Source organism: Pleuronectes platessa, chromosome 24 (genome assembly GCF_947347685.1).
Source record: "Pleuronectes platessa chromosome 24, fPlePla1.1, whole genome shotgun sequence".
Taxonomy (NCBI): Eukaryota; Metazoa; Chordata; class Actinopteri; order Pleuronectiformes; family Pleuronectidae; genus Pleuronectes; species Pleuronectes platessa.
Genome location: NC_070649.1, coordinates 5,970,689 through 6,042,777, shown reverse-complemented (window position 1 = coordinate 6,042,777; position 72,089 = coordinate 5,970,689). Strand labels below are relative to the sequence as shown.

Genomic DNA, 72,089 nt, shown 5'->3' with positions numbered 1-72,089 from the left:
GAAAGGACACGGAGAATGAAACACAAACTGAGGTCACCCTCGATGGTTGATCAGTACCCGACTCCTTCTATTCATTCCAAACTAATTAGAAAAGTCAGTGATTTCTGTGCAGCAGACGGAGCTTTTGAAGTTGAGCCTGTGAGCTCATTGAATTCAGAGGCTTTCACAGTTCGATTTGGTCCCAAACACACAACATAATGTCAGAACACTGAGTAGTTTAAGTATAAAATGTAAATTTTGACTTTAATATTCAAATGAAATGACTTTCAACTTCCCAGAGTTCACTACGCCTTAAATTGTTCTTAAGAAATACAAAAACATTTGTGACCTTGCTCTTTTTTTCTAGGGATTTGATGCATTTTAAAGTTGTTATAAAATCAGAAATTAGGCATCTTTTGACTTTTGATTAGAATTGTACACAACGTTTTATTGGGCCCCGAAGAGTCAATGAGATCAACAATTGCAAGGGGTGCAAAAGTATCGCTCTGTAAGGTTCTGATGATCGAGTAGAAAGCAAGAAAATCAAATTGGACAATTAAAATACACTAATTGACTAAGGATTGGTTTATTGGCTGAGAGGAATTCAGACTTCATCATGACCACTGACTGTTCTCCAAATGTTCTCCAAGGCTCGATTGTCCTCCGCTTCCTTAATTAAACATCATCAAGTATTGAAAACAAAATTAAGAACCGAGTGAATTTCGCTCCCAGGTTTTATTCTCAGCTTTTAAAGTGGAGCTTGTGTGAAACTGTCACAGGCTATTAACTGAAATAATAAAAATAATAAAAATCAGTGCTGGGCCTTGTGGAGGGGCTTCGGGCCGGAAATCAGAGAAGCATCTGTCATGGGTGGAGCCTAAATCAGATAACCCAATGACTTTCCTGCCCCCCCCCCCCCCCCCCCCCCTCTCACCCCTGCCAGGTTCCTACATAAGATGATCACTGAGGTTTAATAGCATGAAGCCATAGCTAGATCAGATACCGTGTTGGCAGGAGCTCCCTCTGTGTCTCTCTGGCGTTATCAAGGAGCGTGTTTGGAGCGGCGATGACAGCACTGGCACAAACAGGGAGTGCTGGAAGCTGGCCCCAGACCAGCGGTGTTGAGTGTGTGTGTGTGTGTGTGTGTGTGTGTGTGTGTGTGTGTGTGTGTGTGTGTGTGTTGTCTGGCTGTGGTGGGCGGTTGTGTGTGCGTGGCGCCTGTCTGGCTTTTGGCTGCGGCTCAAGGTTGAAGCCTGTTGGAATCAGGGATATGTAAGTGCAAACGTGGACGTGTACGTCTCCATTTTCGGAGGAGCGAAATATAACTGCAATCTGCATCTTTTATGATTATAATTAATTAATTATTCCACTGCCGTTTGCTTTTTTTGAGCTCAAATTTGGCTTTTCAGTGCTTCTCTGGTGTTTTGGGGCGTAAACCGGCTCCTTCAGGGTTTTGCCAACAACAACGACCTGGAGGCAAATGAAGGACGGAGACGTTGAACGTTGAGAGGCCTGTTGATGGACAGTGTGGGATTAAGTTTTGAGGCCTTAAGGACACGGGTTTGGCAGTTGACAGATAACAGCTCAATATGACTGACAGCGGGAGGCTGGTACTTTGACCAGCGGAGGAGGAGGAGAAGGAGGAGGAGGAGGAGGAGGAGGAGGAGGAGGAGGAGGAGGAGGAGGAGGAGGAGGAGGAGGAGGGGGCGGGACTCAAAAGCGGTGCCAATGTCAAAGAGCAAACTCATGACCAGGTTACTTTGAATCAAATTTACAAGAATTCACATTTTTAAGCTCTGGACACCAACTTGTTTAGACGTACAGAAGCTTCAGTGTCACTTTCAGTTTTTGTCAGGACTTTGGATTCAATTATTCTTTATGGAGAAAAGAGATTGACCTTTTAGATAGAAATATTTAGAGCTTTATCTCCAGCAGTGCTGTGTGTATTATCGGAAAGACTCCCAAAAAACAAATGACCCCATTATTTCGGTGCGTTTTAACAGTAGCACTTTGTCAACTGATTTTCCCATGAGCCTTTGCAAACAAACAGTTTGTTCAGTTAGTGCCCAACAAAAAAAAATCTGTGCAAACAACAACATTTCCTGTATTTTATTCTCCTTCTTTCTGTGATATTAAAAAAAACAATCTGAAATGATTCAAATATAAATATGTAGAGAAAATTACTTGGTAGAAACATCCTAAATATCTAAATTCAACAGAAATTCAAAAGAAGGCATGTCCACACTCATACACACACACACACACACACACACACACACACACACACACACACTCAAACACACACACACACACACACACACACACAGATAGAGACACCTTTCCCCTGGTGAAGTGTTTTTGGTTTGGCCAGATCCCACAGCTATATTTGTGACCACATGCAGGACAGCCTACAGAGAACGTGTGTAAACAGACCTAGGTGTGTGTGTGTGTGTGTGTGTGTGTGTGTTTCAAACAATAAGGCCCGTTTTCCTCTCACCTCATTTCAACCGTCACACCGTTTCGCCAAGTCGACCTTTGACCTTTCCGATGATCCTCTTCCGGACACTGTTCTGTAAACAGGAATCAAAACACTGAGAGTTGATTGCAAGAGGAAACATTAGGTCTTTAAAAACGAGCAACTCCCTCTGAGGGGTCATGAAACGTCTCGGTGAGAGAAGATTGTTAAAATCCATCGTACAATGTATAAAAATATCTCTCACCCTGGTGCAGACACATGAGTGTACATACACGACCTCTTCCGGTATAAAGCCTGTGTTTGCCACTGAGGTACAGAGATTATCTGCCGGTGTTGTTGTCTTGTGGTCTGCCGGGTGTAATCAGCCCAACCCACCGGCCCGCTGTGAATGCCCCACCGCTTATCGCCATATTTTCCAGTGTATTAACCCGACCACAGGCATTTTCACACTGCGGCTGGTGGAAATTGATGTTGAACCCAAATAGGTAACATATAGAAAATAGTTCTTGGGCTATATTTTGTCCGGAGTGGTTCTCACTTGGTTTCAGCCTTCGTCTTGTGTTTTGAAATCTTAATTTTGAACTTTCTTTATGCAAACAATATTACATATAAATATTTATTATAAATATTCAGTTGTCAAGCAAAACATCTACAATTGCCTCTGCAGTTACTGAGTAAATTGTTGGACCAACTTTAAAAATAACTTCAATTGGTTGCAAACAAATTAATTAAGTTTGTTTAAAGTTAAAAAGTTATTATGAGCACAATTAAAACTTTCAATTGAAAAAATAAAATTCATTAGTGTGATACCAATTGAAGTCATTTTATAATACTTTTTCTTTTTCCATGGATTGTTTAGTATGATTCATTTTGAACAGCATAAAATCATCCAGTATTTCATTAGAACAAAACACTTGAAGTCACATATTGAATATTCTATCCCATACAAATAATATATAATAAATAAAACTATTTCTATATCTTTTGCAGTCATGTTAACAAAGTCATTAAATCCCTCATAACCCAAATGCAAGACTTGAATCGCGGCATGGAAAAGGAAAATTGTAAACTCTTTGACAACGAGGTCAACTTCCTGTCACCTCAGATTCTCTCTGCTCACACAAGTGAATGTGAAAGTGCCTCAGGGCGACTCTGACGACCGTACGTCACAAAGAACTCTGCAAAAGTAAACTCCTTCCTCAAAGAAATTACACTCATCGCCGACTTTTTCTTCAAATCCACAGTGAGTTATTATTTGTATTCTCATTTTCCGACACCAGCTGCTTTTCGTGCTTAGAAGAATAAGAATATAGCATCTTTTTAGTTTCAATCAATTATTTGGAAGCCCTGTGTGCAAATTGTTAGATTTGATTTCTTCCCTCCTGCTCAGGTGTCGTCCTTTTCTCTGGAGCCTTATATGAGATCTCTCTGCACCTTGACTGGAGTCCACCTGTGGCAGATTCAGGTGAAGGGACATGATTTAAAAAGGCACACAGCCGTCACCACGGCGTCCCACAGCTGCCAGAGCGCATTAGAGCAAAGACCGAGCCACAGCAGGAGTGTGTCGAGGCACCGATCTGTGGGAAGGCTACTTAAAAAAAAAAATCCAGCAGCACAGACGGTTCCCAAGAGCCACGGTGGCCTGGATAAAAAAGTTTGGCACAACCGGGATTCTTCCAAGAGCTGGCCGCCTGAGAGCAGGGGGACTTCTTCGAGAGTTGACGGAAAACCCAAAGGTCAATGTGGCTGAGCTCAAGAGATGGTGTGTGGAACTTCTGAGAGGGAAACTTCGTCCTGCAGCCTGCGATCTGGGTTATGTGGCGCTGAAAGACAAGTGGAAGCACCTAAAGCAGAGGTCTTCAACAGGGGGTCCGCGACCTCTAGGGGGTCCGCGGAGGTACTGTAGGGGGGTAGAGAAATGTGTGGTTGATTAGACAATTTTTTATATTTTTTATAATTTTCTAACAAATTTTTTGCCACAAATTTAAATGCCTTTAAATACACATTAACATGCATCGAACATATTGAGAGGGTGATATGACCCTCTGCCTGTCAACCTCCATCCGTCCAAAGTTAGATAAGTTGTGTGCTACCCATCAGGGTCCGACATATCACTGATGTGGGAGTATGTGTGGCATCCACAGATGGCTTGAGGATTCACTGTCTCTTCTACATGTATGTTTAAAATAAAAACATGAATCTGTGAATTACGTTAATAGCTCAGTGTTGTATGCAAGATGTAAATATATTTGAATAGCTTAGTATTGAATGCACAGTAACAGGGTAGCTATGTTTATATATCGCACTAGGCCCAGTTTAATATAAAAAACAATTTTATACAATATATATAGTAGGGGGTCCCTACTCCATCTCTCCACCAGTTTGGGGGTCCTTGGCCTGAAAAATGTTGAAGACCCCTGACCTAAAGGACTCGTGGACTCTGAGGAACAAGGTTCTCTGGTCTGAGGAAGCCGCGACAGAACTGTTTCCCCTCAGGTTTAAGCATCATATGGGGAGGCACCACACAAATCCATCCCAGCAGTGGAGTGTGGTGGTGGCTAAATCATGGTGTGGGGTGGGCAGGGACAGGAGGGAATGTTAACCTGGTGCAGAGCGCTCAGGACGTCAAACTGGGACGGACATTCAACTACTAATGGGACAGTAATCAGGGCACAAAAGTATAGAAGATGCAGGAGTCCCTCTCTTGGACCCAATGGAACATCTGTGCAGAGACCAGGAGACAGCTTTCGTCTGACGCTGCAAAAAATGCCTCGTCATGCGAGTCAGATTCAAACTTGCAGGAATCTGTGACTGATCGATCACCAGCCAGTGCTCGACTGCACGTCCTGAACGTGGAGGGGCTCCCGGAGATCGGATCTTCAAATCAAATCTCTGGGCTCATCCCTCCAGAGGAAACCTTCTGTTGTGCACCAGCTCCAGTTTGACGCCTTTGGACATCACCATGGAGAGTTGGGTTTTCTTGATGATAGATGTTTAGATGCCCCCAAAATCTATAATCCATAATAAACCATAATCCGAGAGAATGTCGAGAATATGAACATAAAGGATTTCATGCACACTGCTGCAGCGGCTCGGAGTGTAAATGTAATCTATTGTGTAAAAAGAAGCAAATGCTTTGAAAGAGCACACATTGTTAAACCAAGCCTCCCCGGAGAGAGATCTTTTTTTTCTTCTTCTTCTTTGAGTATTTAATATTCAAATCTATTTCTTCTTGAAGACAGATTGAGGCCAGCCTGGAGTCTCTGTCATCCTTCCACTCCAAACAAATCATCAGCGGGGGAATAACGACGAGCGGTGTTTCATCTTTGTTATTCCGTTGTCTCGTTGCATAATTGACAGATATTAACTTCCCATCAAGCAAGTGTAATTATAATCAATCCTGCAATAAGGCGGCACAATTAAGGGAGCAATTTGATTGGCTCGAGCGTAACCCGCGAGCCTAATGAAAGATGCGCGCAAACAAATTCATCACGTTGATAGCGCGTCAAAGTAAACATCTACAGAGGATTCTTCTGCTCCAGGGTCGTTGACAGAGCAACATATTTGTTCATAAAGACCTTGGATGCACTCTGTATATGTAAATTGATTGGATGCACTTAGCCGAAGTGACTTGTCATCTGCAGTGATGCGTCATACGTACATATGAGACAAACAGCATCTTCCTCTGCTCCCTAATTTGCGCGCAGATCAATCAGCCGTGGATTTGAGAATGCTTCTCGCGATTGTTTTTTAAAATGGTCAACATTCACCCAGCTTCCTTTTGATGGCTTTAAAACTTTTGTTTACGCGAGTCTTTCCAAGCAGGGGCCGTGAATCAGGTTATCGGGTTCGGTTGATGTTCAGCCCCAAAGAAAGAGCAGCGACTCTGGCTAATTGTGTTGATTGGAGTGTAATTAAACAGCTATGGTCAATTCAATGAAGAATGAGCTTCAAGGTTTAAGAGGTCGGGGTCTGCAGAACAAAGTGGAAACCATTTAAAACTCTATAGGTACTGCTATCGGTGCTGGAGGGGGCTGTTTGGAACTTTCCAAAACGGACTATTCAACCTAGAGGTGTATGCTGGGATCTTTCTCAACTTGTCTAATCCATTCTTCACAGTCTTTGCTCTTTTTTGTTCTCGCAGAAACACGTGCAACACTGACAAGAGCCGCTGAGAAAAAAAGCTAAAAGTCCAAAAGAGTGAGTTATCCACCGACCGGGTGATTATCATGTCTGTGCGATGGCAGATTTTTTCACCTGCATTCCTTTAAGTGCCGCCATTAGACCAGACATGTGAGTCTTAACAACCGTGTTCAAATTCAGCCTTCACTTCCACAGACAGACAGAAAGGCAGGGGATCTGAAATAAACAGAAAGAGTCTGGAACAAGTCAAGTCAGGTGTTCTTGGCGCCTTAAAAAACAACATAGGTGGAGTCATGGCAAATAAAAGAGAAGATGTGTAATAACAATGTGTAGAAACAATTCTAAGAAAAGCATAAATTCTTCTTAAAAATAACAAGAAGAAAGCCACAGGAAAAGTTCAAATAGGAACACAAGGCCAGAAACACAGCAGCCTCAACCTCTTAATGGTATAGGCTATAGTGCAGATGTACATTTACATATATTCATTTTATTTATTTACATTTTAGCAGTAGGAGCAGTAGGGCAGCAGCAACTCAGACACCAGTAAGATGCTCAATGCAATCATAGCCTGGTACTGTCTATCACTGATTAAATGCCTTGCTCAATAAGTGGGGGTTTCACTCAAGATTTGAGCCGGCAACTTTTGTCGTCCTCTGAATATTCATACTTAAAAAATTCCCCCCATTGACAGCCATAAATCAACCTCCCTTACGTTTGCTGAGGGCCCATTTCTCTCTGTCGCAGGATACACGATGGATAATCTCGCCTTTTCTGAAGTGAGTCCTGCATCGTAGCCTGGCAACCCGACGACTGGAGTGCCTGTAAGTCCTCACTCCATTGCGACTGGGGGGGGGGGGGATAAAAGACAATGGCCAGGTTTGATGTCAGTGGCTCCCCCGCTCGCTCGGTCAATGTCCCCCCGGCCCCAGATGACAGATGAAAGGCTGAGAGCCAGCGAGGAGCGTTTTTTTTTCCCGCCAACGAAAGGATCCCTGCACTTTCAGACTCCAGCAAACATCGATCTGTACCTCTGAGCTGACACCCCCACCACCACCACCTCCACCTCTCCACCCCCGGCCTCCACAAATGGATCTGATCGAATGCAGAGACCTGCATGTTTAATGCATGATTCCGTGCTGATCCTCCCGTTTGTCACCGTTGTAGCTCGTGCTTTTTCAAACGGAGGTATGCAGCGTTTACGTTTAACCCGGGGTGTGTTCCATGCTTTATGTGTTTGCATGCTCACAAGTTGCTTTCTGCATTCGTATGAGCCTGCACTAGATCGGCTGATGATGGTCTTCTGGTCGCTCTCTGAAGAATAAATGTACAGTTTAAAAGTACTGCCGTTTAAATCCCTTCTGAAAACATTCATATAGAGCTTTCATCCTTAAACAAATTCCAATTTTCAACTCAGAATTTTATTACGGGTAGGCATGAATGGAAGGACATAGGTTATCTTGGGGTAAAATGCAGTAATTTATCATAAAATGCCCAAAACACAACAAATGTAACAAACAAAAACTTTTCACGTCAACAACCATCACCACTGACTAACACCAACACACTGTGACCCACTGCAGGAACATTATTTTTCATCCATAGAGACGTTGGATGTCACCACGCAACTAAATTGGGTCGCCACAAATTCCCCTTTTGACAAAGTTCAAGAGTTCAGCCATACTCTGGAAATCTAAATGCAAATGCGTCTCCGGTCCTGGAAATTAAAGGTTGGAATGGAAATCAAAAGGGGAAACAGGGCTGATATGAAAGCAGAGCGACACGGTGAAGCTAACCAGCCTCGCGGCCCTCCTGTGTGCTCACCTTTAAGTGCGCCGGTTTGCGTGTCTCCCTTCACGCCGGCTTCTCAGATAACAGGGTCCTACCCAGAGGGCGGCGGGACGCCTGGAAATGGAAATGAAAACGTCTGAGAGCTGAGAGCTGCGAGGAAACATTAGATATGTTTTTCAGCCACGATGCATAACATTGAGAGACTGGATGTTACATGGGCAGGGTGCACAAAGAGGACGTGGGTTACGTGCATTTTTAAATCAGGAGCGAGTCCCCTCTACAGAGGCCGCCATGTTTTTTACAGCAGCCCGGACTGGACAAACCACAAACCTCTTGAGTTTTTATGACAACTGAACGCCACCACAGGAGGGTGAGGTGGGGGGGTATTCACCTGCAGCACGCAACCTCACCACTAGATGTCACTACATTCTACACACTGAACCTTTAAGTTCAACAGGCCAGGTTACAACTGAACTGTACAAGGCAGAAAGATGACTGTTAACCATGATGGCTCCCCGAGAGCAAAGCCAAATCGTCTCGATCACCCCCTGGTGGCTGGCTGAAGTATAGTTCAATATTGTTGCTGGACACCTGTATCCAAGATATTTTGGCTTCATTTTTGTACAACAGGAAGAGGTAGAGACCATCTTTATAAACGGTGACTCTGATACATAGAATGTAAGGTAAGCCAAATCACATTGATCGCCCCCTGGTGGCAGTTTGCAGAATAGGTCGTACACCCTGTTAGCAGATGGTGCCGTTGGCAAATCAAAAAAAAAAAAAATCAAAGCACACGTCAAATAATGGTTTCTGTCAGTGTAGGTAGATCTTATAACACTGATGTTTGTTCCAGTGTTCATGCTTCTGGCAATTTTGGCTTTAATTACTTGATCAGTTGAGCGTATGTGATTTAATGTCAGCTGGATGAGACGGCAGCGTTTGTTAGGCTTTCACAGAGCAAGGACCCAATCGCAGACCAGGATGCAAAAAATACTTCTTTATTTTTAAAAAAAAGGAAAACCAAGGATCCAAAAAGGCAAACAATTACAAGAGCAAAAAACAGAAAATCCAATTCAATAATTTGGCAAAACAGAGTTCCAAAAAGGGAAAAACACAGAGGCTCAAAAACCAGAGAGTCAAAAATCATACCAGAAAACAAAGCTAAAAAATTGCAGTATCCTTGCATGGCTTCTTCACAGTGAAAAAATGATACAATCCGACGGGGGACAACAGAAAGACTGGGCTTAAATAGAAGGGGCAACAAAGACAAGACACAGGTGAACAAATCAGGCAAACACTCAGGACGAGGATAGGGAACAGGTGAGGGAGAAAAAGAGCGGGAAGCAGTAGAGGGCGGAGTCCCAGGACAATAACAAAACACACATGGCCTGACAACATAAACACAACAAGCACATGACAACATAAATAAACAGGGGGAAAGACATGACATAAAAAAACACAAGCAGGAAGCACAAGGGAAAATGTCTTAAATCACGGGGTCTTAACAGCGTTCATATTTGGGATATTTTTAGCTTTGTTTTTTTGTACCGTGGGAGGAAGAGGAGTCGCGTCATCCATCTTTATGTACAGTCCGGAAAACGAGCTGTGACGTTGATATTACATTTCCACAGGCACTTTCAATGTGACTTGATACCAGGGAAAAAGGCCACCCATGTTAGTCATCCGCTGAGTCACTGAATATATAAACATTAGGTTGTGTAACGTACACATGTTACATACAATGTATGCATGCATCATAGTCTTCTTCCTCCATATCTCTCCTTCAGGCGCTCGGACAGAAAGATGACTTTTCGCTGCATCGTGTGTTGAATTGAAAATGTGTGCACAGGGCAGTCACGAGAACTTCACAGTATCTTGTGAAACTGAATCCAGGAAGTCTGTGCATGTACGTGCGTGTGTTATGTTCAATCATACTGATGTCCTGTGTTATAGGGGATTATGTTTTCGGTCATGCTCAATATGTTCTCACCCCTCTTTCTTTTTCTTATCTTCCTTGTTTCCTTGATCTATTGCTTTTATTCATGTTTAATGTGGATCTCACACTATAGCAGCTTCTTTGTTAGACACCAATGGGCCCAAAAAAGACAAAAAACACAACAAGCACAACATTTTAAAAGTTACATGAATTGATTCCATATTTCAGGGGGAAATACAGATTATTTTATCAGCGTAATCAATACATCGCAACAAAGACATGTGGGAATATTGTTGCTTTGCCGTTTTTGTCCTTTTCGGACTTGAAGGACAAGAACTTGAGAAGGACGGTGCCGATTTATAAACGTCATGATGAGTCTCTTGATTCCAAAGGTTGCTAGTTTGAGTCCTGGTCTGGATTTCCAGCTGAAAAAGACGGTTTCTTTGACACATTAGGATGTCATCCTATACATTTCCCAATGTGTGTTTGTTTATATGTTGGCAAAATCTGCATTAGAATGAACTGTTAACCAACCGCATCAATGTATCATGCAGGGGACAATGCTGCTTTGTGCTGGTGTCACTCTTTCACGGCGAAGCAATGGCATCACATATTTCTAATCACATCACTCCTTACATTTCTTTTTATGAGCTCTTGTTGCTTTACTTCTTCTGCCACAGTGCCTTCGAGCCCGGCACCAGTGGAATCACCAGCCTCAGGTACAGGGAGGGATCTGAGACTGTGCAACCGCTGTGTCGGCATCGCTTCTCTTACACAGTCTTAAATGCTACATGTCAGGGATGGGAGGGGGGAAGAGGAAGAACTACGTGTCTTCTTTTCTTCATCCTGTGGAGAAAGAAAAGAAACACACATCTGCAGATGAGGCGTTATGTCCTCCACAACACCACTCCGATGTGTTAATCCCATTCCTCCACAGAGGGCTCTACATTTCCCTCGATTAAAACCTCCTTTCCTATTTTTGGGGCGCTCGGGGAGTCATTTGATGGTAACCACATTTGCTTAATTACATGAGAGAAACAAAAAGAAAATACACAGAGAGAGAGAGAGGGTGAGTCTGGGAGACAGACGGCTGCGCGGCTCTTCAGGTTCGAGCCTCTGACTCCACTCCGGAACCTAATTAACGCTGGCCGAGCGCCACGGGCACTCCTGGGCAGATGAGGACGATTGTTGTGGGGGCTGAAGCCGGTGGCGCCCGATGGTTTCAACCTGCAGCCCCCTTCAAACACCAGGATTTAGAATGAGGAACACCTCGTGACACTGCGGGGGCTCATTATCTCCTCATCTGTGACTTATCCCTTAATTAAGTGGTATAATTTGTCTGTCGGCCTCAAACGTCCCTCGTCGGCTCCTGTTTCAGCTGATGATTGGCTCTATTCCCCGGGATGACCTTATCCCCCTTATTAAAAAAGGAAAACCTGTGTTGTGAAGTGGAGTCAGCATGCTCGACCAATCGTGAGTCAGTCTCAGCTCTCAATCATGTTCAGGGTCATCTTTAACTCTTATTTTGGTCTGTGTCCCCTCTGCTAACATGGAGGAGGCAGGTTTCACGACCTGTGCTGCAGCCAGCCACCACAGTGTCTGGAAATAACTGACGACATGTCTCAGATAATAACGACAGACTCATCGTCTCTATATGTGTGTTTTACAGCTGGATAGAGGCTAAAGAGGAGCGGGATATAGGGAAAACATCAGACACACTTTAGAAATATGAATATCAATTTGTAAGGACTTCTCGTAGATCCTGTAAACACATAACTTTAAATTACAGGTATTGAAAGATTAAAATTAAAATTCTCCCTTCCAACAAACAAGAGGAAACGTTACTGGTACCTGCTCCATCAGTCGGCTCCTGCAGCCAGTCTGAAAGACGACTGGACTTCTCGAATACATTATCTGTCTGCAGGCACACACAGACACACACACACACACACACACACACACACACACACACACACACATTCACACACACATTCACACACACAACGTATAGCATTCAGTCAGTCTTTTCCTGGAAGGATTTGCACACACACACACACACACGCACGCACACACATACACACACACACACACAATGAGCTTCAGCCAAAAAACAGAGTGAAATTAGCTTTTTTCATCCATGCATCTTAAAAATTTGGAAGTCCACTCTCCACAAAAAGTGTTGAATGTGGCAAGTGTGGCTGTGGCTCAGGAGATAGAGCGGGTTCAAGCCCAGTACCCCCCCCCCTCCCCCCTTCTGCATATACCCCTGTCCTTGGGCAAAGCCACTGAACCCCAAAATTGCCCCTGGCAGCTGTGTGAGTGAGTGTATGTGTGTTTGATTGGTGAGAGGCAAAACCTTCTGTATGAACAGTTGTAGCTCAGAATATGCTTCAAGTATTTGAAAATATATAAATATATAAATTGCTTTTAAATAAAAAACAGAGAAATTCTGGAGTTATTTGAATTGGAGCACACACACACTCACACTCTCACACACACACACACACACACACTCACACTCTCACACACACACACACACACACACACACACACACACACACACACACACACACTTTTGTTCCCAAAGGTGGTTTCCTCTTGTTTCAGCACCATGTTCATCACTCCTCTCTGCCTGGCTACAACACACTTTCCACTTCATCACTGTCAGAGAACGTGTGTGTGTCTGTGTGTGTGAATATCTTACACTGACTGTGTGTGTACTCTGAGCGCTCGCCTACACGTCCCTGCCCGTTTCTGTGCAAAAACACTTGACATTCATTTCAATTACTGTTGCTTTCTTCTCAAGGTGCCAAGAAAGAAAGAAATGTAAACACCAGCAACCGGCGGAATCCAAACAGCCAGCGTTTCTCCTCCGAAGGCCGCCGAGGGAAGCAGAGCCCCTTCATACTCGTCCAGAGCCCGATTCCTTCTATTTTAAGTCGACTCCACGTTTTTAATTTGGATTGATCACGGTGGCGTAGGTGTTGCAGCCGCCGCGATAATGAACGCTCTGGGAGAGAGGGAGAGCTGAGGCATTATTAATGAGACACTTAAAGGTGAAAGAAAAAGGAGGAGGAGGAGGAGGACAGGGGAGGAAAGGAGGCAGATAAATGAAGAGTACAGGGGGATGAGGGAGGGTATTTTGGGGGGAGAGAAGCAGAAGCAGAAACCAGAGAGGAAAGAAAAAGGAAAAATATGGGGTTTGAAGGGGGAATGAAAATAAATATAACAGATAAGATCATGGGCCAACATTTAAATAGAATCAGATGTTTTTGTATTAATGTAAAGGCTGATTCGGTCCAGATTAGATTTTATTACCAGACATGCTTTCATAGTCCCCTGATGAATCCTCCTACTGACTTTGGAGCTCTCCCAAATTGTCCTCTTGTGTTAGGATATCAAAATCGGCACACACGTTCAGTTTCCCCTTTCGATGACTCCTAATAACTTTTGTGATTCCTTAACTTTAAGCAATCTCATGCGACAATTCCCCTGTGGCCTCTTAATCTTAAAAAGAACGTGATATAACGTTTATTGAACTACGCCAAGACTGAAAAGGAGTTCTCCAAATATTTACCATTATAAATATAGGCAAAGGCTTTATCCCTTTAATGAAATTACCCTATTTCACCTACATTTGCATATATATAATAGGTGTAATGCTTACAATGATGTCCAACATAGAATATGGATGTGGGCCAGTTCAATCAATAATGAGGCTGTGCTGTGTCTTCTCCCGGCACCAAACAAAATGGATGGGGCCCATGTGTTAAATGGCCCAAATAGCACAAAACAAATTGAGGGCCAGCTTTGGCCCCTTTGGCTGACGTGCGGTTTTGCCAAGGCTTACTTGTGTACACACATGGCAAACAGGAGTGAATCCCCCCCCCCCCAAGTGCCAGCATTCCGCATGCTGTGTGGGCCGGATGACAAAGTGACAGGGAGATGAATACTTCATCTACGTCACCGTCACCGTCACACTTACATGTGTGCATTCATAGGCTTCTGACAAAAACATGGACGGCTCTTCTATGTGAATAATACTAGTTTAATAGTCCATCTATCGAAATTAGCAAATATCTGCGAATGTCCACGACAATATTTGAATGGTTATTTGAAAATTGACAAATTTTGCTTTTATCTTTTCATATTAATTCTTATTTTTGTAACTAAACAGACAAAATAAAACAGGAAGTGCAGTATAACAGAGAATTAAATGTTACACCGGGGTCTTAAATTTAAGTTTGTGGCTTAATTGTCAGGAGCCTACATCCAACTCTTTCTCCCTTCGTTTTTCTGTTGGTGTGGGCGGCCACAATGATCGGCACAAGACTGCGAAAAAGAAAGTGTGAAATGATCCTTTCAGAAATCTCCGACTGATGTCATAACCACGTCAGCTCCGTGATCACAGGCTTGAATCTCTTGAAACACGGCTGTCATGATGAACCCAATGCTCTGCTCGATATACCTACAGGGACAGAAATAGCACCAGGCCTGAAATGTTCAAAGTCTAAAGAATAAAGAGACGAGAGGGAAGACAGGGATGGACGAAAGGAGACGAGGACGAGAAGGTGAATAAAACAGGTACAAACATTTTTAGAAAGGCAGAAAAGAGTCGATTGCATAATAGATTAACTTCTTTACTCCGTCACTTTTGCATATATTCAGTGCTGTAAGTCCAAATTGAATTTGTGTTTTAAGCAACTGAAATCTTTGCTCCTTCTCTGTGGACCACACATTCTTTTAAATTACCTTTTCTTATGATTTCCACAGGAAAACAACCGAATCTAGGCTTTGCTGCCTAAAAGAGAGGGATAGAAAGAAAAAGAAGAGAGGGAGTCAAGGGATTTCTGTTAATGTGTTCAACAACTTTACCTGAGTAAGGTCTCATGCACGCCCATGGGTGTGTGTGTTCTTTAGAAGCTGGAGACACAACACTATTGATAAAAGTGACCCCGGTGGTGCTGCAGGTGTGCTCCTCATTAGTCTCCACTCTGCTTTAAAAAGACAGGGATTGATTATCGCTGCAACAGCTTCCCAACTCGGAAGTTTGTGTTATCGCTGCTGAACAAAGAGGAAAGAAATTCCGATTTCCCCCCTTTAGCTTATATTGGTGGAGCCGCTCCTCTTGTTAAGCCAAAAAGTCGCCCTCAGGATTCATTTAAAGGTTCTGTGCAGTTCCTAAAAGGTGCACGGAGGAGAAAGGAGTTCCTCAGGGAACCGTCTTAAGGAACATTAAGGACAGCTTTTACTTAATAGGTTACCCTCAAATCCTATTTTCATTTTATTGGGAGATTTCGGTGTTTAAACTAAACCTAGGCTGAATTATGATTCAGCAATATATGCAGACATATTATCATTTACTTTTGCCACAAGCCACTGTTGCAGCTTTTCGGTGAATACAAAAACCTTAAAATTCAACTAAACACTCAATTATTCAAGCTTCATTTAAGCAGGACCCTGAACCTTTCAGAGCTTGTTGTATAGATCTTTCAAAAAGTTCTGGATAGAAACAAAACGACTCTGTCTCATTAAAAGCTTCTAAACTTCTATATTCATAAAAAAACTGAGTTAAAGTAGAAAACAGATTTTTTTTATTCAGATTACCTGAGCACGCTGTGAATTTACAGTAAGAGACATCACGACAGCCGAAATTACCTTCACCAGACAGGCCAAGACAAAAGCGTCTCTTTCTTTGTGTGTGTCTGTGTGTGTGTGTCTGTGTGTATTGTATATGTGTATATGTCTCTACATACACATACACACCTGTCATTGCCTCAACTGATCCTGCAACAAAAATAGGATCCCGAGGGAGCAGCAGTCGCCTCTCGAACACCAGCAGCTATATATAATACACAACGTACTACAAGTGTGCAACAACTTCCTTTTCGCTGCGTTCCATTGTTGACAGTATCATCCAGGAACGTGCCCTAAATGATATTTCTCCAATGTATTTCACGTTTTTTCCTTTATTTCATCATGCCGCTGTCCTTGAAGCATTCTTACTTTCTTTTACATCATGCTGCCCCCTCCCCCTCCCGTCCTCCTTTTTGCACATTCCTCACAAACCTGCAGGTGAAAATATGTCTTAAAAGAAACTCTCTTTACGTACCTCTGCATACTGCAGACACAATCCACCACAAGCATTTCATTCAAACCTGTCACCTCCCCCACCACCCCGGAGGTCCGTGGGCCCCTTGGTTTGCACGGCAGGGGTGCCCGGCACCTTGGCGAGGGATTGCTGGTGGTCTGTAGTCGGCAGCGGGAGGGTGTCTCATTTCAAAGGCAGGAGAAGAGAAAGATTGGTGGAGGACTTAAAGGCCTAAAGGCAGGCTGGCGCCTTTTATCATCTATCCCAGTCTGAGGGTGCACAAGGCTCCTGCAGCTGGAGCCACCCAGTGCAACCATTACTGCAGAGAAGCAATGGATTGACGGATGGATGGATGGAGGATGGACGGATGGATGGTACGTCCAAAAATCACAGATGTATTTCTGTAGCATGTTTTTTTCTCAAAACTAGTTTAATTTAAATTGAATGAAGTAAATTGGACCAAATTATCCAAATCAAATCAGGTTGAAAGAAATTGATTTAATTAACTAAAATAAGATATATGTGGACTTTAGGCATTTCAACTGTGCTGAACTATTACATACACAAAAACCTTTACAGTATGAACAAGTTTAGAGCCCAAACTTAGTATAGGAATGCTTAAATTGATTTAATTGAATAAAGTCAATCGTATCAAATTACTCAAATTAAATCAGGTTAAATTACACACATTTAAATAAAATTAAATGGACTTACATATACAGCTACAGTAAATAGGAGTAAACAAAAAATGAAAAGCATCCCTTTAACCTCGTCCTGGCGCTTCCTCACTTCAGCACAATTACTGACATTTAATTCCAGGCATCCCTCAACTTTCCCTCTTTCTTTTACGCTTTACAGCTCGATGCCGCAGCGTGTTCAATTAACACGTCATCTGTTTGTTGAAAACACAAACCCTGTCACATTTGCTGGGGCAGGAAGTGCTATTGAGAACCGAGGACCAGCATGTGTGCTGGCACCTGTCCTGGTAGAATCCGTCTTGTTACAGAGCTGGCACACTGGAAGTTTCACACCGTGTGTGTGTGTGTGTGTGAGTGTGTGTGAGTGTGTGTGTGTGTGTGTGTGTGTGTGTGTGTGTGTGTACTTCCAGGAGTATCACACCTCGCTCACTAGCGCAGATTTAAGTGATTCAGACAAACAGCAGGCCTTCCTCCAACGTCACCTGGCTTGAATTTAAAGGAGATGTATCTGTCGCCACACAGGGTTTCTTGCAGGGAGCGGCTGGTGAAGAGCTTCAGCCGTGGTTGTGTTTACAAGACAAGAGGTTACAAAACACTCTGAGCTTGCATTGCTTTCACCTGCTGGAGAAACCTCTTGGTGATGATGTACTCGCTTGTTTCAGTAAGTAAGCAGCGTGCTAGGTACATACAGAAAGTTCTGAATTTCATCTTTAACTGTGGGCTAGAAAATGTACTTCTACCTCCAAGAGAGCTTTGATTTACACAAGCTGACAGCCAGTTTTTGGCAGTCGCCCCTTCACGAGAGAGTCACACATTCTGGACTCGCTGTGAACCAAACAAGACATTTAAAAAGTGGATCGCATGGTGATATGTTTCCTTCTGGTTACGTAACTGTGTGTCGAATCGTTTCTGCACTTCTCTTATTCTTAATCATCCAGGAAGCATCTCCGCAGCACCTTGTAGAGTCGGTTGTGAAAAACACACACATGCACAATCATGTGGGGTGAGATATAATACAACACAATCCTGGGAGTCAGATAACGGACAATGAACTGATGCTACTGACAAGATTTGTTACTGTCAAATGCTGCCTGTGTGTATATGTCAAGGTCGACTGCTTCCTAAACCTGTTGAGCTAGAAACATATTTTCTTTTAAGTTGTGCTGGTTAGAATGTGTTTTGAATGAATTACATGTGGTAAAGATGTTTATGCCTCTGAACCGACAACAGCCAGTACTTGGAAATCTTTTCAAATGTGTTAAACATTTTCAGAAGGACTCAGGGATGAAGTAGAATTCGGTGGTCAAAGGTCAAGGTCAGGGTAACCTTGTGAACGCAATATTTCAGTATCACCTTGAAGATATTTTATTTTAAATCGGTATGAGGGTTCACCTGCATTTACAGGTTACCTGATAAGATGTGGGTTATCAAAGGTCAAAGGTCACAGTGAATTTCTCCAAATTTTGACTTAGTTTGACGATCCTCAAGTAGATAAATTAGAGGAGTGGTTTAAATATGTTTCTGAGATGGAAAAAAGAACAAAGTCAAAGGCTGGATTCAAGATGACGCCAAGATGTGTGGCCTGGACGTGGAAGGGGAGGCGCTAGGGACCCTAAGTTAAACCTGTGGTCGTAGCAGGACATCAATTCCAGGAGACAGAGTTGCACGTACTCTATAGAGCTGCATTAAAACACATGAACGAGCCCCCATGTTACACTGGGTTACATTACCTCCATTACCATGTACACACGCACTGTAGCTTACTATGACTCAACGCCCCGTCCACTGTGCTGCTGCCCCAAATATTCACTCGAGCACCTAATGTGGATTAATCTGCTGCGGTGCAAACAGTGCAGAGCAAATGCACGACTTGCCCTGTGTGATTTAGTTTTAAGAAATACTTTTTATAATGAAATATATATGTGTGGCTGTTTTTTAAAGATTTAAACCTTCAGTAGGAAACAGTAGGCTCCACAGAGGGGAGCCTACTGGGGGGGGGGGGGGGGAGTCAGAGAGTGGAAGGCGGAATGTGGCATGCGGAAGGGAGCAGGTCTGACAGCGGCCCGCTTGAATAAATTATTCACGTTGCACATATTGTCTCTGTGTCCTTGACTTGTCTTGAGTAATTTCCTGAATGAATCAGAGCATACTAGAACCCGTGAAGCGATTTGCATCCTCTCAAAACTGAGCCGTGACACAGAACACGTGGAAGCAGGTGATCGGGACATGAGCGTCTCCGCGTGTTGGAGAGATCATCGAAAAGGAAATTGAAAAAACGCCGAGCGGCCTTGAGAGAAAAACTCGAGGCGGTATATTGAGAGCTGGATTACTGGAAGTGGAGAACATTGTGTAATATCACCACGTATGATTCATGTCGTATTTCTGTCGGCTCTCGGATTTCCGGCCGCCGCTTTATATTCTGCTGGAAACACATCCAGCTCATTTTTCCAATCCCCAACCTCGGAGCAGGAGAGGATGGTGATGGAGCCGCATGAAAACTGAACAGCAAAGAAATAAACATGCGACACAAGGCAACAACACCAGGGTTTTATACACATATCTCTATATACATGCTTACTAGTATTTTTATATTGTACTTGTCGATAGGTATTGACACAGTTCAGAAGCTATTCTTATCTTTCCTGCTAGAGGAATAAAAGATCCGACCGAGTCAGCATTTCCAGGAAATGAATGGCAACTATTATTGATGTAATTGCGCTGCTACCTGCAAATGTCTATGATGTTAATGGTCCTTTGTTTTTAGTGTCCTGTCTTTAGTGTTTTATCGATCATGTGAGTCTTTTGATGTTTAGAGGCTACCAGCGAGAGGATGCTACGACGACTTCCACTTAAGAATTCGCAGAAAAAAAAAATGAAAGAATCATAATTCTGTTTAAAATCATTGGATCCTCGAGCGTGGTGACCCCTTGAGTGAACGCGACGGAGTAGTTCTCACATGCAAACACATTACTACCGCTAATATTTCCAAGGGGTTCGAGTCCCAGAGCGTTCACACCTCCACACAAGATGGCCAGCCTCGTCGGAAGGCCGAGGAGGAGGAGGAGGAGGAGGAGGAGGAGGAAGAGGAGGAAGAGGAAGCTGCACTTTTCTTCCTTTCGGTGGCGGCGAGGCGAGGAGCAGATGGTGCGAGAGATTGGAAACATCGTCTGGAGTCGGCCAACCCTGGGCTAATGGCAAGCTGTGCTGGCAGCGCCGTGCGAGTGTGTGAGGGGTTGGAATTGTCTTACTGTGCAGAGCGGACTCGCTAAAGTTCATTACTGTACACGTGTGTGAGAGTGTGTGTGTTTGAAGTGTGTGACTTTTTTTTTAATTCCACGTATCCATGCGTGTTCTATCCAAGTTTGTCGTGCAAGTGACACTAATGAAGAGATAAACAGGGATGAGAGGCAGAGAGTCGTCCTTAAGCCGCGCCGACGCTCCGATGCGGCATTAATCATAATTTGCCGAATTCAATCGAGGCACCGAAAAGCGACAGGGTGTTTCGACAGTAAACACGCCGGAGGAAGTCAACAAGAGTAAATGAGAGACAAACAGAGGTAGTTTATATGTCACTATTAAATCCTCCTCTGGTGACGCAGCCTCGCGGGTTCACTAAACCCGGCAAACAGCTTCAATGGAGCCAGTTTGTCATCCATTCATCCCTCGCTCCCCGCGCCGCCTCGCTTGTGTTCTGAGGGATTTGAGGGCTCGGCTCAGCTAACAGGGAAACAGTGAGACGGGGAGGTTCAAGAACCACTGAGACACTTTGTGAGAAGAACCACACTACGTTAGAATACCATCTCCCTTTCCCCTTAATAGACTTTACTCTTTATTCATGCTATCTGAGGACAGACATAGACAACATGTGATACGGTTGACATCATCATGGTTTCATTTATACCATGATGACGTAAGACTGTAAGAATAACTTGTAGACTGTGGCTATAATCAAAAGTGAATGGATCGCTGCACTTTATCATGATTTCAAATTTCCTTTACCATATGATCCTAAATAATGTTTCTATATAAACGTCAGGTCGTGTTTACAGTCCAATAAGAAGAAGAGTTACCTGATAAAACACATTTTTGAACAATGCATGAAGTCGTTCTCTTACTCTTCACATGACATCATATCATGTGGACTATTTTCCTGATCAATATAAGCTTTAGAAGATGTTGACCTTTACCTTTGACCTTCAACTTATAAGTGATATTCCCCTGAGTTCCCTGAGTGTGGTGAGAATCAAACCTCTGCCTCTGCTGACATGCGGGGCAGTAAATAATGATGGCACCTGGAGATGGCACTGATTCGTGAAACTCGTCGGACGACATGTGCAAAGTGCTTCACGGCGCCACAGCTACTGGCATTCCTTCTCCCATTGGCCCATATCCAACCCTCCATCTCTTCATGTGTGTCACGCAGGTTGTGAAAGACCCGCATCCTGAATGGGGGGGTGCGATGGTTCACCAGGGTTCACCGGGGTTCACCATGCCCGACGTGTGCGTTTGCCAAGGATCTGTTGTGTATGTAAACGTTCTGAAGTGTTCCGGGCCTCGGCTTTGAGGAAACATTTATTTTTATTCGCAGCATTTTCTGCTGTGACTGCCATGCGTCATCTTATCAAATGCCTTTAAGCGTGTATGCTCACGTGTTTACAGTTCTCAGTCCATAAGCAGCAACATGCTGTGAAATTACAGTGCTTGGTTTTTACAGTGGCTATAAAAAAGAATGGTTCCGTTATCATCTCTGGCCATAACAGAACCGTTTCAGGTGCCTAAATTTACCCCCAAACAATGATACATAGATGATATAGTTTGATTGTCAGTTCCACGAGGAGAACATGTTGTTCCTTCCTGCAGTCATCATCACATGCTGCCATTCGCTGTGCAACAGTTAAACACGTTATTCCTTTTAAGACCAGGAAGTGAGGACTTTAAATCTGAACGTGGCGATACATCTGCAATTTTAAAAAGAAAAATGGTTGTGATACAGAGCGATGAGGAAAAACAGGGCGTTCATCACAATCTACGCTCGCCCGCTCTGCGTTTATCGATGGCGCCCGCTCACCCCTTTGTCTGACACGACCAGGAATAACCAGGTGGAGCGTGGTGAAGCACATCGTGACACACGTCATGTTAAAGTGGAGCACCGGGGTTCTTTATGGTGGGGTCCTGGGGGAGTCATCTCAGGACACTGAGGAGCTGCATTTTAATTGTCAGAGCGGGAAGAAACAGTCCCAATGTTTCAGGTGTAGATCAATGAAACTATTATCACTGAACTGGACAATCGATGAGTTCAGCTCAATCTTTATTTTCTGCTGTGGAGAACAAGAGGTCAAAGTAATGCGATGTTTATTTGCCGTGTTTAATGCTTCTTCTCTCTGGAACAGACGACATCACACAGCAGCTGCCGCGTTTGTAGAAACCATTCGAGGTTTAATGTGTGCTCTGCCATTTTAATACACTGGGGTTTATACACACGTCACTGAGAGAATACACAATACAAAGCTTGAAGCCCGTCGCACACTGTTTTTCAATCCTTATCAAAACTTTTAACTTTCACATTTAAAGTTTGAGAGCAACAGCATGAGTGGCTGATTGCGATTCTGGCCAAATCTGTTTGGATTACTGTGAACCACCACAGTCTACTATAGTATGAATGGAATATAAGATATTGTCTTCCTGGTGGTGATGGTGAAACCTTATCACTTCCTAATATAAAAAAACAAACACTGTCAATAATAAATGATTAGTTTTGCAAAATAGGATCTTTTTTTGTTTCCATTTTTCCACAATAAAAACTTTCAGAGCTCCCTGACTGGTTTTCACGATACAGAAAAGAGTGGTGTGTGTTTATAATGTTAGGGCGACAAGTCTGGAGATAACAGGTTTTCACTGCTCAACAACAACAACACAACAACCAGTGGAAATGTGGGAATATATGAACCACGGCTAGAAACCGCACACAGCAGAAACATTCCTGGACACAGTGTTTACACGCATGGATCATTTATAAACATCATTATCCCATTTTTATATTTTATTTTGAAGCCTAGGATTAAATTCTGTAAGAAAGACAAAACAACACGCCCCCCCCCCCCCCCCCTGTTTTTACAGTGCGCCGCCTACTTGAGGAAATGCCAGGGCGGCTGGGAGATCCCACAGAGATAAGCGGCACCGAAAGGCCCCGCTGATGTCACCGGCTCTGGACTGAGACCGTCTCGCCCCCCCTCCTCCCTCCCTTCACTTCCCCCCCGCTCAGACAGAAAAAAAACAGCCAAGTGAGGAGTTTGGTTCCAGAACAAGGGGCAGTGTCTTCTTCCTCATGGCGCTGCAGCTAAATGAGACGCTGGACACAACCGTCACTTCATCACTTGTGTTACTCTCACAGGAGGTTTAATGGGACTCCACCGTGATTCCCAGCAAACTGGAGCAGCAGCCAAAGAGCATTTTCACTCCTTATTAATCACATGACCAATATCAAGGTTATTCAACTCATCTTATAGTCAGGAAATAGTGAACTGGAAATGCTTCCACAAACCAGTGCAGTTTCATGCACATATAATTTATCTCAAGAATGATATAAGGTCACTGTGACCTTTGACCTTTGACCACTTTACACACCTTTGAATTGTTGTTAGGTGACTCGTCATGTTTGAAGCCCAATTCAGAAAAAGAATAGAAAGAGAAAAGAGTGTATTTGATATCTCTGCTCAACAACAACATGGAGGACTTTTTATTGATTACTTTTCTCTTACTTTGGTCAGAAGAAAAATGTCAGGGGTGGCAAAATAAGTAACCCCATAGGAAAACAAATATATATATATATATTTATGTGTATATATATATATATACACACACATAAATATGTGTTTGTGCCAAACAAAATTATATTTTTGCACCTCTTTTTGAATGATGTTTCCACTGTAACAAAATAAAGCTATGGATAATTTAAAGAAATGTCCTGCTCCACTGTGCAGAGGGATTTATGTGCAGGGGTTGAAACTAAGGCTGTTATCACGTTCACCTTGTTGTCCATCATGAGAACATCCTGCCTCTTAGCATATTACTCCCCTCACTGACGTACACACGACATGAATGCACGGCTGTCGCCCGGTAATCAGATCATGAGACGATCAAGACGTCGAGCTGATGCCGGGGCCGTGTTTGAGTTACTCACTCTCACGCGGGCGGGAGCATCTCAGAGGAAAGAGCTGAAGGTTCCCTCTCGGACACACAGGAGCGGATTCGGTTCAGCGCCGAGTCGCATGATTCACCGCGCCGGGGATGGATATGTAAATTGTGACTGCATATAGTAGCACAGGTGAGATGTATGTGTATGCAGGGGCCACGTTGTTGCCTGTGTTTGACGCCCACATGGAGCCCCGGCGCGTTGCGGGTGTGGGGGTGGCGGAGCACGAGCCATCTGCTGCAAGATACCAACGATGTTTCATCCAGGGAGCGGACGGGCGAGGAGGAGGAGACGAGGACAGGAGAGAAGAAAGTGAGGATGAAAAAGGGTCTATCCATCCGTTACCTATACCGCTTTTCCTTTACAGGGCGGAGGGGGCTGGAGCCAATCCCAGAAGACATTGGGCGAGAGGAAGGATGCACACTGGAAAGGTCACCAGTCGATCTCACAGCTGACAAACACACAACAATGTACAATCGATTTAAAGTCTCCGGTTAACCTCACTCCACGTGTTTGGACTGTGGGAGAGAGTCAGGAGCGTTTTTTAACAACTGAAGAGATGATTCGCTCCTGTCAGAGGCTTTGTGCAGCTTCAACTTTTGTCTGTAAGGTTGTGTGGCGAGGAAACGTCAGCCCTCTTAGTCATCACGTAACAAAGAATCTTATTCCTTTCAGAGAGCACAGCGTTGGATCAGCAGAGGTCCTGACGCACACAGCTCCGGGTAAAGAAAAACAGGAGATCGCCTGGCAACACAATTGACGCCATCGCGGCTTTTTGCCACAACGCAAACCGACGTCACTCGGCACCTGGCTGGCCTGGGTCAATACAGTCATTTGACAATACGGTCTTTTGCATTTGCCCTTTCATAACACATCTGTCCGTTACTGACTTTCCCCAAAAAAACATCATACTTGTTCATCACGTGCAGCATTGGACTCTTTCCAAACCAGCAGGTCCTGACAACATACTGAATCCCAGGGCCACATTCAAGCCCTGCAAGAAATTCTGTCTTTCTCCACCCGAGCCTGGTTTTGTCCATTTGTGTCCACGCAGGCTGCATTTTAAAAACCTAGGGTTGTTAGTCTCAGTTCTGTGCAGGAAACAGACCGAGCATTTGTCCCTATTTGTTTCTGTGTTATGTAAAAGCACGACAACACAGCCAACATTTGCATTATCCAACATTTGCATTATCCAACATCCAGCAGAGTCTTGGAAAGATTCTTTTCATTTTTCTCGTGGACTTGTATCATTTTTTTATGGACTCGTTCTTTGTCGGCGGTGTCTCAGTGAATATAAAAGCTTGTAAAGGCAGAAGATGAGAAATAAAGAAAAAGAGAAAAGTGATTCACGCAGGGAGACGGAAAAAAAAGAGCAAGAGATGTGAAGAGATGGAGGAGGTCCTTGGCAGAGCCTTGTACAGCTGTTGAGCGCTGTCCCAGGGTCCAGGGAAGCCAGAACTATTATCTATGACCACGCACACACACACACACACACACACACACACACATACACACACTGCAGGGATTAAGCCCGCAATGACACTTTGAATAGGTCTCCACACTGTTTGATGCAGGAGTTCATCCCCCCCCCGTATGTCGTGTCAACATGTGTTCACATGCGTTCCAGCTCTGATGATTGACTCCCTGTAACACAACACAACTACACACACTCATCCACTGTTGACAAGATCACACTAACATTATAGGTGCGGTGGTAAATACCAGTATGATACTTGTGGAGGATGAAAGTTTAAACTTTTGAAAACCTGTTCTTTCACTTACTATTTCCCAGGCTCCATCTTTTGACAGTAAATAGAAATTATATCAGGTACAAAACATCATCATTTGTTATATTTTGACCTCTATTAATAAGCTTTGGATGAAAGTGGCCTTGTCAATGGAAGTAATCCGTTTTTAAATTAAATTTGTCTATATATAACGAGGCCAATTCAGTTTATAGTTTTTATAAATTAGTAACTAACTAATCCGACAAATACTAGTTTAAAAATAATGCAGTAAAACAATTCATAGAATCCCATCCAGGGATTGGCTAAATGCTAGTGACATCACACAGAAATAAAAAATACATACATGATAAAAAAAATGATTTACAGGAAGTGAGTTTCAAATTTAATATCACAAAAATTCACCCTGAAGAGCAGAATCTGCCCAAATCAAAATGTGGGATTGGAGTCACAGCTTCTGAAATCTGTTGTGTAAACGGCCCCTCTCTGTTTGGACGCTAGCCACACAGCTTCCTTCCTGAGCCGTTGGCAACAGCTTGTCTATAAAGGTTTCGGGGGTGCTGGGTTACATTCCCCAAATGTCCTGCTCTCATTGTGCGATTGCATAAGGGTCACGTCATGCTCGGAGCATCGGCAGCCTCAGCTCTTACCGTGGTGTTATTTCCAAACTAGCCTGGTCATGCCGACGCGTATTCCAAGGGGGGGGGGGGGGGGGGTGCGCTGCGTCTTAAATTTGGAGCTGTCAGCACCGCGTCAATCGGCAGATCCCTCCGAAGAGAGAGAACATGTCCCACTTCGGGGAGAGGTGGTTCGGTTCAACCTCGAACTCCACCTTTCTGTATTTGTGCGGCTGCTTGGCAATGTGAAATGACTGCGCGGGGCAAATTTTGCAAATCTGATTGCCAACAGCCTTTTAATGGAAAAATTAATAAGCGCGGCAGCGACGGGCCTTGATGCAAGTGCACACAGCATTGAGCTATGGACAGAATTAATGAAAAGCATTGGATGCCGGCGCCATACGCGCGTCCTTCGTCGGGTTTCAATGTGCACCTCTGTGGCGTGCGTCATCCCCTCCTCTGGCTGGATATTACCTCAGGCCTCCAGAAGAGACGTGTTCCAATAGAGCAAAGATTGTTTACTTGATTATTCACGCGGAGAAGGTCGCTTGCTCATTTTCCAGCGCCCAACCGCCTGACATCCAGCTGCACGCAGGCATACGAGTATTCAACCTGTAACATTTCTTCCCTCTTACCTCCATTGTGTGAAGATTTTTTTTTTTTGCGAGCAGGGAGCAGCTCATTCCGCTCGGCCCACACAGCCGCCTGTTTCCAGGCTGCGTCCTGACCTTGCGTGCCTCCGGGTAAAAAAAACAGTAGCGGTTACAGGTGACAGCAGAAACGCTGGGGATTAAGAAGTCAGCGATACCTGTCATGACATAAGCGTGAAACAATTGACGAGTAACTGTAGATTTTGTGTGTTCTCTTTTTTCCCCCCCCTCTCTGGCTGACTCCACGTGTCCTCCCTGACCTTCAAACAACCCCCCCCCCCCACCACCACCACCACCTTAATACAAAAACAACCTCTCTATCCAGCTCCTTCTGTTGCTGCCTTTGGAGAAACATGGTTTCCACCGAGCAGCCCAGGCTCATTTCTTAACTCACTCATAATGGCTCCTCTTCTGCGCTCTGCCGCGCGGGGTTCGTGCGAGGACAAGGAGAAGGCAGCTGGGTGCCAGATGAGATCGGTAATTAGGCCGGTATCCACCGGGCTTTGGTTACAGGTGCAGATCTGCCTGCGGGGATGAACAAAGCTGTCAATGGAAAAGATCATTCATGCTGAAACAACAGAGCAGAGGGGTGGGGTGGGTGTGTGGGTGGGGAGGGGGGGGGGGGTGGATTGGCCGGCTCCTGCTGCAGAGAGCCAGAGTCAGGACAAGATAAATCGCTCTGAGTGGCATCGCGACAAGCCGAGAGCAGGCGTATAAATCATTTTCCCCGGGAGCGCTTTAAGAGCAAAAGGAGGCTTTGATTTCAAGCAGGTCGGCCCGTGCATTGGAAAGAGGCGAGATTCCCCCCCCCCCATGCACCACGCTCCGCCACTGGACGACCTGCTGAGAGTATTGTTTTTAATCACAAGTGCAAGGGAGGGGGGGCTTCACTCGGTGGAGCACATGTAGAGCCGCTCTCTCGCTGGGCGTTAAAGTGATGCTGGAGAATCTTAAAAAAAAGCGATTCAAGCTCTTTGGGACCGCTGCTGGTTTCAAGCCGGACTGGGGAAAGACACACTGAAGGGCTTCACCGCGTTACATCACTGCCTCTTTAATGCTAATCACAAGGATATTACAGGAATGCAGGGAGTAGAGTCGGGGGTGTTGCAACAGGGGAGGCAAAGAGAGCAATTGACTGGGGGTCCGGGCCCCAGAGAAAGGCTGATCACGTGATCTCTGCGCTTCGGTAGAACTTTGAGATTAAGAGAATTGTTCGGCTGGAAGGATGTGGTTTGGTATCATGTGTTCGAGTCGATGAAGGGTCCCCCCCCCCCCCCGAAGGGGGGTCCTCGGCGCCGATGAAGAAGAACCTCACCGTCCACACACTTTCGGCCATATCCTGTCATTGGAAGGGCAATGGCGTCATGAAGACCACTAGCATATGCTTGAGTTTATCATCCACCTCTTGAAACCTAATTTAAATTATTAAGTTCATACTGTGAATATTTGTACTACAATATGCAACGTTATAGGATATATATACTTTCTAATATGTGTTGAATATTATAGTATATATGTGTAATAGTACAACACTCACAGGGGCAGTCTTTCAAAATAAAATTGGCACATTTTCTAATAATACTTTGATTAAGTGATTATTTTAATGCAGTTTTTATACTAAAATAATTGTTTTTGCATTTCTGGAGGTAATTTTTTTAATCTTCTGCTGAACCAAAGACATCAGTCACTTCATGTGTTTGTATTTCTACAAAAGCCTTCATGCTCATGTCCCCTTAAGGAGGGGAGAGCTGCTACAGTAGCAGAGGACGGCTGCTGATTTGAGGTCTGTACGGGGAAACTCCATCCTGCCATTCATCATTCATGCATGCATCTCAAAGTGTGCACCTGTCCCGCACCTCTCCCTGTCACACGCACGCCCACGCGTCACGAACACACACACACACACACACACACACACACACATTTTCGGCACATGTCCGCTCGCAGTTTGTATTTACATCCTCTGTTTGCTCTGCGATGCACTTTGCCAGCAACCTGCTTTTTGTTAAAAGCACTTTGTCGATAAATTTGACTTCCTCGACACTCAATACCGAGTCCATTAAGCCGCAGAGTCATGGGGCTACTCTGCGTGCAGAGGGCCCACTGGTTCCAGTAAGGTATATCTGCTGAACTCTCATTAGCAAGCATCATACGTAATTCTGGCACGTGTAATGCCATTAGAGGGGATTTGGCCTCTGATAGTTGAGTAATGGGATTAGCCGGGCAGTAAATCTGCAGGCCCAGAACTGAAGGTCTTCCCCACTCAAAGGAGGATGGACACACGACCCAACCTGATGTTTCCACACGGCATGAATGCAAGTCATTCCCCACTGATGCACGTGTGGAGCCTTTTATTTCTAAAGCAGTTGTTGAGTTTACAGAGAAATTATCGGTAAGCGGAACAAGCTTGTCATGTGTATTTAAAAATCTAACTTGAATTTGCACAACACTAAACTAAGATGGTGAGCACAGGGCGGATTGAGCTGCTGAACATCAGCATGGCCGAGCTCAGAGGAAGCTGCAGCCTCACACAGCTGCTCACACATCTCCCACCTGACTTGTTTTTCACCCATTCTCTCTTATTTCCATATGATCGGACTTTGCATCGCGGCCCCCGGTGCCACACGCAACCAGCCACACGTTAACACCCCCCCCCACACCCACCCACCCACCCACAACCCTGCAGATGGAAATATCTGCGTTTACCGGCGACATCACCGCTGCTGAGAAACTGAGGTAAATGAAAACACTTGATGGCGGCTCAACGAGGCCACCGCTGAATCATTCATTATCCGCGTTGCCGGCGAGCAGCAAAGACCAGAGAGCAGTAGGGTGACAGAGTACACAGCTATACCGCTGCTGACTATTCTGACTATTCTGCACACGATATACATTTGACATATTATTTATACGTATATATATATATATATAGTAGGAGTAATATTTCTATCCTTTTATATAAGATGTTTTCACACACTCAGATTATCGTGGGTTTTGTTATTTTCTTTGCTGTCACATCACAAACACAACCAGTCTTTTCGGCTTTTGATTTTAGTTTATTGCAAAGAAAATTATGCTACCCTGTTTCCTCAATGAGTCACACATATTTGATTTAGACTTAATACATTTTTCTTTGCTGGTAAGTTAGCTGAACCCGTCCATGTTGTTTCCCACTGTTGACCGGCCAGTAAATACATTTCACCTGTATATCATTTGTTTGAATAAATGCAGTGTTTAATTTTTCTATATTTTTGAGTAGAGTGATGTTGGGTGGACATCAGCTTCTACCTAGCTCGCTTCCTTTTTCTTTCCTTGTATTTTATTTTTGGGCTGAAATAAATCCCATCTCATGTGTTGTCATGTGACTTTTTGTCCCCGTCAGAGAGAGCAGGGACTGATTTAAAGATTATGGGTTAAAGTTGTTAATGAACTTGAACTTGAGCCATCACCTTTATTTCGTCTCTTATATCGTTAATATTCAATGTATTAATATTCAGTGGCTCCAGTTTATGTGTTTTTACTCTTTACTACCCAGTTTTTCCTTCTTATTCCAAATTAATCGGATCACATCACTGGTTTGTAATAGATTCTTTTCTCCTTAAGAAAGATACAGCTTCTTGAAACAGAGACTTAAATGTTGCATTTAAAAAAAAAAAGAAACTCCCTGATCACTAACACGATGACACTTGATTTACCGGTACACGAACCCTGCAGGTGAGGTATAAGGTGATCACGCGGCTATATTTAAAGCCAAGGGTTCGTGCAGGGTTCACCCTAAATGACTGTAATTGAATTAGCTAATGTTTGTGACGCAAGACAAAGGAATCTAACAATGAAGGGTAATCTAATTACGCGGCGCATGACCAGAGGCCCACTGGCTCCTGATAAGAGCAATATTTTGAGGCAGGTTTGGAATATCTCTCAGTGGGCGATCTGTGAAAGGATCCAGGAACTTTCCCGAAGACAGCGACGGAGACTTTCTGTCGAGGCGTTCGAGAGTTCAAAAAACACCAATGCCAAAAGGGGGGATGGGGGGGAGAAGTGACATGCACAGGAAGTGGACTCCTCACCTGCCCCCGGTGTCCGTGCCTGGAGCTCTGGCCCGATGGAGCCACGCACGGCACCTTATTGTGTGTGCGTTTTGTAGAACAGGTGACTCAGCTTCCAAGCTTGGCAGAGAACTCCCCCGGGACCTCTGACCTCCTAATCGTTTCGCAGCGCTTATGGTTGGAGATCTGCTCCAGGCTATTAGAGAGATTAGTGTCACGCAGATTTGGGGATGGGCCAAGCCTATATCGGTAGTTCATGGTACTCTCAGCGTTTATTACTGAACACTCCACCCGCGGTGAAACGGGATACGTGACATAGTAGCACATACCGCGGCATGAGGCTATATGTAGGGGGCCTTATGTGTTGACCTACATGCAGTCCTGGGCTGACTGTTATGAGCTTACTGTTTTAAATAAAGTGTTTGTGGTTCAAACCTCTTGAAACATCACTCTAATTGACTTTGGGTGATGTTTATACATTTGCTTTTCTATCTTTTGTTGTTTATATTGGACATACATGCTTGTATATGTATAATAATGCAACAACAAACATGCAGTTTGAAGCCGATAATAGTCCTTTACCTGTAAATGCATATTAAAACAACATATGGTTAAAAACTATGTTGTTATTTGTTATTCTGAAACAACCCAAACTGACCCACCCCTCTTTTCCCTGCAACGGTACACGCTCGGGCACAAAACGAACGTCCGTCCTCAACAAAAACAATCCCTAGCTCGTAAAGCAGTTTCGTCAAGTTCGCCACAGTGAGCAGGGCTGGTGACGGAAGTTAAACTATTTTGCTTTAAGAATGAAAGTAGACCGAATCATGTGAAGCGGAGGAAAAGACATTGAATGTAGAACAACTGGGAACAAACCACAGCTTATTTGATTATTATGAGATTGCAGTGTCTCACGTTGTCTTCAGCTCAGCAGGTAAAAAGCAAAAACCCATAAACTGATGATATTAATTTGCCAAGAACTCCAGATTGAAAACATCCTGCCAAGGCCTTATTATGGACTAAATTACAAATATACTGTAAATTAAACATATATGAGCTGATCCCTAATTTAGATAAATATAAAATTGATCAGCTGCTGCTTTTAAAATCAAACATTTGCATCTAGTTTCTTAAATGTGAGGTTTTGACGTGTTTCTTTGGGATGTGTGTCACAACAATGAATATACTTATGATTCCAAATAAATTATAAGGAGTAACGATCAGTATGTTGTAGTATTTGAGTAACAAAACGATGATGGATTTGTTTAAGAGGGGACATAAGTGCAGAAATGTCCATATATTCAGTCTGTAAGGAGGAAAATGGATATTTGATATGAAAGATCCAGAAAATGTGTGTTTCTCTTGGAGTTTATCTACCTCATGACTCTGTGCACATCTTTTCAGGTAAACACGCTCCATGGGGGGAAACGATCAGTCTCAGCCCATCTGCAGAAAAAAAACAAGGTTGAAGAAGTTATCAAAATGCTATCTAAGTTTCCATTTTCAACCCACCTTTATTTCGAAATCCTCTCCCGGAAGCTTGCCACCCGAGCTCGACGCTCTTGCCGTGGGTCAGTGACGCCATCTTGAAAATTGTCCCGAGCAGAGGATGCGAGGAAGGAGGCGGACTCCGCGGGGGAAAAGCTGCTCGTCCTGAACTCAATCGCTCCGCCAGCCACACGGATTAACAACGGCTCCTCCAGCGGCGGTTGCTAACGCTTGACAGCGGCCGTTGAATCCCGTTCGACCCGGGGGTTAGGAGGGAAACAGGCCGGGCGACCCGCTCCGGAGAGAGAGGGCTAACGCGGCGGAGGGAGGGCGCCTCTTCATCGGTTGTTTTTTCCCTGTCGCGCGCGCGGGGGGACAGCGGACGGTGGCTCTGGTTGTGGCCGGGCAGCGTCGCCGGACCGCCGGGCGAGAACCGACACTTTCGACCGGGGAATAACACACCAGCAGCCGCACACGCTTCCAGAAGGGGGGGACCGGGACATGATAATTTCGACGCCCTTTTGACGTTTCTCCCCCCCCTCACTCACTCGCTCACCCACCCCCAAAAGCTTATGCGACGGAGAAGTTTGATCGGAGCGCTCTCGGTTCCCAGTCCGATGGATGTTAGCCCTGTCCGGCCGTGGCTCGCCGTCGCCGCCCGGGGAACACCGCCAGCAGGCACCGGCGTCGCCTCACAACAACGCTGCGGAGCCGGCTTGTCCCTGACAGCCGCGGCTTGAGCGCCAACAAGTCGCCCTCCATTGCTCGCCCGTGAACCTGGAAATACCAGCAGCCATCGGCTCTTCATCCTCCTCCTCTTCCTCCAATCCTTGTTTTTGAGGGGGGGCGACAAGTGGTGTGTTTTTGGGGATCTTCTGGATTCTGGGATCTTTTCAAAGATGCTCTTCCTGCTGAGACCCGCGGAGCTGCAAGACATTTTGATTTGACTCGTTTGTTTTCCTGGGTTTGTCTTTTTTTGTTTTTGTTTTTGTGTGCGTGTAGTTTTTTTTTTGGTTGAATTCTCTTTCCAATCAGTGGATTCCGATTCGGATGGAAAATGGGAGACGCCACCAAACTGGCCTTCGCCGTGTTCCTCATCTCCTGCTCTTCAGGTGGGTGTGGAGGGCTGAAGTGTTGTTACATGTGCAGAATGCAATGGAGACCTTGTTGTTGTTGTTGTTTTTTTTTGGGGGGGGGGGGGGGGGGGGTGCAGTGAAATGCAATGCAATCCTCTGAGTGGGGGGGTGCGTGTGTGTGGAAATGCCCCTTTTACCTTCTGCTTTATTATGTTTTTGCAGCCTCCATGTGCTGATGTGCATTGTAGATTTTTGCACATGTCAATAGGGAGGGAGAGGGGAGGGGGGTCCAAGATGGGGCCTGGGGACCTCAAGGGGCCCCTGAGGAGATCCACCACAACACAAGTCTTCATTTTCCTCTGTCGTTTTTACAAACTAACAAACAAACACAACTGGGCACGGCCGCTTGTTTTGTCCTCACTTCAACCTCCCGGCTTGCAGTGTGAACACATGAAAAGAAGCCAAATCTCACATGAGCCGGGGATGATACGCAGTGAACATCAGTGGAGATTGAATAGATTGTCTTTACCGTCTAAAAACTCAAAGCGACAACCTTGTGTTTAGGAGAAAAACGTGCTTTTAGTTGCAGGGATACTTTAAATATGTCATATCTGCATGGGCTCTGCGGGTCATGGGAGGTTTCTTTTTAAAAACATACAGAAATCTCCTCGCAGCACTTATCAGGCCCCGCGAGCTTGTGTACAGCCATCACATGTTCTCCTCTCCCCCAAGGTGGATGCATAATGAATGTCAGCGGGGTTGGCGAGGTGATGCTAAGGCGAATGGGGTTAACCCAGGAGTGCTGGTTTTATTCCTGCAGCGCACATTGGTTACAGGGAGGTGGGTGGACTCGAGCGTCATCCTCTACGACTAAGGGAGCTGCTCATGCAGGTTTTATGACATCGATTGGCATTTTCATTCTCCCGGTTGCATATTTGCACGTTTTTTCCCGGACTGGATATCTGAAGAGAAATGGGATCTGAACCCCAGTGTTAAGAAATGAGCCTGTTATCTTAAAATATCTGTTTTGGGTTTAATTGTAGAGATTGTACGATTTTTAAAGGTTGTGACCTCTTCCACCTTTTTAAAGCTAATTTCAAAATTTAAACTCTCTCTGTCCACACAAGTGATTTTGCTCCGTATCTGGATCAATCCCCTAAAAACACGCATTGGCCATTTGAATAACGGGCCGGTGCTTGCAGGTGTAAACAGGAAGTAGATTATTTATTTTAATATTTCGAAGAGAAACAAAAATTGTGAAAAGCAAGATGAGGGGTTTCTTATCTCGGACCGACGACGAGGTGGAAATGTTACAGACTGTAAGAGTCTCGCCGTCAACACTGGTCATCAAGTTGTGCCTGATAAGAACCAATCAGGAAGCGAAAGCAGGGTCTGCGTCATCGTTTTGTATCGTCTGTTTTGTGGGCGGGTCCAGACGACATCGCTCTTTGCTTTTAAACTACCAAGAGGGCCACCATAGTCTCAAAACCCCCCCGACTAGTTTAGGGGGCGCCAGGTGTAAACGTAGCCACAGTGAGGCGATTTTTTAAAATACAACATGGTCGTAATAACCAGATTGTCACATTTGAGATCAGGCAGTTTTCCAAACACGTTGTCGAGAGTATAAACGTATCTGGGGCGTCCGAGCCTGGAAGTGTTTGTTGTGATGAGAGTCATCACGTGACAGAAAGGCGACAGATATTCTAACCGGCGCGCTTTTAATTTGCGTGGCGCCCTAAATACCAACATGAACAGCTCTGCACGCAGCGTATGTATGCAGAGCTCCCTATAACCACAGAAACCGTGTGAGCTGGAATCTAGAACAGCAGAATGTTTCACCCCTTTTGTCGTTGCCTAAATTCCTCCAGACGCTAAAATGTTATTTCCCGTCGTTTGCCCGATCGTGCAACTCCACTAAAACCTGCTTTCCGCGTTGTTTAGAAGTAAATAGCAGCGAAATTACCCAGCTTAAAAATATCCAATACGCCGTCATGGCAGTTAAGACCTGAGAAATGGAAAAGCAAAACCATAGAGTCTCGAGTTGCAGTGGAATTGTCCCTTTAACGGCGAGCCCCGGGGTGTCTTTGAGCATTTGAGTAGAAATTAAAAGGCTTCTCGGATCCAGTAATGGTTGGTGTTGGTGGGAGTGCAGCGCAGGTGCCGCACAGTGCAGCACATGATTATTCCACTTGCTCATTACGCTCTGAAGTGGGAAAATGAATGGTTCTTATTTGAGGAGGAATAATAATCATCTTGAGTTTTGCACAGCAGCTCCGAGGCCCCAGCAAAACCTCCTTTATAGGACGGGGCACTCAGAGCAGAGGGGTTCGATTTGATGAGATCTGTAACGACACCCCCCCAGACAGGAAGTGATGGATAAAAACAATGCAGCTCCTTTATAATAATGACTAAATGCTGTTAGGACCTCAGTTTGGTCTTACTGCAATAGGAAAATGACATAATGAGTATTACTGTGATTTATTTAGTACATTTCAAGGCACCCAAGGCCACTTTAGGAAAGCAAAAAAAGGACAATACAAGGACAGCAAATAATAATATTAAAATTGATCTTAAGTGGCTATTCAGACTATTCACTGTGCAGATTTATAAGTTCGGAAATCTTTGTTTTGAATTGTTCTTTTGGACAAAACCAGCAATTAGAACATACCACATTATTTTCAGGGGCAATATGATTATTGCTTTTGACTGTTATTTGATATAGTTTATAGGGTAAACATTAATCGACATAAATAAAGTGAAAATTAGCATTGTTGTTTATTTGCAGTTGTCTAATCAAGCCTTTAGAAGCTGACATACGGTGCTTTTATTTTGGAAGAGACCTTGTTTAATGTTGTATTAAGCAGCTGCCCGGGGCCTCTGATCCACACTTGCTCTAACACATGGCGGGTCGAGGTGTGCGTGCTAAGTTTTGATGTGACGAGAGAGAGAGAGCAGAACAGGCTGCTCGTGTAAGTTCCCTCGCCCCGTGTGGAGTTTGAAAAGTGGAAATTGACATTTCACTTCCAAGGGGAACTTTGGACGCCGCTGCTGCTGCTGGCGCCCCCCCGGTTCATCTGTGTTTTATAAAAAAAAAAAAAAGGTGACCTCTGCCTCAGATCCAACGTGAGCTTCCACTGCGAATTGTAAATATTTACTGTGCTGCCCTGTGGCACATTCGGATCCTGTCAGATTTACTGTGAGTGTGAGCTGAAGCCGAGGGAAACCAAGCAGTGATTACAAAAAATTAGTGTGATCAGATCACGGCCCAAACGATCAATCACGTCCACGCTAACCCAGATGGTTAGAGCGAGTCACATCTCCTGTATTTTGATTTGATCGATAACTGCAGTGTCATGCGACCATTTGAACCCATGACCGTCACATTTTCTCTAATGACTCCTCGAGCACGTGTAAATGGATCTAAGTTGAAGCAATAGGACGTGTCGTGTTTCCAGGCGAACGCCCCGCTGGTATCCGTCCCCGGCGCCGCAGCTCATACTCCGCTTTAAAAGTCCTGTCCCGTAGGTAATTTGGTGAAAAATGGTCGTTAAGCTTCCTGCATGTTTCCACCACGGAGGCTGATGGCTGGATAAGTGAAGTCTCGTGCTCTGCCTTCACATTTGCCCCCCTCCGCTCCACCATCCCCCCCCTGTTTTGTTCACTGCAGCAGTTTCACACAGACATTGATCCTCTAGCATGCCAGTGTAAGGTTACATCAATATGGCGAGGATGAAGCGACTCTGGGGTTGTGTGTGTGTGTGTTTTGTTTTTTTAAATCCTCAGCAGCACAGCAGATCTGATGATGCAGTTTCGGCTCTGCCACACACCAGACTCCACTTGTACTGGTATCTGAGCTCGGTCACCGCACCAGGGCCTCTTGTGTAGGAAAATTAACATTTACCAGTTGCATTAATTGGGATAATTTGTTAATTTGTTTGCCACCTCATTAAAACTTCATCGTCATCGAGCTAGATGCAAAATCTCTCATAGCTCCGGGCTCGGTGTTTTGGTGACTTTCCAGTAGAGGAAGATAAGAAACCATATTCAGGTTATTTTCATTTGATGGCATCAGTTGTATCCTTTGCACACATAATGATGAACCTCAAAACATTCAATATCTTTAAAATGTGAAAAATTGGAAGAAATTAAAAGACCATTGTTTTACGTTTACATTCTTTAAGCAACAAATTATTTAGAACTCAGCCAGAACAAAAAACCATTGTTCAGACAAGGTAAAGATTTTGCCTTTGGCTTTCCTGGGTAAGATGGACACCATTATTCATTAGTTTACTTATAAAGGATCTTTTTATTTATTTATTGTCAAACCAAAAACCCAGATACACAAGTTTCCAGGAGTTTGACCTGAACTTGTAAGCGCTGTGACACTGTCCTCTGACTGGAAATATATGTTTACTTATGGCTGATTATTTACTATAAAATCATGAGAAATCCAAGGGATTAATAACACAAGCAAGGAATCCCAATCGGGAAATATCTACCTGTCAATTTAATAAATGAAAACAATTGCCCCATATCTGTCTTTAACACTAATACAAATCAATTTATTGCAAAGATGACTATGAAAATCAACTTTAAAGTCAAAATCTGGAGGAAATGGGGCCAAAGTCACAGAAAGTCATATTTTCTTTATTAAGTTGGTGATTTGTGTCAATTGAGACTTTGGACCGCGACTAATCCCCACTTGTACCCTTCTGCTGCAGAGTTTGAGGTGTTTCCATGTCTGGATACTAACTCTGTCCCATTTCCTTCCACCTATCCATTCCTAATATGTTCCCTTGCATTATGCATTAGGCCCTGAAAGCACAGGTGTATTTGTTAAGGCCAGATGTAGCCTCGATATCCCATTGGGCCCAACTAGCCACACGGCTCCCTCGCAGGGCCGTGTATCATCCTGTGCTCTAACATCATTAAAACAAAACAAAGCGCCGCAACCGATTTGTGCCCATGGATGTGAAATGGTGACCGGTGACGGCACGTTGCTGGGTCCAGCTGGGGGACTTATGACCCTCCACCAGTCGGAGCACTGGTTAAATTTAGAGCGCGGCCAGGTGTTTTGTGCTTTGTGACACAAATGGCTTTTGTGTGCAGATTTTTGGTGACAAATTGGGGTGGTCGCGGTTGTTTTTGTGAATGCGTGCAGTTTCGGCACGGATGTTGAGGACATTGCAGTTTGGATGAGTTAAATTAGTGTTTTCAAGGTGGAGGTCAATGACATGCTCCAAATAAAGACCCAAAAAGCTGGAGCAAGTTGGTTTTATTCCTTTATTTATCATTTCAGCTGATATGAGCCTTTCACAGACATAATGATGTCATTGTTAAAGTTTGCCAATATGTTGCTAAATTTATTTTACAGTATAAATTGCGGTAAACTTAATGTCCATCAATTTACACCAGGCAGTTCCAACTAAATGACAATAGAAAGGAGAGAGAGAGAAGTGCAGATGACCTTTAAAGAGTTCATTACTTAGCCCAGCTTGTTCACATGTTGCCCAAGTTTCTCAGCTTGTTGAGTTACATTGGAGATAAATCAGTGAGGTGTTTATCATGCGTGGAAGGCACTGATGTTTTTAACCGATTATGAAAAAAGGCCTCAGGCGTCGTGAAACGCACTCGCCACATTAATAACTATCTAAACTTTCACTGCAATTAAGAATCATCAAAACACCATTATTGCTATTGAGGGGATTTTCTTCCTTAGCGGCGATTTGTTTCAACCTGCTCCTGGTATCACTGGGCCACACACGCCAATACACTGGAAGGAAAAAAAAACACCACAGAGGTAAAGTAATTAGTGGAAATCGTTTGAAACCCAGTTAGGTGTAACTTTTTTCTGAGGCTGACATCATCCGATGCTGCAGATCTTAAATACTGCAAGCAGGTCAGAGCAAATGCAAAGAGTCGTTTGCACATGCTGCAAGGCTCCGGGTCTTTTGATGATGGCAGCGTGGAAGCAGTGAAGGGACTAAAACACCATACATATTTAATTCAGCTTTCACCTCCTCGGAGGGAGCAGAGGTGCAGGCTCCGAAGAAAAGCCGAGGAAGAAGGTTCGAGCTGCCATGTCCCTGGATAAAATGATGATTCTGATTATTCTGCTTGATACTGCAGTTATAATGTTATTAACCTCATGATAATCCGACTCAATATGTTTGATCATTCGTTTGATCTTTACACAGTTTATCCCGAGCGATATATTGGTAATTGCTCAGATAATTTCCAGTCTATTTATTTATATATAATATAAAGAAAATATATAGAACTTGATGTTGTATTAAATAAAAGTTGGCACATATTGTAAAACATAAGCACTGTTAATATTAATAATAAAGAAATCAGTTGGTGTTTTTTTTATTCTGTAAATACTTTTTAGAGATAAAATTGGTTTCCACCTTATAAATGTTGTAACATTCAGTTACTTTGATCCGTGAGCTTGTAACTAGTTATCTATGTCTTTACATGATTGTGCCGGTAGGTCATGGAGTCCAGCCCTCCAACCAAAAGGTCACAGGTTTGACATCCGCCACTGAGTGAAAACCCTGTTTGCTCAGCTCCCTGCGAGTCATGCCAGATGAGAGCATCAGCTAAAAGCCTAAAATGTAAATGCAGAGGGTGCGTACTCTCTATAATGGGAACTCGATGAATTGCCCCTGTAAACATTACTGACTCAAATTAAAACAAACGATGGGGACGATAATAAGTTTAAGTTTGAAAACAAAAACCATCACCTTCAGCGTTGCAGTTCTTGAGCGATTTGGGAATAACCCTGAGCTTTTAGAGTCTTAAAATTTGAATATCATTTTTACAAAATCTATTCATATCAACTATGAGGATGATTTTAATCTCCGTCTTGGCCACTTGATGTGTCGGTACCCCAGAGAACAGTCCAGAATGGTCCTTTACTGTAATTAATGGGTCCTGCAGATGTTGCTTTATGTGCTTGGGAGCGTTTCAGTCTAGACAGACTGGCTGCTCAGACGGAGCGGCCCTCCTTTGATCCTTGATTAAAAACTGCGAGCTGTACATTCATCATGCTCTTGTTTCAGGCTCTCTCGAGGGTCCTTGCCCGCTTTACGCTCTCCCTCCTTCCTCCTCTTCGTCTTCGCCCGACACTTGCCAAGATTCCTCCCTGTCATGAAGGTCGCCCTGACCTCTTATCACCAAAACCACTAAAGGGTAGCGGCGTCTCGGGGAACTCGGCGGGGACCAGGTTTGAACGTGGTTCGCTCAGGATACTATGGGTTTCTCCTCCTGCCATTATTGTTGCTGCCACTTTGCGTTGCTATCTTATAAACCTTTTTAGGTTGCATAGAGCACCAATCATGCAAAGGGCAGACAGATCAACAGGTCAGAATATAAATCTTTCAACACTGGTGGCACCGACCACCAGTTTGAAATACCAGCAATGCGCAGAAGAGATTTGTTCAGACCTGACACTATTAATATTAAACAGGTTTTTCTTTTCAACGAACCAGCATTGACGGGAAAGAGAGTTTCAAAATCTCAGCTGTGCCCGGAAATCACTGAGTCATCATCCTGGGTATTGATAGGCAAAACTATAAACCCCGCGGAAATATTGTGGTTATTCTCTGCATCAGCAGAGCCACATTCTTAGCTTACCCCACCTGTAACATAATCTCAATTAAAAATACACAAGTGTTGGTGCTTTATTTTGGCACCAGTGCCTCGTGACCAGTATGTGTCATTAGTTTACACTAAATATAAAGAGGAGCCCGGAGTCAGCGAGGTTGTCAGATAGCTGGATGGATGAAAAGGGGGGTTGAGGGTGGGTGGGGGGGATTATTGACTCCCTACGTTTATTGGTTCGTCTTGTGCATATGGGAAGCTGGCGAGTGCAAACAGGGAACGTAGCTGAGCGGCAGAGAGAGCATGTCTTGGGACACGTGAGATGACTCAGAACGGAGCGGTGCATTAGCTTTACACGGCGGCGGCGGCAGCAGCAAGCTGGGCTCTAGTGTTGGCCAACCTTGACTGCAGAGTGCATTTCTGCACGCTTTCTTAGAAGGGCTCGGCTCATGTGTTTTTGTTTCAGGGCCAATATGGGTCATTATAAATCACCGAGACAAGATAGCAGATATTTGGAACAGCTTTACCGTGGGCTCCGAAAGTCTGAGACCACTTTTCCGTGCGTTCGGAGCCCGCTGTGCGTTTACTGTGGGGTCGAGGGGTTTAATATTTTTTCATACATAATATTTCTAGCTGCTTGAGCTTCTGTATTGGAAAACAAATACAAAATAAGTTTTTGTATTTGCTTTTTAATAATAATACTAAGTGTGCTATGCCATTTAAAAAGTCCCACCCCTGCAAATTTGGCTATTTTCTGGACTTGACTCCCCGAGGGCCAATTTCCTTATACATATAATGGAGCGTCCCCCCCCCCCCCCCCCCCCCCCCCCCACCCTCCGTTCTTCCCTCATTGATTGCTTGTTGTATAAAAAATGAATTGAAATACCCGCGCCGCAGGCTTTGTGATACTGCAATATCGCTGCTAATTCAATATACAGTTCAGCTTTAAGCCCTAGTGGCACTTAACACACCCTTCAAATAAATCCAAACTATTCAAGCACAGAGGGGATTGTGGGGGTAAAAGCAGAAGGGGGTTTTATGCAGATCCTTCTGCGGGAGATAACGAGACCTTTTAAATTGCTTGTCCTGTGAAGAATGTACGGTATGCGGTGGCCGACTGCGGCCCATTACACAGAAGGGACACGAGGCTCCGCTGGTATGTGCTCCTTGTGCAAACGGTAGAGTCGGCCGGTGAGAGACCCGGGCGCTCTCCTGACCCGTCCGACAACCGGCCCCATCAGTGCTAACTGAGGCGGAGACCAATGGGCGTTTGTCGCTCGGGCATACCAGCGAGGATTAAAGGGATTGGATTCAGTTGCTGAGTGTGGTGGTTTTTAATGCCCACCCCCCCAACCCCCACCGTGCCCCCTCCTCCCGGGCCGTGGAAAGAGTGCAGTCTTTGTGACCAGCTCACCCGAGCCAACCTGACCACCCCTGCCATGTCACGACACCATCTGATTGGGCATTAGAGTAGCACTCACAGCGAGACCAGGGCGGCTCTGAAAAATTACAGTCTACTGTAAAGTAGTGTCTGACTCCGTCCATGCCTCTATGCTTAGACTAGACTGTTTCCTCTCAGTTCACTCACCTGTACAGCAACAACATTGCCGAGGCTGCTGGAGAAAAATATGGAACTGGTATAATTATTATAAAAACTTATTTATCATTTCACATGTCTCTGAGCCTCTTTTCTAGAACACATTTTATGATTTATACCATCAGATACCTGAGCACGGTGAAGTTCTCTCACATCACAGAAATATGGATAGAGCACCAAGGCTGACTGCTTAATAAACTTTGTTCCGTGGGACTTGGGAATCCATTTCCCGGCACTAAAAATGGTGCGCAGTGTACACTCAGGTGTTAACCTTGCCGTGGGCCAGCGGTCTCCAGTGCTGCCTCCGGTGCCTAATGCCTGTGATCGTCAAAACAGCTATAAATGGTGTAAAAAATCTTTATCCAAGGCGGCCAGGAGCTGCCCTAAAGGCAAGTGGTGGGTTGCATTTCCAACCGGCGGAGCCCACGTGTACGTGTCGAGGAAGAGAAGAAGAAGGATGGACGGATAGTGGTTGTAAAAAGAGCGAGTTTGGATCGGATGAGTTATGCCTGCATTTAGTTAGTGAATACAGTTTCCTATGGCTGCCACTCGTGCAGGACTTTCAAACATTATTTCTTGCTTCCACGGGTGAATTTGACAACTTTGCACAAATCCTGCAAGAAAACTAGACGGACACATGTCATTTTTATGTTGTTCTCTTTCTTAATCTACAGAATTCAACTAACAAACCACCTTAGGAAGAAAAGCCTGACAGTCAACCTGATTCGCTTAGTGCTGCAGCCCAAACCAGGCTGACAGCATTAGTCGCATGAACCCAGTGTCACCTTAAAAGCACATCTAGTCTTCCTCTTCCCTTCCTTCCACGTCACTGGAATACACCCAGAATCTGTTTTTCTGCCTTCTACATTACAGACAAATAGTGCTGATTGTTTTAAATACGTATGATTATTTTACAATGGGTGCAACAAGGTGTTAACACTACTGGGAAGAGTTTTCCGCTGAATATGTGGTTATTCACACATTCAAAAGCTGTATCTGCTTGTGTCTTCACTTAGTTGTGTGGGGGTGGAGTGTCAAATTGCATAAGCAGCAACAACAAGCATTGCTGGGACGACAAGGGGCCAATTCTGCAGACGTCATTCTAACCCCTGGCCTATACCTGCTGAATTCCAACCCTATTGAAAAAGCAACGTTCACGTTTGTTTTTTTAAAGCACTGGTCGCATATATTCCCACACAAACCAGCGCCCCGAGCATCCATACATCACTTCAAATCTATTTCAGGTCTGCCCGGACGCCGATGATAAGTTGATCCTAAGAACAAATTCCATCATAAAGAACAATCCCCGCTCTTGGCAGGCACACAAAAAGGCCTTGATAAATGAGTTGTTTACCTACTTCGGTGCACGCAGTGTCGAGTGCCGGCCTGGCCCGCTAAAATGCCACTTCATTATGAGGCAACAGAGCAGAGTGAAGCACAGCCTGCCCCTGTGACCAGCCACAGAGGGGAAAATAGATATTTAGTTCCTGTTTTCCCTCAGCAATGATCATGCAAAGGAATACCTGTCTAAAACGTCCATTTTTTATACTGACAGATAACAGGTTCATCAGTAGGACTGTTCTCTCTCTGTTGTGTCGAGGCCCCGTGCGATGCAGAGATGACCTGGCAGAAGCAGAAACATGGAGGCATCACTTTGCAAAGCTTCCTTGAACACGATCAAGGTTGAATCAAAGTGGTGTTAAGACAACTGGTGATGGAGAGGAGCCAAGTTTACATCTTCCTACATAGAAATGGCTTCTTCTACCTCCCTGGTAGCAGCTGCCTACTGGCCAAGGCGGCTTTAGTTGAAATCTCCCAACATTTGGCAGGTGGTTTGTGGTCGTTTCCCACCCAGCATGCACCTCACCAGCCCTGGCCACAGATCAGACCAGAACGATCTCTGCTGCGTGGCTCCTGCCTTGCAGCCCTCACTTGGCTAATGAAGAGACGTGTGCCGCTACGCAGGATGCGATGTAGTTCTCCCTTGTGATTTCTGTCTCCTCTCTGTATGTTTGGCGTGCATCTCAAACAGTAGCCATTCAGAGGGAGACGGTCGTCCTGAGTAGAAAAGTGAATTTGAGGTATTACGGGGGCACCGGCTACTTACTGTCTCATGAAAGGAAATGTTTAGAGACGTAATTGCTTTGGAGAAATTGCTTCCATCGGAGAAATGCGGCGGGTCAGAGAAATTAAGTAAAGAAAAATGTTTTGCTTTGCCCATCTGTTTGCACAAAATATCTTGATTTCTAAAAAGATTTCATCTGTGGAGGGAAAGTTTCCAAAGTTTTCAGTTCTTTGAGAGACATACAAGGTTAAGAGATTCCTTCAAACTCTGTGTTAAATAATCATGAGGCTTTTGAGATCCTTTTCGCACATTGACCCTCTTCACCCACTTAATTATGAATTCGGGGAGAATAAGGATGATTGTTGTTGTGTTAACTTTTCACATAAACCTTCTAATTAGGGAGTCACGTCTTAAACCAGGCTTTCTATAGCTTATTCTTTCTTCTGATCGTTTTTTTTTTAACACAGTACTATTTTCAATCTGAACCCTTAGTCATGTTTTTCAAGTTTTGACACAACTTTTGGCCTTATTCAAAACTTGAATTAATTATATTCATGAATACAATTAAGGAAAGCTATGAAAGGGTTATTTAAAATAACTTCTTGAAGCGGAGAGCCTAGCTACTTTCATTACCGTGCTTTAGTTGTACAAGGTATTACTGCATATTAACTCAAAGCAACATTGTGACTGAACATTTCAGATTAGAGAGCGTGAATCGTTTTTTGTGGAAATGACTTCCTTTTGAAGCTGGAGGTGAACTCGTGCCAGCAGCGAGCTGGCGGCTTGTCAGCCCTCAGGTTTATCACGGCGCGCCTCGCCATCGAAAAGCGATGGCATCCCCCTCTGCGTCTTCGTGTCAGGGCCCCCCCCCCGCCTGTAACTCTCCGAATCAGGTTCCCTGAATTGCCTCAATCTAGCATTGACCTATTGGCCACGAGACAAAAGATTGAATTCTCAGAGCCTGCAGATAATCAGTAACCTCCTCCAGTTCCTGCGTCTCTGCCAAGTTCACCATCGTTTCCATCTTCCGATTACACACTCTCAAGTGAACTCACATTCCCCATGTTTTCAGGCGACTTTATTCTTTGAGAGTCTATTAACCTAATCTGATCATTCTGTGGTCACAGGAATACAGTGGATACTGAAACGTAGGTACTTTTTCCGGCACAATCATTTTCGGTATATGATGCTAAACTTGGTATAAATATCAAAGCAATACATTTTGGTATCGTGACAAGACCAGTTTACAGTTTGCTTCCTTTCGTTTGGTGCTGTGGGAACTCGGGAGTTTAATCACTGTGGATAAGTAGCATCGGCAAAATGCCCAAAATGTAGAAATTCAAAATGTCAGGGTGAATTTTCAGAGCCACCGATCAGAGAGAGGGAGAGAGGAGGGGCGAGAAGCAGTTTTTCCAAAAAGCCCCGGTGGACTGAGAAGTGGGTCGGGCTGTGTAGATGTTTTGCAAGGGGGGAGGCATTGCTTAAATATCTGCAGCCAAAGTAGGTCACGGTTAACCTTGATAAATCTCCAGTATGACTGGGAGAGAGGAAGGAGCTTCCACGAAACGCTCTGTGGTCATTTCAGTTTTTTGCGAAAGAGAAAGCGCTGGACGAAAACATGCATACCTCTGTCTGTCCCAATGATTGGACTGATTGGACTCCATGTAAAGTTGTATCTTCGCCTCTTGCATGGTCTCACAATCAATCGACTAGAGGAGAGTGTACCGACGCTTTATTCCCCCTTCTTCCTTCTGTGGCTTCCCCACTTTTGTGTCCCTTTTTTAAAAGGCTTTAATTCTGACATTTTCCTTTAATGCGTTATAAATTAAATATATGATCCCTAAGTCTTAACTACGAAAGAAACCCTTCATGCACACCACGTGTTTGTGGTCCTTCAATGGCCCTTTTTTCTTTTTCTTTTATCCCTCTCTCCCACAAACCTTATTACAGCAAACAAAGTGAGCCTGTGCCTCTCGTGTTTGACATTTCCATGCGTCGAATATCTTCAGAGACAAAGAGGCTTCGCTCTTTATTGCCTGGATATGTGCTTGTGGGTGGAAGCCCCATTGTATGTCCTTGCACAATTACTTGTGTAGGATCTTGCACTCGATGACATTATCCGCTTTGGTGAACTCTGAGCCGCCAAATAGTCAGAAGATTGATTTCTCCGCTTTATATCCTTCATATCCGCCATACTGCCGAGGCGGCTCTTGCCCACCTTTGGCATACGGCGCTATAGGAAGCCGGCCCGCACTGTCACCTCATTTCAGAGAGGTGATTGATTCGGGCTCTTAACGGCTGTATTTACAACAGAGCTCTCTGTTTGCAGTTCACATGGTTCGCAGCTCTTACTCACACAGTATAATACCTGAATGGAGTGCATTATCAAAGGAGCCGTTGAGGTGCTGCTGCCCACCTCGGCCGGAGAAAAGGAGACATTCTGTTTTCTCTTTTGCTCTTTAGATTCATTTTTAGAAATACTGTACTTTATGTCCAAGCCACTGAAGGACTTAAACCAAGTTGATTCAGTGCTTTTCTCAGGGGGACAAAGATAAAAACTCAGTCCGAAGCCGGAGCAATAAATAGTCTAATAAATTGTATTGTACGGGCCCCAAAAATGTGTCGGTTTCAGTTTCACAAACCTAGAAAGCTAGATAGAGACGTTATTATTATGAGGAACTCGTACTGAAGTCGATCCAGGAACTCGCTGCTCGTCCTGCTTCTGCATTTGTTGTGAATCACCGTGAATAAAATGGAAATGTGTATGCAAAGCTCCCGGACGCAGCGACTGCGGGGGAATCGGCGCTAGCATGGCTGATGCTGCTAACGAGCTCACCTACGACGGAGGTAAAACATACCTCCATCATACGCACCTTCGGCCCCCTCGAGGCCGGATGGACGGGATGATGTATCCATGCCCATGCAGGAAGATTAATAGGAGCTCGGTTGCACAACAACGTATCTTTCATAAGCTGGAGTTTCTGACGGAGTGGATAAACAAATCTTATAGAACAACGCTCCTAGCATACATCAGCGTACAGCGATATTAAAACTGTAGTAGGTCAATTGAGGATAAGAAAAAACGTGTTTTCTCATCTCTTGCTAGCGTCAGGGGATCTGTCCGCCCACTTCTTTATTATCTGCCGTTCATCAGCGGCCACAGCGAAAAACATCTCTCTTTTCTCAGCCTCGAGACGCGGTTGGAAAATTACTCGAGACCTACGTCAGCCTAAAGGAATGACGGGAGCCTCGCAAGCCTCATACCAAACACTTGAGTTGAATTGTTGGCCCCTTTTTTTTTTTTTTCTTCCTTACCGGTGTTTTCTCTCAGGCGTATTTCATTAAGGCATTTTCACGGCTGTGACAGGAGGGCCGGCCTTTTCAGCAGCTCTCCTTCACACCTAATCTCTGCACTTTTGAGTGTCTCACTCGAGGGCATCTTGGCAAAGGTTTCGGCCGTACAAAAAAGGGAGAGTTAATGTTGCTTTTCCTCAGCTTAGGCAGTGAGTCAGGCTTGCAGAAGTGGCTCCTTTTCTTCCTTTGGTGCAGTTATTTATTTCCATAAACTAAATGCACAGTTCAAACATCTAGAATGTGATGTGTTTGCAGGGGAGGCATTTTAGAGCCTGCAGGGGGGGGGAAGTGAAATGAGGACCACATGAAACATATGTCGGATGATGTAATCTTCCTTGGGGCATTATTTAAGTTTCTGTGCATGTTCGGGCAAAAATGTCTCACTTTCTTTCTACAAGCGGCTATAACACAACTTTGTGGGTTTCTTGTTTTCTTTTGCTTACATATGTACGCGCAGCTTCATCCACTCAGCTCAAATTTGTTTTCTATGTAAATACAAAGTGCTTTGTTTTTAAACCAATTCTTTTTTCGCGTTTCTAATGTTCCCCGGACCATTTTCCTCCCCGCCGCCCTTTGCTCCAGCCATTTGCTCTCGCAGGCAACAGTTTCGGAGTCGCACCTGTTGCTGTGAAATACTTCGGGGCTTCATGGGAAATGGATTTGACGAGAGAGAGAAAATGCCGTCAGTGGCGCTAAGAGGCCCGGTGACCTCGCCTGCCAGTGAAGTAGCCTGTCTCGCCTCCATCCGCAGCTGTTATTGTCGCTGAGGAGAGACATGGCTGGGGAGCTGGCGCTAACTGGATTGACTTAAGCAGCCATTTTATTGAAAAATACATGATCTTTCTGAAGTTGGCCTCCATTATGCAAGCGAAGCCCTGATGTCTGGAAGCTGCGGCGACTGGGGACACAGTTAGGGCGGGCAGGACACTCTGTTATTACCCTGGCGGATGAGTGCGGGTAACCGATCACACAAAACCGGAGAATTGTTCTTTATTTGTTGTGTTTTACAGTTAAATCATGGAGCACTTAGGAGACATTAAAAGCAACAATAAATAAAAAAGCTGGTATTGAGTGCAAATCCTAGCAGAGTGGGCAAATTATAGTTTAAGTGAATAAAACAGAAATAAATGGAATAAACACTCACAGCTCTGATACCTCTGCCCGGGAGGTGTTTATCAAACCTTTTGGACTGACAAGCTCTAAATAGATTCATGACAGACCTCAAACTGCAGTAATCACATACAAGAGCCCAAAATACATCATGTAACTCAAAAAATCACTTTATACCCCCTTCCAATAGGAATTGAAATGAACTCCAGTTGACTTACACCGTTCCCTACTGTATTCAGACCTGGTGTATGATCGGGGCTCCAGGCGCAGAGAAACACGGCGGGATTTTTTTATAAAATGTTTTTCCCTTATGTAAACAGCCTGAGGAAGTTCACAACCGTTTGACCCACGCATGGCACCGCCGTCTCTCCCACAAACGGGTTAAGTCACATTTTCACACCGGAGCGGAGTAAGCTGGCTGTTCGGTATGAGCCTCGGCAGAAGGGGCAGGAAAATAAATTAAATTTTCCCATGGTGTTGAGCTCCAGTTGATGCATATGGATGACTGAGACCCGGCATCAACAGTCCCACACGTTGCCTATAGAGCTCGGACAAAATGACGTGCAGACAGCAAGCAAGGCCGACTATTTCCAGTCTTGTCAGCAGTCTAAACCGGACCGGCTCCCCCGACAGGTGATGAGAAGTGGCAGCATAACTGACAAGCTGTCATGCCGTCACTTCTCTGGATATCGGTTTGCGAGAAAAAAAACGGAGGCTCGCATTCATCTGCAGGAAACCAGAGCACCCTTTATTTTGGCGGGGAGAGAAGTCGAGGATTTAGGTTTCCTTGCTTCGCCTGTTTGTTTCTCTGACACCTTATTTCTGTCAGTCATGCCTGGCTGGTTTTTATTGTTCATCTTGAAAAAAGAAACTTTCATCTTTCGTGTCTGCATTGACATTAGAAGTAGATTTTTTCATTTCGAAATGTTTTTTTTTTACGACTTCATTGTGTCTCTCAAACTTTGAGGCTCAGTGCGGGTAACCGATCACAAACGCATCCATACTTTCTTCATAATGACCTTTATATTTACAGTTATTTAATTAACATCCTCTTCGCCTCTGCAGGTGCCATCCTAGGACGCTCGGAGACTCAGGAGTGCGCGTACTACAACTCCAGCTGGGAGAAGGAGCGCACCAACCGCAGCGGCATCGAACCGTGCTACGGCGACAAAGACAAGCGGCGCCACTGCTTCGCCACGTGGAAGAACGTGTCCGGCAACGTGGAGGTGGTCAAGCAAGGCTGCTGGCTGGACGACGTCAACTGCTACGACAGGTACGCGGGTGAAGGGCACGTTAAAAGGAATCACCGAATAAGTCAGGGGATCGTATTTTAATAGATCAGCTAAACACCATATATGGGAAGTATGCAGTGGTCTAAAATCATCCGTCCATCATCAGAAAACCAAAGAAATATCAAGAATGATCCAACCCGAACCATAACCAAAGACTACCTACGTTTTCATCTGTCCCTCAAGTGCAAAAAGTTACATTTTGTGCTTTATTCTTAATGAGAACCAACATCCTTCCCTAAAAAACCTGAGCATTGATTCCTGAGACAAAGCAGCAGCGCAGGTCTCTCAGACGGGACAAAGGCAGCACATCCAGGGGAAGGCTCAGCTGTAAATACTTTGCAAATCACCTTGAGCACAGTTTCTCGTCCCTCTGTGCGCTTCCCCATCTGAATGGCTCGCACAAGGCTACATTTTTAAATACAGCAGAGATGGAATTTAAATTGCTCCCCTGATCTCCACTGAAAAATGGATTCCGTCTGATGTGCGCAGACCGAGAGTCCAAAAACCCTGGACTGTAAGCAGATATTAATAAGTGGTTCTTTTTTTCTTCTTGCTGGAACATGAACCTTGCATCAGATGCTGGTTTCAGCCGGCTCTGCTCCGGTTTTTCTTTTGATTCCTGGGCGATTGCGTTGCTGTAGATTCTGCAGCCCGCTCAGTTTGGGCACCTCGGCTCAGACGGCGCCGCCTCGGCTCCCTGGAGAGTCCAGAGAAAGTCGAGGGCGGCTGCCACTTCCTCTGGCTTTTATCTGATGACTGCGATTGTGAAAGAGAGAGAGTGAATGTGTGTGGGCGCGCGTTAGTGCACATGTGTGCTTGTGCATGCAAGTTTGTTTATCGGCATGTGCAGGAGGTATTTTATAAATGTTTGTCTTTCATGACTTGCGAGGGAATGGAGAGGAAGTAGAGGAGTGTGCGTTTTGTGTGTAGCTGTGTGTATGGTCAGAGTGTTTGTGTGCCTTCCTTTAATGAGGGCAAGGAGAGGTGTGTTTGTTATCAGCGAGCACATGCAGATAATGTGTTTGTTCACATGCGTTTTCTTACACGCACTTGCATTGATGAATTGCTTTCATGTCCCCTGTAGTAATGAGTGTGTGGAGAAGAAGGAGAGTCCCGACGTCTTCTTCTGCTGCTGCGAGGGCAACATGTGCAACGAGAAGTTCCTGTACAACCCTGACCCGCACCCGAAGACCGACCAGCAGCATTCGACCGCCTACAGTATGTACAATCCTAAGTGCACACACATATACACAAACACACACACACAAACATACAGCTTTCTTAAATGATTTGTGTTTTTAGGGTTTCTACCTCTAAATAACCGCAGAATAAGCGGGCATGGAAGAAAGTTACTTGTTACCTCACCCCTCGTAAATATGTTGATAAGTTAGAAGTATATCTGGCTTCATTCTAGACCACCGGCAGCACATCTATGGTTTTGCTTTGAAAGACATATTCCCTATGCCAAATGTGTGATGGGAGATATTTGTGCTCGGACCAGGTCTTAAATATATTAAAGCCCAGCAATAGCGACAAACCCCAACAGTCAATTGTTGAATTACAATGACATATTTAGGTGTAAACTAAAGTGTTAGCATGCAGTCTGTATAAGAGGTAGCATGGAACCCTTTGACTCTCAATATAGTGCATGGCTCACTTTATTTAACCAGGAAAGAAACCCTGACAATACAGCAGGCCAAAAGTAATAATCCAGCAAAGGCAATAAGTATAGAAATAAATAATCGTTAAAGTTTACAATGGCAGAACTCTTGAAGTGTTGCTCGGTTTGACGATGGTGAACGAAAGAACATGTCACCATCTCGACCAGCGGGGATTATCTCACTCCCAACTTCCCAACCTAATTGTCCGACAGGCCGGTCTGTCTCTTTTTATCCCTTCAAATGTGACTCTCCGAAACCTGGAGACACCCCGTAGAGAAAAGCCAACGTCTGACAAAGACCCAGAGAGAGCGATGGTGCAGCTGGTGCAGCCCCAGTGGCCCTCACTGCTTCCTATCCACCCCCCCTTCCCCCACCCTCACGCCGAGGGCGGCAGTGGTGTTTTTCGGCGTCCGATCATCGGCCCTCTGACAGCACTGCCGAATCAGACTGTCACACCTTGTGATGGGAGGACGGGCTGAGCCAGCAGACGTCACCCAGCGACTCTTGCAGGGGTCGGATGCAGTTCAGAGCTCTGTTATTTTTGGCGGGCGGATTACGTTATGTCACGAGATGGATTTGCTAATCCTGCTGTGTGTGTGTGTGTGTGTGCATGCATTGATATGATCCCTAAGCACAGTGGCAGTAAGCTGTAAGCAGAGCTAGTGCTGCACTCTGAGATGATGTAGCACAATGTCAAGCCAATCGGGCATGTTGTTTTGTGTCTTCTTCTTTTTTTCCCCACGTTGTGTTTTCTCTCCGTCAGTGTTCACAATTTCTGATTTGCGATTACTTTACTCTCGTTGCAGTGTCGATCAACACGAGCCACTTCTTGTTAACTTGTGTCTCTTCTCTCTTCTGCTCTCTCCCCACAGCCACTTCCAACCCCTTTTCCCAGAAGCCCCAGCTCTTCAGCACTCTCCTGTACTCGCTGGTCCCCATCGTAGGCCTGGCGGCTGTCGTCCTCTTCTCTTTCTGGATGTGGAGGCATCACAAGCTGGCCTACCCGGCCGCCCTCGTCCCGACACATGTAAGTTCCCCAAGGTTGAGAGAATGAGAGCCACAACAATCTCTCAAACCCTCAAAGTAAAAATGAAATACAGACGCTGACACTGTGACACAAATCCATGATCACTTCCTGTCTTTGGTCCGCAAACGCTCATCGCTGTAATATGTTTCCAGATTTCACCTGTCAATCAAACGTTGGCGAGCAGACTGTGATGTCTTGTGTCTTTTATGATAGAATTGACAAAAAAGAGTTTCTTCCACTTTTTGTCTGTTGAAAATCTCACTTGAAAAATGTAAATTGAAAAACCAATACATTTTCTGTGTGTAAGAAGCAGAACAGTATTTGTTGAGGCGGAACCATGTACTAAATGCTGTCGGGTTAGAAATAATCAAAGATAATTTAATGCCCAAAATGTCTGCCTCTGCTCTTGTCGATTTATTTCCTCCATGAGTCAGGGCTCTTTTGTCGGTCCCGACAGACAACTCTCGTATTGTTTAAAGTTTGCCGTATGATGCGTTGAAGACTCCGGCTCTGCCGTCTCTATTCAACCAACCTTCAACTTCACCAGTGATCCGGCTTCTCAGTGAGCTGAAACAGCCTTGGCCTTTCCTGCCCCGCGCTGCGGAGGGACAGAGCTGTGGTCAAACAGAGCGGACACACTGTGCGGGGAGAGTTTGCGTTAAGATAATTGCTTTTTTCAGTTTCTCCTTTCAAAGTTGTAGAGGAGGATAAGAGGAGCTCTCGTTCTGTCTTTTTCCCTTTTTCCACGACTCTCTTCTGGAGCCCACACACATCTCAAGACTCGCTTTTAAAGCCGCCAGAGTGTCTGGGGATGAATTGAATTGGCGTAGTTCATTTTGTGTCAGAGATGCTCTTAAGCACACATACTTTTTAAGTGCGTATAGTGCCAATTAGGTTAAAACAGCATTCGGATCCACCTCTTTATTTTGCACTCGTTCACCTCTCATTGCGCTGCTTATTCAGACAATCATCTCTTCCTATGCAGCCACACTTTTTTCCACCACTGCATAGTTTCTTTTTTTTCATGTCCTCACCTGAATCCGCCGGTTGCATCACGAGGCGTTTTTTTTTACCCCGACAGCATCGCGGCTATGTTCTCCGGTGCTCGGCAGCAGGGGAAAAGGAAAGCCATGCAGAGCTTTCCACCGTATGGAAGAGGAGTCAGGGGCCTCTGCATTATTGATGAGGCTTTATATAGGCAAACACAACTAAACACAGAGATGCTCGCAGCTCTGCCTCAGAGGATGCTTGTGGTGGGTGGGTGAGTGGGTGGGTGGGTGGGTGAGTGGGGAGTGCGGGGGCGGGATTGAGGAGAAACCTACGCTTCTCTCAACTCCGTTATTCTATTTTTGCAGGGTGATAAAGTATAGTAGGGAAGAGACAAAGAAAAGACACCGAGCCAATACAATCAGGGATGCTAATGTGCAATCGGAAAAAACAACACCGCTAAGAGGCTCGTGAGCCGCCCTACCTGGAAACGCATAAATAAATAAATACATAAATAAACACAGAAAGCACAACAAGATCATGGCCAAAGAAGAGTGGATTAGATAATGAATCATGATACAGTCGGGGGGGGGGGGGGGGGGGTAGTAAAAAAAACCAACAGCTAAAAGATTGATAAAATCACAAATAGAATAGAACGGAATGGAAGAGACATGATGGAACAAATGGGCCGAGTGCGCTTGTGCATGAACTAGTAGCTGCACAAGGACACGAGAGGAAACGGGATATATTTAAGTCAACTTAGCTGCAGGGAGGTGATGAATTAAATCCCATTTGCCTGCGATCTCCAAATGAAGCCAAAACAAGCAATGTTTATCTACATTTGTTCTGGCATCCATACGTTGTTTTAATTGATTAAATGTAGTTTTCCATTAAGTGGGGAAAATACAGTGCAGAGTCCAGAAGTAGATTTTTTTTTATTCGAAAATGTGTTTTTTGTGTTGCACCTCAGGCTGTATAGAGAAAGAAGCAGAGGTGACTCTGATAATCACTCAAACCGCTCACTTCTGCAAAGTCACAGAGGACAGCTTCCAGCAGCTCTGTCACTGTTGAGAGTAGAAACACAACACAAACACAACACAAACACCTCTGTTTTCACAGGTGATTGTGTTGGGATGTGGAACAGCGATGCAATATGTTATTATATAAGAACTTAAAAGGCATAGAAGGCATTTCTGGAGTTTCTTTTTTAACCAGAAATCTGAATTAATAAAATATTCATGTTTACTTTAAGAAATGCAAGTATCGCCTAGAGGAACTTTACAAATTGTCGGCAGCTTCTTGCAATTTGTTGCATTAGTGTTATTAAAACACTTTCGGATGATAATTGAATAATCACTTTTATAAATGTAGGTGTAAAATTGCATTAAAACGTATCTTAAAATATCTTTTAAAAGTCTTAAATGTTGTAGCCTGCAGACACCCTGTTCGATATTCTACAGATGATGTTTAAAAACAAAAAAGAGGCAGCAGACCAGACTTTCATTTTTTGCTTCATCATGCTTGTTTCTCTTCATCGGTGCATAATGCTCTGTGCATAATGCTCTGTGCATATTCATGTATTTTTAATGTGACAGTAGCAAATTGCCCGCACCTGTTGCTGGCCCTGCGCGTACGGGAAGTCATTATCATGGCTCATCATAGACGTCGGTGGTAATAGATTCGATTCTTTCCTCCCTCTTCCCTAACAACATCCACGAGGCAGCTACACACAACCCTGACTCCTTTCAAACTGCCGAGCTCTGCCACCACACTGTGCGCAGTTAATCTAAATCTCTAATTAAAAGGAGTGGGAGTGTGATTATGACATAAAGGAGTTGCAGCAGTCCGCACAGAGCCAGAGACGAATACCAAACATATACGCAGCTTCAGAAAAATATGTTTTTTAATGTCTCTTATCATACACACTTTGTTGCTGTTGCGTAAAGGGGAAATACACGATAGGGGTAGATAAGATAACCCAGAGTTCAAACGTTGAAAAGATAAATAGGTGCGTAGTGTAATTATATAATCAGATTTAGAAGCACAAAGGGAATCACATGCACAGAAAACTCTCAGAAATCCAGAATTTAGTCTTGTCTTTCTCTGAAGGTAATGAAACATGCTGGCTTCATGATTTTTATTGTTCCCACGTAATGATCAATAACGGCACATTATCCCAGCTCTCTAACTTTATTATAAGGAGCAGCACTGAAGAAAGGAAATCTGCCTTTTGTTTGAGCCGACTGGAGGCGGTGAAACCGGTTTGTGTCTAACTCCTGAGTTATTACACCAAATGAAGCGTGTTTGATTTTGTTGCGCAAAGGGTAAAAAAATATCCAGTGTGACGCCCCAGGAAATTATCTGAGCGGCAAAGTAACTTCATTGCACGCCGTCATTACGCCATTATGTCCGCGATCCATCACCGGCTTCATATTTGCCACCAAGCCTCCATTATTCACACTACAGTGCGAAGTGGAGGCAAACTGGCATTGATTCTGTCTGAGTACACAGACCCACAGCTTTCACACGGACAGACCTGCAGCACTTAAACACAAGTCAGGCCTTTGGGCTTCTTTTTCCGACGTGGATCCTATTTTCATCATCGATTCTGACCAAAGTCTCATCACTTGTTTTATTATCCAGCTACTCACATCTTGTTTGTCTGGACGCAGCTTCAAAGCTCACTCTGTTTTCTTTAAACTTCTTAAACATGCGCTGCGATTTGAAATGGCAATTAAATCTATATGTTATAGGGGACAGGCTCTTATTCCCCATTAAGAGCTATGCTTTTAAATATCTATCTAATTTATTTTGTTCCTCTTACATTTGTCTGGCTGGATATATTTTTTTGATATTTACAGCAAATATTGAGAAAATCATTCCTGATTTAAATTTAAATCCTTGCTTTTCTTTTTTTGTTCTTTTTGTTAAGTTAAGGTTTTAGCATCTTTGGGTATCAAACATGTGTCACCACTTACTAAAAAACAAAAATAGTGTGGCGACATCGAAACAGTTCCATGCATCTGTCGTCAGGATGCTGTTGTCGTGAACTTTGTATTTATGTGTGTTTGCTTCTTCTTTTTTTTACCGTGATCTCTGAACATTTTTATTTTTTGGGGCCTTTTTCCACACACATCTTTCAGTCAGTTTTCAGTTGCTTTGCTTAACGGCACTTTTTTGTTCATTACAAAACCATCTTGCCTTCTGGTGCCATGCTTATGAACAGACCCCGTGTGGCCCCAAACCACAGCCCTGGAAGCGCTGGTCTGAAGTGGGAGTCAGAGGGTTGTCCTGGGACGACCCATCATCCCGGGGGGGGGGGGGGCTTTTACCTGCCTCTATTTCACCCACTAACTGACAGAAAGTAGCAATAATCTCTCTGTTTGCTTCTTATGTTCCTTTTTCGACAAGCACGCCTTTCACATTATGGTGGAGGTAAGAGCAGTTTAACTGAAGTTGAAACACTATTAGTCCCCGTCCCCCCACCCCCTCCCCTCCCTCTTTTTTGGGTTCAGAGCTTGTTAAGAATTCTCCACCCTTAATCTCAGACCACCATTTTGTTCTTTTGTTGCTTTTTTTTCCGACAGCGTCTTGTTTACTCCGTTCCTCACACATTTTTGTCAGTTTCTTTTTTTCTGCTTGGGTCTACTGCATGGATGGATGTCTTATTTGTTTTCTTCCCTGCCGAAAATGTATTGTGCATGGTGGAAAGTGGCCAACGTGGCTCCGAATGCAGCCCCCCCCGCCCCTCTTCTCTTTTATTTTTTTGTGGATGTATGAATGTCCATCTATGATGTTTATGTAACTTATTGTGTTTGCTGTGACCCAGTTTCCAGAATGGTATCTGCCAGACCTATGGCTCACCGCGGCTCTCATGCACAGAGACAAAGCACGAGGTGTTCGAAGCCGCGACTGCAGCGTGCTTTTCCATTTCACATGCAGACTGAGGAGGAGTGCGGAGACATTTTTGCATAAGCAGGAGCGCTGCCACTTACCTGGAACATTTTCCAAGTCGGAGAGTGTAAATTACTTAAGTACGAGAGGAGCATAAGCCTCCGCAGATGTGCGTTTGGCTCAAAATTGAAACCGACATCACTGGAAGTCCTCATTTGAGAAAGAGAGTGTAAGCTTGCAAAAATAAACCCCAGCCTTTGTGAGAGGGTTTAGGCTCTGTTCTTTTGTGAATTCAGGTTATCTCTTTGTAATGTCAACTTTCTGAGTTTGACATAGCCTCAAGTTATACGATCACAAGACCTTGAGATATAGCTCTTTGGAGGCTTAAGTCCAGAATAATTGCCCATTGTCCTTTTTTGTCCAAAGCTTAAACTTGGCCCATGGATTTTGTTATATCTCTGCACACTTAATCTACAGCATAAAGCCCAGGCGAACCAGACCAGGTTGAAAGGACCCCGTTCAGATGTAATAGATGAAGGCGTAACCCGATTAGGCCACGGGAGATAGTTCAGGTTGGGAAGAACGGCACGAAGCAGCAGATTCTGTTTTCCTGCTTCCTGTGGTCTGCTGACTAAGTCTAATGCGCCCCAGCTTGAGGCCACGGCGCCCTGTGATCGGACAAGGGATCCGGTGACTCCCGAGGGAGGCCCTGGCCTGACCGGGGCCGCGCCGCCTCGTCAGGCCAAAGCCCGGAAAGCGGACAAAGAGTTTCCAGAAACAATCCAGGCACAAAGAGAAAAGAAAAAAGAGAAGAGTCCTGCATTAACTTGTGTTTAGACGCCGCTGTCATAAGAGTTACCTCTAAACGTGGCAGCAGAAGTAATAAAAACGACGTGATCGGTAACATTAAGCAGCTCCGGTATTGAGAATCAGGCCGTCACCCGCAAACCCATCAATCACCATCCTCGTCATTCACCTCAAACTCATGGTCAAACGCCGTCATGTCTGTTGCCAGGCGCTGTATCTGTGCAGAAATCCACCTCGATCTCAGACTTGCATTGTGCCCTTGAACAACACTGGAACACGCCAGAGTCCTTCACCGATCATTTGGTCATGCACGTCATGATCGGAGGAGGTATCACATATTTCACCGAGCTCAATGGATCCACAGGAATTTGTCCCGGTGACATTTGTAGCCGACACACTAATGACTTTCATTCTAACAGCGCGCAGAGGAGAGGGAGGGAAGAGGAACAGATAACACAGCTCGGCCATTAGAGATTTCTTAACCGCATCCTGACCAGAATAGAGTGACTTCAAATCATTAAGGACATTACATACAGAAGTAGATTTTATGAAGCCATGTGGAACTCATAATTATTATGTGATCAGAATATGAATTGCTTCTAGCCTCAGCCAGATAAAGAGATGTACTTCATTTTTCTCTGTGAGAACAACGTGTATGGTAATATGATCCTCAAATTTATAAACGTCGGATCTCGATCACGAATCAAACCATAATTATCCTGCTAATAATAGATTGGATGGGGGTACAGCGGTTAGCACAGCTAGAAGGGTCTGGGTTCGAACCTACTGGTCGTTGGGTTTTCTCTGGGTTCTACAAAGAAATGCAGCTCAGGTTAACTGGTGATTCTAATTTGCCCGTAGCTTCGAGTGTGAGTGTTAGCGGTCGGTTGTCTAACCTTGATGAATGTCAGCTTGGAAATCTTTTAATTAACAAACCGATGAGGACAAATAATAAATTGACACATAACGCTACCAGCATTGAATAATACATTAATATTCACAATAAATCATGAATAAAATAACACGTGCGTCACGCGGCATTGTTGTTTTGTCACATTTCTGGGACAGTCCTGCCACAGAGACCTTGAGCGATGAGTATCACCTTATTGTCATTGACACGTGTCCAGATTTCCAGATTGCAGGCATACCGTTCTGATTAGTCACCCCCTTGCACTTCCTTGTCGTATTTAATTGCACTTGGGACACGAGAGTTCCCTGTGTACTCGCCGTGCTCAGGTCACAGTTGAGTCATCGCCGTTGCACTTTGTTTTTGTCACCGTGTTGGTGGCGGTAATTAAGACTGTTAAGCCGACTGTCACACTTAAAGCAGAGCGGGGAGCAAATTCACAGCCCACCTTTCTGGGATTAGACCGAGGGAAACGTCAGATTTTCCTCAATTTATCTCTCTGAAAGGGGATTAGCTCCATTGTTGAATACAAACTCCGCAAATTACAAAATTGAGTGACTTATTATTCTCAATTATTACGGGTCTAAGTCAAAGCACGACAAATCCCCCTCTTCAAGACAGACCTGTGTTGTGTTCCTTTTAAAGGCACGATGCAGCACTCCACCGTAACCAACCTCACTTCACTTCCTTCCTTATGTTGTGACATATTCACACGTATTCACTTTTTATCCTGCGCACCGCTGCAGCTTTGTCCAGGATATTAAGTGAGAGAAACCGGAGCTCGGTCCATTCGGTGTCAGTTATTGCTGCAGCTCAAACGGTGCTGGCCCGATGCAGCACATGCGGGGTCTGAAATTACAGCCACGCCGGGGCACCGAATCCTTCAACTTTAGCGGGTGGATCAATAAGGGTCACTCGCCGAGCTGGACGGCGAGTTTCCGATGTGAGGATCTCAATAGAACTTTAATGGAGTGCACTCTTCCTGGGCCTGAGCCAATCAGATTTAAAGCTACACGTGTAGTCCTTTATTGAAACATATTTGTGAAGCCCGGCTGTAAATTCCTTATTTTGTCTCTTGGAGATGTTTGTTCAGGGTCCTAACGTGGGAGCATTAGGGGCTGCCCTGTAATCCAACCTCAGCCAGCATCATGGGTAATTTTCCCCATCATTTGGCTGGCACTCGGTGTGAGAGCGCGCGGAGACAGCAGGTCTGCCTCGCAGCTCTGCGTCAGAGGGAAAAGGCTTTTAAGTAAACACAACAGTTCCCACTCAAAGCCTCCATTCCTCCCCCAGCCACTGCCCGGATGGAAACTCTCCGCTGGTTTTACACCCCTCCAAAAAAACAACAAACACTTTTCCCCTTATTCATGCAAATCGTCTCGTTGAATTAACAGGAATCTGCAAGTGGTATTACAGTAATTTGTACTACTGGAGCCCTCAATAATACATAACAGTGGATTAAAGTTTGATCATTTATTTGAAATACTGCAAACTTGATCCAGATTATATATCCTAGCAATTAAGATGTTTTTATTAGCTTTAAAAAAACAAATATGATGCAACGTTGGCTGCATAATTATCAGCATCTGTTTATTTTGTCGAATATATTTTCCCATTTTTATATATAAATCCTTATTCCGTTGTTTTTTTAAAGAACTCACTGACCTATTGAACTTAATGAGATGAGATTTTAATTATCAAACTGTGAGATGTATTTGCATCTAAAACACTCTTTCTGTTCATTTCTTCCTGTATCCGTTCGGCGAAGGCCAAAGTTCAGGACCACACATAAAAATTCCTCTTGATAAAAACTCAAACTCATAAATACTCCTCAATGATATACAGTATGCAACTGTGGCAACAGTAATCTTGTTGGGACAGGCAGCAGAATCCGAAGCCACTTCTCGAACTGTTTCACTCTTGCAGTTAAGAGGGCCACCGCTTTAGCTCATTTTTCACAGCAGGAAAGAATTGGATATCGCCCGTGTTGGGTGCCAAAACGCTAAATTAAGCGACAGCGGTAATCTCTGTGTGCGGAAACGTTCTCGTCAGTGCGTGCGTGCGTTTCCCATCAATTAAATCTTTCTCCCCGTCCCTCACATGCAGAAGCAAACCTCGCTACTCTAAAGGGAGGCATTTCACAGGAGGGACGGGAGAAAAGACTGGGATTGACAGCCCTGCACTTTTCATGTACTATCACGGTTTGCGAGTGGATCCTGTGGGCCCCAGGGTTCTGGAACTTGCTGCAGCTTATCGTGCACCTTGTAAGCTTTCAGTTCAAGTAAAAACATGAACGCTGCTGTCATTGTCGGGAGGGAGCGTTTTTTTTCTTCTTGTTTCCTGACAGCAGCGATGCGGAGGCGCGGAAGTGAAGTCGAGATTTTTTACAGCAGCGTATCTGGTTTCATCAAAGGCCATCAGTCATGTGCTAGTCTTTCTCCTCTACCTTTTATCCTTTGGAAATGTGACTCCCTCACTGCATGCTTCTTTCTAACCCCCCCCCTCCCCTCCTCCTCTCTCTCCGTGTCTCTCTCTATCCTCACTCGCCCTCTGTCCTTCTCTGTGAAGTCACACGTGAAAGTGATCAGCTTAATCCCGATCACCAGCTGTGTTTAACATACTTTGGCCTAGAAACTCTCGGCCTCCTTGCGTTCACTTTTGTTTATATGGGATTAGCATGAATGCACTGCACACGCATGGGGTTTGATCCACCGGGGTTTGTCACGATGACGCCTAAATGATTTTTTTCTACCCAGCCGTTTGTTCATTTCAATCAGTGCCTAAGCTCTGCTTCAGATCCTTTCATGTTAAAGCCTGCACGCCATGTGCCTTGCTCACAAGGTACTTTTCCTCTGCATACGCTTGGATTCAAACTGGCAACCTTCCAGTTCCAATCCCTCTTCAGTAAACTAAGCAAATATGTGAGCAAATGTAGCCCTGAGGGTTTTTTAATTGAATTTAAATGAATGAATCCGAACCCTGCTTGGTATGCTCTGTCCTTGCTGCCAAAAAACTTACCAGTATTTATAATAATGCAAGATTGCAGCACTTCCTGAAGCAGTCTTTTCGTAAAGTGCTTTAACAATCCCGTAAAATAAACGGCAGACCCATAAAACAAATAAAGCAAGTCAAAAAGAAAAACAAGAAGGCAACACAGCCATATAAGAGGCTGAAACTGTTTGTTGGGAGATAGCACAACAGCAGAGCATCATCCCATAAAAGCCAGTCTATAAATGAAAGGTGTAAGGTGTGATTTAAGACGTGAAGATGATATTGATTCTGGGGGCCCGGAGCTCCTCAGGCACACTGTTGCTGAGCCAAAGCCCCGGTCACCTTCAGTGTAAGCCCATGCTATTTTAATGCTCTGAAAAAAAACAAAGAATAACAATGTCCTTTTCTGTTCACCCTCGCTCTGCAGGATCCCGGTCCCTCACCTCCGTCTCCCATTACGGGACACAAACCCTTGCAGCTGATCGAGATGAAAGCCAGGGGGCGCTTCGGCTGCGTGTGGAAGGCCCAGCTGCTGAGCGACTACGTGGCTGTCAAGATCTTCCCGATCCAGGTAAGGTAGCCGTAGTTTACATGCTCTGAGGTGTGGAGATTTGAAGGTGGATGTCTGAGATCATAGATTAAATCAGTCTGGGTCTGTTTTTTCCATCCTCAAGGGCAGGCTCAACATAAATAACATCTGTGCCCCCCTCTCTGCTCTCGTGTAGGACAAGCTGTCTTGGCAGAACGAGTACGAGATGTTCAGCGTGAACGGCATGAAGCACGAGAACATCCTCCACTTCATCGGCGTGGAGAAGAGGAACAATAACCTGGACCTGGAGCTGTGGCTCATCACCGCCTACCACGACAAGGTGCACAGATACAGATACACACCATCAGCAAACTGCTACTGCTGTCGAATTCTCTGACGCAGTCTAATATCAAATCCCTACATGCCTCTTTTAAATATGACATTTTTACATTAGGCTAAATCAACTCCTAACATTTTCTAGATTCCAACCTTTTCACCTGAGCAGCAAATGCGAGTGAAGCAGATTTTTTAACTGAGACAGATATCCCAAAAAATAAAAACTATGAAGGCCTGCTATGGTTTCAAAAATATCTCAGTGAAGAGATGTGATTACCGACCAGCTGCATCTAAATGTTTTCCTGTAAATGTTTACAAGAGCCCGGCTGATAAGGGTTCTTCTGTGCCAATATCAATAGTAGGGAGTAAAAAATAAAAAGATTCCTAAAAGCCGATAACGCTGCTTTGACATACAAGTAGCGTTATGTCTGTTTCAAACACTGTAACCAATGTTGGGCGATACATCCACTTGAGGGCATCACAGACTCTGGCGAAAACAAACGTGGTGACGGCGGAGGATGTTTTCTTTATGCGCCCTTCTCTGTCAGTAAACTCCTGCAAACTCTCACCTCAAAAAGTTTCACCTTCATGGAAATTCCGACCTTGGGTGCTATGGTCGTCTCGCTTGAACTATTGGCTACACTGCCCCCAGGGGATTTCCTTTAGTACTGCTAGGCTTCGTATTTGCAGTCCAACCATAGATTTTGTTATATATTTTTTATACATTACTATAAATAAAAAGAACACACAATTTGAACCAAATATATAGAACATGAATTAAGAAAAAAGTTAAATTGCATACACATTATTAATATCTGCCACTTTCCACAGTGCGTGTGAACCAGTTCTCAGATTTCCTGCCTGTTTCTCTCCACTCACTGTTCTCTTTGTGTCCATATATCGCCACATCGTTTGTTGTGTTTACACGGTTGTTTCCATGTAAACACGGCGATGCAGTCCTCTCAGTGTGCCCTGCATGCATGTTGCACGAAGGACTAAAAAGCCTCCCGGGCAGGCAACTCACAATGCGCTAGAAAACATGCCTGGAACCTTCACATTGTATTGATTGTGTTCGGCGCCTTAAGAGCCGGTTCACGCTGTGTTATTAAGCCGTGCTGATGCAGAGGAGCTACCTTTGTTCGCCTCACACACAGTGTTTTGTAGCGTTTTGGGCTTGAGGTCCCTCCGTGTTTTGAGGGTCATTACCGACAAAGTGGAGAGTGACTTGTACACTTCACTTGCTTGATTTTTTATTTATTTTCTGTCCCATTTTCCAAGCCAGGCCCAGAATTTCTCCCTGCGTGCCTCAAAATCCCTCCCTGCGTGAATAAAGGCTGAAAAATTAAAGGTTGTGGGTGTGGCCAAGAGGCTTTATCCCGGCAGTACAACCCTTACACTAATCCACTTAACCCTGGAGCATGTCTAAAAGTGCTACTCTGATTTGCAGGAGCTCTCCAAGTGGAAATGACATTGAAGGAATTTGTTCCAGAGGAGTTCTAGGAAAGGGTCACATGACCGGGGATATATCCGAAACATGTTTAAGTGCCTTGTCAGCCATGTACTGTAATTATTTTGTGAGTCCTCAGAGGATTCATGACTTGGAGTTCGACCTTTCCTTCCCGAGCAGGTGTCACGGTGAGAGACACCTTTCCGCTCGGCTCTGGATCGGAGCTTGTGTAACGCAGCTGGATGAGCGATTGCGTTTTCCTTGACAGTTGATTCATGCTCCGGTGTTTAATTCATCTAAGCGGCCCGTTGTGTTAGGGTTTGACGTATGTGTAGCATGCAGTGGCTCGCCTTGAAGGATACACACCTCTTTCAAAACTCCCTGCACTTGAATCTTTTCATATTTTGGACAATCTGTAGATATAAATTGACGTCAGTGGATGTCTTTTAAAGGGGTGTGGTCTGGTTTGACTCTGGAGTTTACACAATTGAAAAGAAATAAACACTGTGACACACACAGAGACACACACAAACACACACACAAAGCAATATCTTTTCTAAAAACAGACACCGATCTGATTGAATCTTTCCCCTACATCTCCTGGAGCTGCATTCCCTCTGGTGGTCACCTACGTGAACTACATCTGCGTGGCCCCTTGCCAGCAGTGACCTTGTACCATATTGACGTATGTTATGCAAGAACAAAGATGGTGTATATAGGATCGAGTTTGAAACATCCGAAGCAAAGCACAATTTGTTTTCTACATTTCTGAACTGGAATAGTTGATTTGAATTAGATTCGTAAAGTAAAGAAGTAGAAAGGTCTAAAATGTAAGCAGGTCTCGTGAAAAGCTTGTCTGCTCAGGAAACCTTCCCTCGATAAAAACAGATTAAAGATCAGTCATGACAAAGCACAACAGCGAGCAGATAAATGAAGAGCATTCATCAGAGCTCTGTTATTCAGCGTGGACAGTAAATACCGCTCGAAGTTGGCTTGTTGACAGAGGTGACAAAAGGGCTCCACTGTGGTTTTAAGAGGACACCCAGCAGGTGATAAATTTGATTTATCGCTGTGAACTAAGAATTTAAAGCGCCAGAAGGCCATTCTCATTCTCACATTGTCCCGCACAGGCAAGAAACCCTTCTGGCATCTGAACTATAGACCTGCAGTCTCTCCTATACATATTTTATGGGTACATAAAAAAATATAGGAATTTCTATTTTCACATCTTGGTTTCTTTCTATTATCCTTTATCCTAATACTGTTTTAAAGCAAAGTTAAAATCTATAATAACTTAGTTTGAAAGTAACGAAATTTTCTCTAAACTTTTTGAATCATGCCGTTAATTTAAAACAGGAAGTTACGACATTCAGGTATAAGTGACGGTTTACTGTCTATAATAACTGTTAATTTGGAAACAGACACATTTCTTATTTGTTAATATAAAATTTGCAAATCAGGTCTTTCTAAACACTGCAGCAAAAAAACAGATCAGAAAACCTAAATGTTCCCTTTTCTAAACGCCCTCTCTGTGTTTCCTCCTGCTCTCCCTCTCCAGGGGTCGCTGACAGACTACCTGAAGGCCAACGTGTTGACCTGGAACGAGCTCTGCCTCATGGCCCAGTCGGCGGCCCGCGGCCTGGCCTACCTCCACGAGGATATCCCCGGGCACAAGGACGGACACAAACCCTCCATTGCTCACAGGTAGGCCGGCAGGATGATCAAGACATTCTGATCAGAGGAGCTCTGCCCCGAGTGGTTTCTAACGCCGAAGGCATTTTTTCCTTTTTTCCTTTTGCTCCTTAGGGACATTAAGACTAAGAATGTGCTGTTGAAGAATAATATGACAGCTTGCATAGCTGACTTTGGCCTTGCTCTGAAGTTTGAGGCTGGAAAGTCTGCGGGAGACACGCATGGACAGGTACAATTTTCAGTGGAAAGTACATTTATTTACTACTCTTCCCCCTTTCCTGCCTTTTCCCTTAGAGCACCTATAGGTGGCACTGTTGCAAAAATCAAGCATTGGGGACACATAAATGTTCCCTCTCATTTCCAGCTAAACTGTTTAAAAAAATTATGAAATCATGTCATTTAAACAGATTTGTTGATCTGTTTTTGTTTGTTGTTGATCTGCAAACTAAGTAAACAACTCCCTCAGCAACAAGCATCACTTTTCCGCCGGCTCTGCCCGTTCACGAGCTGGGTTATGACTTCTCGAATTTGTTCTCCGCAGGTGGGAACGCGGCGCTACATGGCCCCCGAGGTCCTGGAGGGCGCCATCAACTTCCAGCGCGACTCCTTCCTGCGCATCGACATGTACGCGTTTGGCCTCGTGCTCTGGGAGCTGGCGTCGCGGTGCACAGCCGCCGACGGTGAGCCTGCCTGCATCCACAATAAAAACCCTGTTCTCCCCGTGTGTGCTGCGATGCTCCGGGTTTCACATTTGGGTCGTGTGATTCTGTTGAACAGGCCCCGTGGATGAGTACATGCTCCCGTTCGAGGAGGAGGCCGGTCAGCATCCGTCTCTGGAGGACATGCAGGAGGTGGTCGTGCATAAGAAGCTGCGGCCCATCCTGAGGGACTGCTGGCAGAAACACGCGGTGAGCTCGGTTGTTGAACTTTTGAGCGTTTTAAAATTGTAGCATAAAAGCTGAAATGTGATTTATACGATCATAGGATGTTATTGAGTTTATTACTGAAGTTTAAATCTGAGGAAATGAATCAAACATGGTCAGATTTTCCATGAATCAGGAAGGCTGGCATTAGATTTCTTTTGGTTTTGAGCGTCTCTGGACAACATTATGTCTTTAAAAGCCCAGACCAGAGCAAAAGGATAAATCCATCGCAGACGCCCTGATTGACCTTAACACTGATCCGCTTCCCCCCCCACCTCAGGGTCTGGCTATGCTCTGCGAAACCATCGAGGACTGCTGGGACCACGAGGCCGAGGCCCGCCTGTCCGCCGGCTGCGTCGAGGAGCGCATCGGCCAAATGCAGCGCCAAGCCCCCCCCATCGGCCCCGAGGAGATCGTCACCGTCGTCACGATGGTGACCAACGTGGACCTCCCGCCCAAGGAGTCCAGCTTGTGATCGGCCAATCAGACGCCACGACGAACGCGCTCGCAGGAAACACGGATCAACAAGAGGGGGTGGACAGCCGACCCTGGTTGGTTGGCGTAGTGGGTTTTTTTCCTCACTTTCTTCCTTTGATTTTTTTTTTTTTTTTTTTTTTCCTTTTAAGTGCGGGCCGCTACTCGCGTTCAGGAAACACCCTGCGCCCACCTCACCACATCGGGTTATATCCACCTCATTTTGATATGTGTGCCTAAGGATTTTAACATTTTAACAGTCAAAGCTCTCTTCACGCCGAGCAACAAAAAACGATTCAGGTTATTTGCGAGGACGGACGCAGTCACCGGGTGACAGAGCCGACATGCTGGGACGACGACGCTCAACACTTTTACCATGTCTTGTTTTTTATATACACACGCATACATAGGAGGGCGACCTGTTCCGGTTCGGGTTTCTACGGAGAGAGAGAGAGAAAGAGAAAGAGAGAGAGAGAAGAAGATCTTGCGGAGGAATTTCACGGAACTCTCAGTGCATTTTAGTGTAAAAAAGAAAAAGAAGAAAAAAAACGACCCGGCTCTCGATACTTTTGCTGTTTTCTTGTGTGCGTTATTTTTTTGAAGAGACGATTATCGTTCTGCCAATAAGCAACAGCTTCTGAATGTTTATAGTGTAATGCTGCTGTACATAGTGTATTATGGACCCAGTCAACTTGGTAATCAAGCTTATTTTAAAGGGGCGAGGGCGAGGGGAGGGTGGGGGGGGGGGGGGGGTCCATTTTCAAGCATTACGACGGTTTCAGAAAAAAAAAAAGAAAACCATAAACCTCCTTCAACCAGGTATACCTCAGTTCAGATGGACACAGTTTAAATCAGTCCCTCTCCCTCTGTTCACAAGTCAAAGCTCACACTTCTCAACAACCTCGGGCTCCTCGGGAAAAACAATCTGCTGTCGGCCATGACGCGAGCGGGCAAAGCCTCGTGTGACACGGCGGCTGAAAAAAAAACAACAACAAAAAAAACAATAACATTAAGTGTCGCTCCCTTTCTCCTCCCCTTTCTCCGTCATGTTTTTTAGTTGTTGCTCCACTCTGATTTGTGACTGAATGGTAACTTTCTCCCTCTGTTGTTTTATTTCTCTCTGAGAGTTTTTATTCTGCTGATGGGAAAGAAAGAACAACCCCCCCCCCCATGATGAAGTTGTCCTTTTAAAGTGATTTTTTTTCTCTCTCTCTTCAGTTTTGTTGGGTTTGCTGTGTCAACTGTCGATGGAGTAATGATATCTTTCGCTGACGAGCCGAATCTGGCCATGAGATCCTAATATACAGAATATGTATTTGTATCTCACCTCTCACGTTTGGTATCCGTACCAAATCCGAGGGTGTGGAACGCTTCAAGACTCTTGGAGCTTATTCTTATTGTTCTTTTCATTTTGTGAAATCACTCGTGTGTGGTCTGATTCTCTTTAGAAAAAAGAAAAAAACACAACGCTGATTAAATAACAAAAGAAATCCTACATTTTGGAAAGGTATTAGATTTTACGTGCAGTTTTGAGGAAGTGTCCGGGCCCCTACTTTGGAATTGTACCTGTATTTAGCTGAGCCAGCTTGCTTTTATTGATTTGATTGCACACATCTGTTTTTTGAAACACTATCAAGAGTTTCTGCTCTCTTTTTGATACACCTCAGGAATCTTTGCTACTCGCCCCCCACCTCCTCACACCCTCCGCCTCTCCCTCCTCATCCTCACCCGTCTCGGGCTGGAGTTCTTCCTCCCTCGCTGATTCTTACTGCTGTCACCTCCTCGCCTCGTCTCTACTCGTTAAGGTTTAGCCGTGTCGTGTCCTTGTCGACCCCGAACATCTGGTCCGGACTTCACCCTGAGAACTAGATCATTTCTTAAGTGTTTCCACGCAGCTTTAGTTGTTGCTCCGTGTTTCAGCCATCCTCATAAGCAAGCCAAATAAGGTCTTTCTCCGACTCTGGCTCCAACCAGTCTTTCTACTGCTTTCAGTGTTAACACCAACCTTTCTTCAGATTTCATCTCCTGTTTTCTTTTGAACTAGACAGACGGGTGGTGGGACATCTGGGTCCTGAAGCTCCTGAGAAACAACTGTGTCTGAAATCACTCGCTATATAGTCTGATTGTTTCGTGATCCTTTTATTACCCTATGTATTGGACTGATTGTATACCACAGTGCATCGTGGAAATTATAGCACAGTCGACCGCCATTAACCGAGCTAAATATACCATCATGTATTGAGCTTTTTCATGAATTAAAGTGAAACGACAGACAGACGAGAGGAAAGAGAAAACAGAAATGTGACTTCTCGGACTAAAAAGACGTCACTCAACAGAAGCAGTGACAAATAGAGAAGCGTTTGATTGAAAGACCTGAAGGTTGGAGCAGATGCTGAATGTTTTCTTATTATTTATACAGGGAACCGGGCCGAGTATGTTCTGACCGCACGTTTTTATTGTTGGACGACAATGACGCACTGGAAAACGACAGGTGTCCGAAGGTGTTCACGCGGAGGAGTGGTTTCGGACACAACCTTGAATCTCAAGCGTTTCCTCGCATTTCGACACACGAGCTGCTTTATTTTCACGAAATACAAAATGTGCTTAAAACAACAACAACCGCTAGTTAGGTTCAGTTTTATGTTCCTCACACAGGGCTGACGTTAATGGTTCTGTACTCCTGCTGACACTAACCAAAATCGCACGGCTATAAACCGCAGTTAGACGAGGAACCTCTCCTTCTCTCTCTCATCCTGGTGCCATTTCTATGTATCCATATTAGTTCCTCTTGTAGATGTCAGGCAAAACGGATTGTATCTTGTCATTGTTGTGAAGGTAGCAATGACATGTTTGAGTCTTTATTTTCCTCCGAGGGACATTGAACACTGGTGCCGGCAGACCTGCAGTCTCTCCTCAAGTTCTGGGGCGGTTTCGCAGCATCGCTGTTTAAAATCAAGCGTGTTTTTTTTTTAAGGTCGAGTGAAACATCTTTCTATCAAATCTTTTTTTTTAGGACAGAGCTTATTCTGCTTCCTCTGTATGCATGTGTTTTTATTGAGGAAATCCAGAGCAAAGTAAAACAGTAAAAGATGTAATTGATTAACGATCAATTGGACAATTTCTAAGCTATATTAGTTTAGCACTTACCTATTCCCCATCTATCCTGTGATACCTGCTTTATTTATGTCAGTTTCAACTTCAATAACTTCACTATTCATTTGAAAGGTTGCCCTGACTAACAACAAATTCAGGAAACGGAGGAAACAAAAATCAATAATCATAAGTTTTGTTCTATGAGAGGGTGCTGGACTCCTGCTTCACCTCTTCAGTTTGTTCCATGAGTTTGAGACTATTGCAACAACACAGCAAACCTGAAGGAAGTCAAAGCCATCACCTTCTTATTTCCATATTGTAGCACGAGTACGATAGTTGCATCGATATTGCTTCCTTTTGCTGCGGCTGT

At 44.5% G+C, this 72,089-nt stretch overlaps 1 protein-coding gene and 1 long non-coding RNA gene across 2 annotated transcripts in view; one reads left to right on the top strand and one right to left on the bottom strand.

Moving 5' to 3' along the window:
* LOC128431219 (uncharacterized) overlaps positions 1–2,796 on the bottom strand; it is a 5,427-nt gene extending 2,631 nt beyond the window's left edge. Inside the window, exons 1-2 of the long non-coding RNA XR_008334120.1 lie at positions 2,700–2,796; positions 2,477–2,549 (exon numbers count right to left, since the gene is read on the bottom strand). This is a non-coding gene — a long non-coding RNA (uncharacterized LOC128431219). The remainder of the gene's footprint in view (positions 1–2,476; positions 2,550–2,699) is intronic.
* Positions 2,797–33,566: 30,770 nt separating this feature from the next.
* Positions 33,567–69,373, top strand: acvr2ab (activin A receptor type 2Ab). The gene is made up of 11 exons (XM_053417519.1): positions 33,567–33,964; positions 50,725–50,932; positions 52,036–52,169; positions 53,485–53,639; positions 63,653–63,796; positions 63,951–64,094; positions 67,096–67,241; positions 67,344–67,458; positions 67,771–67,909; positions 68,007–68,137; positions 68,433–69,373. The coding sequence occupies exons 1-11, from the start codon at positions 33,910–33,912 to the stop codon at positions 68,625–68,627; spliced, it is 1,566 nt and encodes a 521-aa protein (XP_053273494.1). The 5' UTR covers positions 33,567–33,909; the 3' UTR covers positions 68,628–69,373.
* The last annotated feature ends 2,716 nt before the right edge of the window (positions 69,374–72,089 follow it).

Excerpts from the sequence above, each read along its gene's own strand:
- acvr2ab (XM_053417519.1), top strand. The coding sequence starts at position 33,910 with ATGGGAGACGCCACCAAACTGGCCTTCGCCGTGTTCCTCATCTCCTGC. Across the intron at positions 33,965-50,724 it reads CCTCATCTCCTGCTCTTCAG|GTGCCATCCTAGGACGCTCG; the intron begins GTGGGTGTGGAG and ends TCGCCTCTGCAG. Across the intron at positions 52,170-53,484 it reads GCAGCATTCGACCGCCTACA|CCACTTCCAACCCCTTTTCC; the intron begins GTATGTACAATC and ends CTCTCCCCACAG.